Source organism: Apostichopus japonicus, chromosome 8 (assembly GCF_037975245.1).
Source record: "Apostichopus japonicus isolate 1M-3 chromosome 8, ASM3797524v1, whole genome shotgun sequence".
Classification (NCBI taxonomy): domain Eukaryota; kingdom Metazoa; phylum Echinodermata; class Holothuroidea; order Aspidochirotida; family Stichopodidae; genus Apostichopus; species Apostichopus japonicus.
Genome location: NC_092568.1, coordinates 29,333,494 through 29,394,441, shown reverse-complemented (window position 1 = coordinate 29,394,441; position 60,948 = coordinate 29,333,494). Strand labels below are relative to the sequence as shown.

General features: G+C 37.5%; 1 protein-coding gene, 2 long non-coding RNA genes and 1 pseudogene across 4 annotated transcripts; 1 reads left to right on the top strand and 3 right to left on the bottom strand.

Moving 5' to 3' along the window:
* Positions 1-285: 285 nt before the first annotated feature.
* Positions 286-19,284, bottom strand: LOC139971483 (N-acetylgalactosaminyltransferase 7-like). Its single transcript, XM_071977996.1, has 11 exons — positions 19,087-19,284; positions 17,006-17,311; positions 15,202-15,437; positions 10,399-10,565; positions 8,960-9,173; positions 7,801-7,974; positions 7,025-7,142; positions 5,115-5,237; positions 4,192-4,410; positions 3,314-3,535; positions 286-1,801 (listed from the first exon to the last, which is right to left on the bottom strand). The coding sequence occupies exons 2-11, from the start codon at positions 17,264-17,266 to the stop codon at positions 1,670-1,672; spliced, it is 1,866 nt and encodes a 621-aa protein (XP_071834097.1). The 5' UTR covers positions 17,267-17,311; positions 19,087-19,284; the 3' UTR covers positions 286-1,669.
* Positions 19,285-22,433: 3,149 nt separating this feature from the next.
* On the bottom strand, positions 22,434-30,960 carry LOC139971482 (uncharacterized). Of its 2 annotated transcripts, XR_011794398.1 has the most exons (3): positions 30,470-30,960; positions 27,051-27,245; positions 22,434-23,690 (listed from the first exon to the last, which is right to left on the bottom strand). It is a non-coding gene; the product is annotated as an uncharacterized lncRNA (long non-coding RNA). The 2 variants fall into 2 exon arrangements; XR_011794397.1 differs by lacking the exon at positions 30,470-30,960 and having other exon boundaries at positions 27,051-27,688.
* A 1,446-nt stretch (positions 30,961-32,406) lies between these two features.
* Positions 32,407-39,516, bottom strand: LOC139970818 (uncharacterized). The gene is made up of 3 exons (XR_011794222.1): positions 38,842-39,516; positions 33,285-33,416; positions 32,407-32,657 (listed from the first exon to the last, which is right to left on the bottom strand). It is a non-coding gene; the product is annotated as an uncharacterized lncRNA (long non-coding RNA).
* Positions 39,517-56,699: 17,183 nt separating this feature from the next.
* Positions 56,700-60,948, top strand: part of LOC139970559 (proton-coupled folate transporter-like) — a 9,311-nt pseudogene continuing 5,062 nt past the window's right edge.

Here is a 60,948-nt window from a genome sequence, read left to right as displayed (position 1 = left end):
GTGTAATATTATTATTATTGTTTTGTTCTACATAGACAAATTTAAGATCTAGAAAACCGAAGGCCCTACATTGATCAATATGAATTGCATCTATGTTACTAATAATCTATAAATAAGGGAATGATCGCACAATATGTTTTACCTAGAAAATAGAAACAAAAAGAGTTTTCTAATATCTGCCAAATATTGCAAATATGATGATCAATTGACTTCTTGGTTGTAAACTGATTTGGAACGTTTCCACTCCCCACCCTTCCCCCTCCCCCCCACCTAAAGTCCCTTCTCTTTGACATCAAATATTTTTTTGGATCTGTGCTTGTTTGGTTTCTTTTAAATATTTGTAAAACTGGCTAACACTTAGAGAAGAATTCTAATGTGCCTTTGAATGATTTATTGAAAACTCAAATGTCCCCTCCCCCCCCCAAGGAGCAACATTGCAAGCAGAGAAGGGTTCGAGGAGGGGGCGGTGGAGGGGATGTGGTGAAGATGGCAGAAGTGAAGAGGGTGGGAGTCAGGAGAATGGGAATGAGGTTAGTCATAGCTCTACTCCTTCAGAATCAGCTAGGCTTTTAAAGTTGGGCTGGTTGAGGCAGCAAAGTGAAGACTGCTGGCTGCATTTACACTACACTTTTGTTAGGTTTGTTGCATCAATATTAAATTTGGACAATTTGTTCTTTGATAAAATATTGCTTTCTTCTCAAAATTTCAAAACAAACCTGATCATCACATTTGCATGCACCTACTTGCCAAAAATTCACAGGGGAGAAACCTTTCCTAGTTTTTCTAAAGATATCAGAATTGGGGTCGATGTTGCTATATTGTCATAAACAGGTGACATTATCTACCTGATTGATAACTTGCAGCTGTTTGCACGAAACCAAAAGCTTCATGGACTTCATACAGATAATCACTAGAGTAATTTTATGGACTGTGGTGAGATACAAGTTACTTTTAAGCTGGTAAAAAGGAGACAAACCGTGTTTCATGTTCAAAACACTGGACTTCAATCTGTCCACTCCTTGCATGCAATAATGTTCTAATACTGTCAGGTTAGAACCATTCCTCTGTTTCATTTGCTACCAGTGTGTAGAGGGCTAACCTAACAGTTGAATGCACAAAAGAGGAGGGATACCAGATTTTGTGAGCATAATATTACCCCAATAAAAGACATTTGGACATACCAGGAAAGTCAGTTTTGTGTTACTGATGATGATTGGTGTGGAAATCATCATGATTGGTGGGGGGGGAGAAGGGCAAATGCTCCCATTCGGTGCCGCCCCCCTACCTTTGTAAACCAAGCATGCAAGAGTCAGCTATATCTTAATACTTTCACTTTTCCTAAGGTTTTTTTTTTTTACAAGATAACAGCTAAATAGACTCACAGGTTTTGGTAAAGTTTTCCACGAAATTTCGACCTTCTGCAACAACAGCAATGTAGTTTGTTGCAGATTGTGAACATTTTCTTCCTTTATCACTAACTTCAATATCAATATCCACATTTGAACCAATAAATTTAAATCATACACTTTCTTACAAACCACAAAATTCCATTCCCTGACAAGATCAGGCAATTCCACCTGTGACATTTCTTCTCTTTCTTTCAGAGCAAGATGTTTTAACCTCTTATCACCTTCAAGTCATTCTAGATTCCTTGCACTAAGGGACGTCCTCACTCTGGGGAATTTATCCTGAAATGCTGCGACTCCTTATGAATATTGCACTCGGACAGTTTTAAGGTTTTGGTTCCGCTATCATGATCCAGACACATGTTTCTTGTAGGTATGCTGAGCTGTTCCTTGGACTGTGAATTAAAAAGGGAAACAGAAATATTTATCCATGACTTAAGAGAGAGAGAGAACATGCATGTACTCTTTGTACTATGATACTAAAAGGCTAGTCTCATTTCAGAACTACAATCTCTTTGATACAGTGCTGCCAGGGTCATTTATGGCCGAGGAAGAAGGGATGATGTCACTACCATTCTTAAAGAGTTGCACTGGCTCCCTGTGAAAGCTTATATTTAGTTTAAAATCCTGTTGTTTGTCCATCAATGTGTTCACAATGCTGCTTCCGATAAGAACCTTGTTGTTGTTTCTCGCCCGGCTACACTGTTCCTTTTTGTACAACACGGGTTTGTACCAAATTTGGAATAGAGCCTTTGCCATTTGTGGGCGGACGCTTTGGAACTCCTCTCGTAAGGGTATCCGCATATTAAATTGATAACATTGATAGGTTCAAAGGGCATCTAAACCACATGTATGTTCTCTTCTAATAGTGTTGAAGTATATATTGTTTATCCTGTAAGTTTTTGTTGTGTTGGTATATTTATACTTGCTTCTCACCAGCCTATCTGTGCATGTCTATGTCATCTTGGCATAGATAGAGAAGGTGGGCTACACACACATACTTTATTCTATTTATCTGTCTGTCTATCTGTTTATCTATCTATCTATCATGTGAAAGACAAAATTACACTTGGTCGCTAAATTCACAAGCTTTGAGAAGCAAAAGTTATCAGCAAATGAAATTAAAGTAAGGTTCTGAGTTAAATTTTTCTTGTAGCATTTACGACATAGATTTACGACATACATTTACGACATACGATTTACATTTACGTTTTTTTTTTTTTACGATTTACGATTTACATTTACGATTTACATTTTACATTTTACAATTTACATTTTACATTTTACGATTTACATTACATTTACGATTTACATTTACATTTACGACATACGACATACGATTTACGACATACATACATACATTACGATTTACGACATACATTTCTTGTAGCAATTACGACATAGATTTCACATTGTGATATTTGTCCAAATGACTGCACTTTGATGATTGTTGTCTTCTAAAATATACATTAATTGGACTAAAACTTTACACTTGTATTACTGCCTGACAAATTTCAGACTCAGTTTGACCCCACAAAATTTGTTTACATACATCAAAGAGATTGAAGAAGATGAAATAAATATACCAATAATTCCATGAGATAAGAAAAACTTCCAACATCAAACTTTTGAAACCTCCCCCCCCCCCTCCCCCAAAGAAATGGATTACTCCTCTACTGTAATTAGCAACATAAATAAAAACATCTGATGCCATTCACTGGTTGGATTGTTACTTTTCTTTCTTAGCTCTCCATACTCATAAAACCAAAACCAAGTAGAGCAAACATCTTAGGTATAAAACAAAAAGAAGATATGGAATGGTCACACAAAGAAGCATGATACGAGAAATGCCTCTTTTTTTTTCTTGAATGAAAAAAAAAGAAAAAAAAAAGGAGAAATTGATTTACCTCATTAAAGGTCCACTTTGCAGTGGATGTGAATGCTTTACATTCTGTGATTTTGAGTTTCTCCCCCTGAGGGTAGAGGCAATTTTCATTGCTGTAGAGTACACCGTTGCCATCTAATCTGAATCTCTGGTTGCCACCCATACCGTGACAGTAGTACATGCCAATTTCTCCATTCTGGTGACCTAGAGTGTCCATACATAGATCTGACGAAATGGCACGAATCTGCAGGCAATAAGGTCAAAGAACATCGGGATGAGTGAATATCACAAGGTCAAGATGATGCACAGTTACAACTCCATGGAAACTACCTTTTGAAAGCAGGATTATTGATATTTAAACAATTAGACACCCCCTCCACCCACACCTAACTTCCCTTTACCCAATTTGTGATTATATCAAGATTCCATTAAATACATCCCAAAAAAAAACTGACAAAGGTTTCATTGAACACCATAAAAAATGAGAAACAGATGGAAAATGTTACAATATCCTCTCTTCAATGTATACAGTCAACAGTAATGTTAGCAGTACATAGTAGCTGCTGTCAACAAGTTTAACATATAAGTACAAATATAAATATATAAATTGTTTGTTAATGCTAAGTTAGGGAACAGGTGTTGTCTAGCATGTTGGATCAGCTTCCTAGCCATTCTGTTGTTAACAAAATTCTGATGGTTGGTCAAAGTACTGGAGAAGCTCATGCCAAATCAATGAACTGCTAAAAAGTTACTAGTGAGTTGGTCAGATAGATAAGGAGAACGCGCAAGTACATTTGAGACAGAGATGAGCAAAGTAACTTCAATAAACTGCTTTTTAGGTAATTCAAGTATTTTTTACTTTTAAAATTTTCCTCCAGCTTATTGGTTGATGGTACTCACCTCTCCGTATCCCTGGTTTGGTAGAGGAGGGGGCCAATGTTTCATGGAATCAGGAGCAACCTCTTCCATAAACCACTTGAATGATTTGGGGCAGTGTTTCCTTCTGAATTCAACCTGTTCGCTTATATCGCCGAATGGCTTCCCTCTCAACTCTGGCCTCAACGTGTAAAAATATTCCTTGTATTCATCCATCCAAACCTCGGCCACTCGCATGTAATTCTAAAACAAAAACCATACAAAAATACATAGTAGAGATGATATTTCTTCTTGTTTCTAAAATAGAATCGGTCTTCCACATGGTTAAGGTTAACTAAGCCCTCAATGTATTTAGTCAAACCAAACAAAGACAATTGCTAGATTTGTTTCATTTTCACTCAACACTCACACTTGATTCAGATGTGAAAGTAATCTTTGTGAGTACAAAATGAGAGATGTTCCCAATTTATTACTTTATCAGATTCAGATTCCGAATGCTACCATATAGACCTTCCAGAATCAATTAAGCATTTACAAACTGAACTTGTTCAAGCAGACTTTCTTTTGAGGTGTAGGGTCCATGAAATTTGCACATTTTGTCTTATTCTAACAACCGATGAGATTTTCTGAAGTTTGAATTTCTTGAGCTAACAGTTCGTAGAGCTACGGCGTGACAAACACACACTGATCAACACTTGACTGCATAGGCTATTTGTCTGGCCACAGCAACGTAACCAAGAATACACTTTTCTGCATGGCTTGATGTGTAAGCCCTAAGGTAGGTCACACCCCATGTACTACAGAAACCCCCTTAACACCAGAGTCTGGGTGAGTATAAGGCACGCAGTGACGGTTGCATATGGCGGACTCTAGAACAAGGCACAAACTTGACATTTCCGCCAGGCAGCTAAGCCTGGACATGAATATTCATAAATCATTGGTCTTACCATATGCACTACAGAAACCCCCTTAACACCAGAGTCGGGGTACGTATAAGGCACGCCGTGACGGTAAATATGGCCGACTCTAGAACAAGGCACAAACTTGAGGCTTCCTCCACACATCCAAGCCTGGAAATGAATATTCATAAATCATTTCAGACAAGCATATATATACTGTTACTAAATCAACTATGAGTGTTGACAGTACAACACATTAAGGCATCTGTCAACATAATAGAGAGAAACACTTATCCAAACCTGGAAATGAATATTCATAAATCATTTCAGACAAGCATATATATACTGTTACTAAATCTACTGTGATTATTGACAGTAACAACACATGAAGGCATCTGGCAACATCTGAGAAACACTCATACTATGCAACGTAATAATATGTTTGTCCTTTTTGAAACGATAATGTTAAACACAGTAGTTAAAATTTCAGACCATTAAACAGCTGTGTCAATATTTCTTGTACTTAATCAAAAAACAAAAAATAGAGAGAAAAAGAAAGAGAAAGAAGAAAATTGAAATCCATTAAGTTCAAAACCAAAATTGATATTTATTAACAAACAGGAAATTAAAACGATATTCAACATGGTGAAAAAACTCATTATGGGACAATTTAGACTTTGAACTGGCAAATTTGACTCATTACCAAATGAGGCTTGCTTAATTATTATTAATCTGACAATTTACAATATGTTACCTTCATGCACATCTATATTGTACAGAACCCAAACAAAGGTGTTCCATTATTTGTTATTGTTTTGGGCGAGATAAAAACATAACTTGGATGCAAGCTCTCGTCTCGGCAAAAACAATAAGAAAGAACCAGACACCTTTGTTTTGGTTTGAATTTTTCATTTAGTCTATCTCAGCAAATGGGCCTGAATTGTTATAGAATTTTATTTTGGGGGAGGGGAGGGGAGGGTGAGGGGAGGGGAGGGGAGGGGAGGGGAGAGGGAGGGGAAGGGGAGGGGAGGGGGAGGGGAATGAACATTTTCCATACAATAGTACTGGAAACGATCCTAGAGTGAGTGATTGGTTAGTTTTTATAATGGAATGCATAATGGGGTTGCAAAGATGGGCTTAGTTTCCATTACTATCATAAAGTAATGAAATTCTAGTAAAATAAAATATGCAGCATTTATGCAACATATCAGGTTCAAACACTTTGTTTTGATTTGCATTAACATTTTCTAGGTATTTTATTATTTTTTTAAATTTCCTTTCATCATCAGCTTTAGGGGTTAATGGTGATAATGGTTTGATTATTACTAGAGACTAAATTATTAAAATTACAATGACAGTGGATTTAGTTAGCTGACCAAGCAAGTTGAATTTTAAGTAATGAAGAGAAGGAAAGAAATTTTGAAAATATGGCTTTTGACAAGTGATTTATACTAAGAACTAATGAAAAGAAGTATCTGGATGATGTAAGTTTGAACACTGAATAGGATCTTTACTAAATTGACTACATACTTGTTCAATCACTGATGGGAGATGTGAAGAATGTATTAATCTGATGAACTGTGATCTTATTTTTAGCCAAATTTTTGGTCGGTTTTGTCACATTGGAAGAATTTTGAATTCTTGATTGAAGGATGTCACCAAAAACTTCAGTCCTGTCTAGTAATTCTCTTGAGAAATATCACTATGTATCTCTACATGGAAAGATGGGTTTCACTTTGTGATTCTTTCCAACCCCCCCCTCCCTCCTCCCCAACCAACATGACTCATCAAATAGTCACATGATACTTTCTATCATCCTTAGAATGGTTGGTTAAGTTCTCAACAAAATTAAAAAAAAGTTTCCCAGTCTCTAGTTGGTCAGTTTAGTTCTGTTCGTCAATGACCAATTGTATGTAGCCATATTTGTTCTCAAAAAGATAAAAATAAAAACAACTCACTTTAAAGGATATCTCCATATTCTCACCACCCCATATCTCTAGGCCTGGGTCATAAGCACCCAGTTCAAAGAAATATGACCTGTCTAACCCAAAGAGGCCTCCGGCCATGACTGGGGACCTGATCAGAGAAAAATAAGATAACAGATAAAGCAAGGTTGTCAAAACTTTTGGAAAATTTATTAATAATAATGATAATATGTGCTTTTCAACTTTATTTCACAATATAAGAGCAAATCAAAAGATAATGACACCATTTTGTATTTTAATCACCATAACAACCTTCATGAATGACTGATAATTAATAATCAACCTTAGATTTGGTTCTCACAACTGCTTATGCTGACACCTTTATCAACAGTACTTTCTATGGAAAAGTAAACCCATAAATATGTTACAGATTTAATACCTCAAGAATTCTTATAGTTTGCATGTTTAAGTATTACATCTTTAATGTTTTACCGAAGAAGTGCAAAACACAGCTTTTATGATTTTTGTTGCTGTTGCTCTAAACTGAAAATTACTCTGGTTGCAAGAAACCATATTGCAATAAGGTAATACAAAGATTCTTTGGACTACGTGCGGTGGGGTCAAAGAGAATAAAGCTCTTGTCCTGTTATACATGATCGCATGGCAAGGCAAAACCACTAATTAAACAAGGCATAATGAACAAATGCTTTTACTTTTCAGTTCTTATCCATCATTGTGAGATAAATCAACCCAGGTCTCAATAGCTTTTCGAGCCGCACATTTGAAGACTGTTTAACGGCCAAACTTACGCATATGCTTCGCTTCTGTGCTTGAGACCGAGTCTCTCCCTGGATTCTTCGATAGACACTCTCTTGTACCAAAAGTCCCAGTTAAAAATACCCCTACAGAGCCCATCGCCCTGAGGGTGGTATTCGTAGGTATCTGCATCCACAGAATCCACTGTCGGACAAACCACCGTGGTCCTAAGAGAGACGGGATGGAAAGACCGTTCCGTTAATGGTGTGAGAGGCATGCAAGGGATGTGTCTAATTACAATATGTACAATGTATAATAATATTCAATCACTCTTCAAACACAGAACTCTTAAAGGTTAATAGAGACACAAGGAAAAGTCTACATGCTACAGTACTCTCCTGTAGGATTCATATACCATTCACTACGATGCAACACATTTTCGGTAGTCAGAATGACGACACAGAGAACTTCACTTTACGTGATACAGTGTGCCTGCTGCAACTCACTCTCTCAGATATGTTTATATCTGTGGTTTATAAGAGATAAAGCAAACACTCTAGTTGAACTGTGAAAAGGTTGCTAAGGTTGTTTAACTTTTTAAAATAAATAATATAAAAACATTTAAAGTGTGTTTCTATTACATAACACATGCCAATTTGGACCTCATAGAGAAACTAACTCCATGTATCTCCTATTGGACAAATTCATTACTGTGTACACTAAGCCAGCCACACACCACCCAACTGAATAGGACACTACTCAACAACAACACCCACCCCCCCCATGGCAAACTGAATGACTTTTAAGTTAATTATATGGCTCTGGGTTAAGTAATAAGCAAAGTTAATTCCCTGTGCTTGGTAAAATTTTGTTGCATCTGAGCAGTTGTAGTCATGCAACGATGCACACTGCTATCCGCCACTCGGCAAGATGCTACACGTTGAGTCTTCTCTGATTGATGAAGACTCGTCTGAAAATTGGCTGAAATCTTGATCAGCAGTAGTTGCTAGAACATAACTATGCTGGTCTACTCCGGCTGAGTCACATTTACTTCGTCGGCTTGCTGTCACAGTCACGCTACATTTAGTCTCGATAAATAGAGACTCACAGACGACCACTCTTATTCAAACAAATATCTGACATGCTGCTAAGAATTGTATCGATGAGAAATGGAAAAAGTCACAAATAAATCAAAATAATGAAACAGCGCACCTGTTGACTGCTATTTCCGATACCAGTGGAGGCAACCAGTTAGGATTACACTCACAGTGGGCATCTAAGAATATAAGAATCTGTGCTCTAGCGTGCTCTGCACCTGTGATGCGGGACCTTATCAGTCCTTCTCGTTTGGCGTTACGGAAGAGACGCACTTTGTTCTTGAAAAATGGACGTTTGATGTAATCGTCCAACTGTTGTTGTAAGTGCTCTGTGGTGGTTGAAACAGAGAGAAATAAATTACATACAGTATGTCGCAGAGAAAAGGATGACAAATTAATAGAGAAATTTCTGTCATATTTATTTGTCTGGATGTTCCTCCATAATACAGTATGTGGCAACTGGCAACATCTCTGCCTTTTAAGAACCAGCATTGTTCGGGGATTTTAGTTCACTTTACATTATCATTAACTCTTATACACACATTTATGAATATCACCAGTTTTGAATAATGTTAATGGGACATTTACACTGCTAAAAAAAAAAACGTAAATTAAGGTGAAATTTTGACATGATATTACTGTGGCATGCCGTTTGTACAATTTAACGTAATTTTAAAGCTAAAGAAACGGGAGATATCATGTGGGTTCATCATTAACCAACATTCACTGTCCGTTCTGTAAAATAACATGATGATATGAACATACAAGTACTGTTATATGCAAAATTAAAATCCGCTATTTGTCGTAGAATAAAAGTTGAACACGCTTTTGATTGCATAATGTTGCGTGTAATGACTTGACACCCATTATTAAACCTTTGTGTGAATGCACGATAACACTTTATATTTTTGAATCATTTACCACACATCTGGACACTGGCAAGTTGCATATTCATAGTGAAGGTGATATCAAAACTTTTGTGTGTTATATTCTTGTTAGGTGTTTTAGGTGCTTAATTATGCACATAATATGTCTAATTATTTATTCTAATTTATAGATTAGTTTTTGTTAGAATCATTAGTAGAAATTATCCAAAATAAAAAACCCAAACGTCAGGCATTCCGATTTTTCTCTACCAAAAAGAGATTCCTGCCATAATAGATACATCCCTGTTTGGTACTTTTATGCACTGAAACTACAAGTGTCCTTGACATGTTACCATGACAACTTAAATGTGTGACCAATACTAATGTACATCAAAGACACAGATGTCAGACATTCTACTTTATTCTCTACCAAAAAAACCTTTCTGTTATAACAGTTGCATTTATAATATAACCTGAGATGTGTTCTAGTTTGTATATATTCTCTCTTCCGTACTTTCAAGGACTTAAAATTCCAAGTATCCCTGACATGTTTCCATGGAAATTGAGACAAGTCACCAAAATACTAACGAAATGATAATTAAAAATAAAAGAAATAAAAAAATATTAATAAAATTAAATAAAAAAATAAAAAAAGGAGGACTGGATAGTTTCAAGTTGCCATGCCAACCTTTACTGCTGAAGTCGTCTACCATTACAACCTCCTGAAGTAATTCTGGCGGGGATTCATTGAAGACGCTGTGGACGGTCCTCATGAGGGTAGACCAACCTTCGTTGTGAAAAACAATGATCACACTTGACGCAGGTAACTTGGTAGGATAGTGCCAGTATTTGCATCTGAAAATTAATTATAAAATCATGATGAATAAGTAGTTTACATTTAAAATATTTTAGAAGCCAATAAACTGTTTACATCATGGAGTAGGGTTAACCATATGTTTGGAATTTATTCAGACACATCCTTGTTCTTTATCTTCTTTGAGGATTTGTGTAGATTTACAAAAGGTTTGCAGAAAGTATCCATTTTCTTTATTCGGGGGGGGGGGGTGGGAGGGGGAGGGGGTCAATCGACAAAGTTGTAATAAATACAGTGGGAAAACTTTCTTGATGGTTAATCAAAGTGCAGATATGAGATTGTTATTAAGTTTTATTTGCATTCATCAGAGATGAGAGCAGCATAAATATGCTGGTATAAATCAGCCGCCTCACTTCCTGATTAATAAACAATGGTACAGTTGCCTACTGCATGATCACACTATGCAAATATACGGTGTGTGTACATAGATCTGTTACATTATCAGACTCTCTTGAAATAACGATCCGCTAATGATTCTTGAGAATAGATTACAAATTAACGAGAAAACAATATATTGTATTAACAATGAACTGCAAAGCTAATGCTAATTATGCAGCTTTATGAGTTGATTTAGGGGACGGTCTCAATATCCTTCGATAGTTGAAAGCCTCCTATATTAATGCTAGCCTACTAGTATGCTCTACTAATCCACCTTAATTCCAAAGAGAGAAGTAGTTAAAAAAAAAACACAAAATATTAATTTGGATTTCTGTGTCATGTGATTAAAAACTCATATTGACAAATTGACTGCATAATAAATAATTCCTGATTCAATTTTATGTCCTTGATTTGTTGCAAGTGTTCTTTTTTGTATCAACAAAAAAAATACGAACATTAGGTTTGAGTAACAGTTAGGTCGATAGCAACGTTCAAACATTTGCTGGATGTCCCAAAACTTTTGAAACTTGACAAGTAAGGTAAACACAGCTGACTCTAGATGGAACAATGCAAAAGATAAAAACAGGCTGCTACTTATAGATTGATTCTGTTATATATACTAGAAAGCGTTTTGGTATTTTCGGACAAAAAAAATTGTTTCAATAGACATAAGCCTTTAGGGTAAACATTATAGTGAGCTGGTACAATTCAATGTTAACATTTATATGTCCATCAAAGAGTTGAAAAAATAATGATGAGAATTGGTTTATATGATTATATTAAATGATTATAAATATAAATATATATGATTATCTTTTAAATGTGAATTTCATATGTGTATTTATAAAATAAACAAGGACACCTGTACTGTACATACTAAAGGTAGCTTGCTAGCATTAAATCAAGCCTTCAGCATTATACTGATATCTAGAGTGTGTAAACTTAACATTGTTTCAATAGATAATCCTGTACATATATGTGGGTAGAGACATTGTGGGTTGTTACTGTGCATGAAAGGCTCAGAAATTTTGATAGGAATGAGGCGTTAGCAGGTGATTTGTAAAAGATTTTTGGAACTAGATCTTGCTGCCTGAACTATATTGTAAATGTCAGTTTACAATGTCAAGGTCACACACTAACACACACATACAAACTTTTCCTACATTCATCAGAATGACCTTTGACCTCCACCAAAACAACAGGCTTCTTGTACTCAATGTGGTACATCTACAAACTAAATATGAAATCTGCCCAAGCTTCCCTTCTTGAGATATCGTATTTATAAGGTTTACACAATTTACCCTTGGTGACCCCAAATGACCTTTGACCTCCACAAAAAAAATTAGTCCAAAAATCTCTTATCATGTTTAAAAGCTGGGCATCACAAATGCACACACACGCCATCACGAATGCTACTTAGGTTACGATTATCATCGAAACCAAATGTGACATTTAAAAATACAGTAACCTGAATCCGCCTATCCCCCCCCCCCCACCACCCTAAAATTTCCAATTGCACAAACATGGTTGTGATGTTATGGATTCCATATCCAACCTAGGTGGACCACTTTCAGTACCCGATAGAACACTGTACATATGCTTAATTAATTTGCTAAACTTATTCAGTGCAGTGTTGAAAAAATACTTCAATATACTCCAGAGAAGACTTTTTTTGACATTCTAAATTCCTTACACTGATTAAAAGTATGAATATTAATTCAATCCCCTGTCCTTCTTAATGGCGAAAGTTAACTCATTCACAGATACAATAAAGTATCCTTTAATAACTCAAAGTAAAGGTGAGTGAGCCTCTCAATTGGGTTATCTATGATTAATATGATGACCTGACAAAGATTATGGAGGATGGAGAGCAAGTACTGTACTGCAACCTCTCAGAAACTGACAGTAGTACCAGTAACAATTGTTTCTTTACATTTTGAAGGAACCCAGAGAGAATGCTGTATGAACCCTAGTCTATCTCTGCTTCCCACACAAAAAAAGGCACTCCTAAATAAATATTTACTTGACTATTAAGCCTTAATGCAGGCATCCCTCCAACTGATGAAAGAGGTCAAATAAAACTGATTGTAGTGGGCAAACACTCCAAACCAATCCTGTAGTGGTTCTGTCTTAATATGAGCATATTCAGCAAACATTATAGTTGGGATAGAGAGGTTAGCACTCCAGTTTATCCCAACATGGGTTTTGTCATCAATTTAAACCGAATTGAATGGGGACATAGAATTAAAGTTAAATCAAGCCAAATCTCCCCCCCCCCCCAAAAAAAAAACCATAAATAAAAAAAGAAAGAAACCACACTCAGTCTGGTTCTTAAGGTTTCATTATTCATTTTCATTGTATCATGTCATGTTTCTGGGTGACTTTTACTGCTCAGTTAGATACATCACCTCTCATAGTAACATAGTAACATATATACAATATATATGTATATACTTCTAAGTTTTTGTCAGCACCTAACACACTCTAAACATCATCTATCAAAATATTATACAGTGAAGAAAATCAGCTGTTGTTGAGTTTTTTTTTTTAACATCAAAGGCCTACATAATGGTTAAGAGCATGATGTGAAGGAGGCTACAAAGCCCCTCAGAACCACCCCCCTCTCCCCCCAGAAAAAACATAAACAAGCCATATACAGGCCTCTACACCCCTTTTGTTTTGAAAGATGGAAATGTTGGTTTTTCAAGATTCCTCCAGACAAAATTAAACCTTCATCTATGTACTGAACATTTTAAAGGATTTCATATTTGTACAGGTCTGCTCTGAACCAAAATGACCTTTGACCAACTTTTTGTGTAAAACATTAATGCAGCCCCTGACATGAACAGCCACTTTCACAATTTTTGTCAGGATTGAGCAACAACCTTTGTACTGATGTTGACACACAGACATGTACAGACTACAGACATGAAGATAGATCTATAGACACACATTGCTATGATATGTGATCTCCTTGGGCTTTGACTTATGCAGATATCTTGAGGTGGGCTACCTTGTATTACATCAAGTGGAAATATCACCTGCAATCTATGTAACATTTAAAGGATTCATATTTGTACATATTTCACATTTGTCTGCTTTGATCCAAAATGACCTTTGACATAACTTCTATCTTGATGTGGGCTGACTTTTATTACATCAAATGGAATTATCACTTTCAGAAGACATGTTACAGGTATATTGCAGTAACTCACACCTACACAGGGAGGGATATTAAAATGCCACTGCAGGGCTTTGGTGTCAAACCTAACTTTTTACTACAGAACAGTGATCATTTTGTCAATATAAATGTCATGCTGTTACCATAACTTGATACAACCGAATGAATCAACAGTCTTCAGGCTTTAAAACAAAGCCACAGAAACATGTCAACTCTCAACGAGGAAGCAACACTCCTTAAATTCACAGTGTGATGCTTTAGTCACATGAGTTGAAAGACAGGGGATTGACTTTTGACATTCAATAAAATTTTTGCCTTGGGAAATATATAAGGAAAATATATTTAACATTACATGAGAGCTGTAGTGTACAGTACCTCAATACAGTACTTGCAAAACAATGTCATGTGACACAAAATTGGTCGTAGCCAAGTAGCAGAGAAACCAAAAAACCAAAGAAATCTTTCTGATGAAATTAGACAGTAAATTTCTTCTCTGTCACAGAGAGATTTCTTTCATGTACGTTGTTTACTAACTTTTAGTCAATGTGCGATCAACTGCTTCCACATTGACGAATGGAAGAACATTATTCACTCAAGCAGATAAATCAAGCACTCTAGCCTATGAACATGAGCATCTCATGTGTACATAGATACAACTTCAAGCAATGTACCACAGAGAATATACATTGGGTATCACATGCAATGACATCATCGCCATAGTAACCACACTGTCTGACTTTAACAAATTTGTGAAAATCGTTACCTCACGACTGGGTGAACAGGTAGTCACCATGGAAAGAATGATCTTGTGACACCTGAGTTTTTGATTGTTTTACATGAATATTTTTTTAGAAACTGGTAATGAGGAAGTACAAGCAAATCTGCCAATATATTCAATTTAACCATCAATCACCGAGGAGAATATAAAATATGTAAATGTTGATCTAAGGCTTTAGAAATTCATAAGTCGTAGCTGGCCTAGGAAATTCACAACATTGGGTCGTCACGGGAACCAGAACATATTTTTGACACAATCAGGCCAACAGTCTGATACTTACTCTGAGTCTCGTAAATCTGGAACGGTCCTGTCTAATGATATCTTGTCGCTGTTGATCATGTTGAAGCCATACTCCTTGTAAGATTGTTTATATTTTTCCTCCTCTGCAGGGATACGTAACACTTTCTTGCCTCCTTCACCTGGTCCAAACGGACCTTTCCTTGGAACCAGAGGTTCGTAGTTGCCGATCACGCCATTCTTTAAAACTGGCATCTCTATATCATTATGTACAACAAACTGTGGGGGTAATAGGTGAAATGAGTAAAATATTATGAGTTAAAAGTAGTATTAGCGCAGAAAGCTCAGTACAGTATTGAAAACCCAACAAGCTACATTGAGGACTATTCCACAATGGGAGGGACGTTGTTTTTGGTCATTGACGTGACAACATGGATGTAAGCTGAATAATGTTAACATTTATAATTTGATCCACAATAGGTTATAGCTCTCACTTTCACAAACTAACAACTTAAAGATGCAGAGGAAAGAATGGGTGGTAGTAGCTCATGGGCATCTTCAGGCTTTCTGCTGAGGGCCATGTCATAGTGGTCCTAACAGTGCCATAGATACAGCTCGGGGTCCTCATGTGCGTGTTCTATCCCAGATATTACAGATCTCCAAAGATTTTGTATAGCGCACATTCTTGTTAAGGCTTTGTAGTTTAAAATTGCATTTGAAAAAAAGGGGTTACAATTTGACTTTCAAACATGTATGTCGTACACTACCATATTTGGTAGAAATTTGATGAAACTCTGGCCAATGTTACATATCACAAACTTTGTGCTTGTTGTGGAAGTATGTTTAAAAAGACCTATTACAGAAGAATCGCAGGTATTAGTTCAATATATTCCATTTTGGAGACTTGGATACAATTTTTTTAATACCGAAGCTCAAAGCGTCAACTTAGTTTAGCAAACGTGAATCGAAAATACCTTAAAGAAGTATATCTGATTGGATGCGGACCAGACGTGTAAAGTTGCCAAAGGAATGGCGGGCAACATCATGTCATTGCTACACTGTGCTATGTGAGTGTTAAAATCGTACTGTGTATGATATTGCGAATATGTCAAACTACACACTGTACCTGTGAATTAGGAAATGTGCAGGTACTTTGCCCAGAATTCTCAATGATTTCAGAGACTGCAGCTTGTCAAGTTTCACAGAACTATAAAGGACCAGTATGACAGCAGCCTTTTTATAGGCATGACTGGAGATCCCCATATAAAGCAGAAGATGAGGTCGCATTGTCAAGAAAACATTCAATTAATGGGGCATTCACAATTGTTCATACACACAGACAACATCAAAGCTAATGACATTAACTGAAAATCAAATCCAACCTACTGATATAAGGATGATGGAGTCCTAGAGAAATTAGAGAATGTTAAATTGATAACATGTTTCAAACCAATTGTTTGTGTGCATACAGTATGCTGACTATGTCATACTGTATATATTATGTAGAGGTTATGTATTACGCCGATGCTTTCCAATCATAAGGTTTCCGGTTTGAGTCACTCCAAGATTAATGTATGTCGTCCAGTTACAGAGTTGTTGACAATTGACAATTCATAATCATGGACGTTAAATATGAATGTAAGAGACTGACTTCTGTCAGCTTGCGGCTTTGATAAGCCAATGAGGCTTCTTCGCAAGTTCCTGCTTGCAGAAGGATCTAAAATACATACATACAGGTTACAATGTAAGAGGCCTATATTTTCTATATCATTACAATCCCATGCCCCCAACCCCCACACCCCATCCTTTAAACAAAAATTAACCAAAAGACCAATAGATCTACTTACTTTATTTACATGTAGATCTACATTTTTCTTCACCTCTTTATCATTTGACGAGAGACCAATTATGTCCTCTTTATTGTTCTTATGGCGGGACGTTTCAGTTCTGACTAAATTTCGAAGTCCTTTCTCTAAGTTGAAAGTTTCTCCTGGTTCTCTCAGTAAAAATATAACAAGTAACGGAGAAGCAGCAAAGAATGTTAATAAGGCTAGGACAATTCTTTTGATAGTGCAGAGACGCCTTCTCCTTATAACCGTCACAGACATTCTGGCCTAATATGGCATCAAATATCAATTTGATGGATCAATTATCTGAAATGACAAAAGAATAAAATAATGTTGCATTAAGACTCAAATAGAATGAATGAGTAGGGGTTAATATGAGTTTGGGTTAAGTAATAAATATACACAAATATATGTCAATATACTCTTTTTTCCAGTTTTATTGCTTCATTATCTTATAAAAATGGTGTGTTGGGGGGGAGGGTGGAGGGGTAGATGACAAGGAAAAGTTCATTACATATAGGTATTAAAATAAATTACAGTAGTTTATATATACATGGATACATACATTATATACAATAAATAGGAAGTGAAGGAATGTACCATCTGATAAGTTTGAACTGGCCCTAGGATATAGATTGCAATATATGGAACAGAACAGCATTTACTTTACAAGTTGACCAAGTTCCAAACATGTTAGCTGTCCACAATATTTGTTCTACCACGTCTTAGATGCCCAATCCCTGGCTTAGGCTCATTGGTTCTCAGATTTGAAATTATCCTTTTGTGCAGACTAGATAGTGTTACATACATTAACATGCATGTAAGTAGATCTCTCTCCTCTACATTGAAACTGGTCCTATGCAATACCTATTGCCCGACTGCACACACCGTTCTCTATTCTACACTAGTATGTGTGATGTCACCTTGACTCCATGAGGTCCATTGCATTCATGAACAATACTTCTGAATCATGCAATTTATATAAAGCAGACTAGTTTCAGAAATATTATGTCATGTCATGTGGACTACTGAACTGATGTAGACTAGTATAGAGACTGGGAGATAGCCTGAAGTTTTGAACTTGTACTGGTATACTAAAACAAACAGGCTATAAAGCTCCATTAGGCATTCCATTATAAACATTAGTAAAGCAATCCCTTACTCCAATAACGTTTATATGGTAGTTATTGAGAAGTAATCATCACACAATCATGACGAAGAATGTTTTTTTCGCAATTGAGAAATTCAAACAAACACATGGCAACTGTCAGGTCTTTGTTATTGCTTGGTCGATATGAAAACAGCAATCAGACGCATGAGCGGCAGATGTATTGAGTTTGCATCAAGTTTAGCAAGATGTTTTCATTGTGTAGGCTCCACATTGATGTCAAGACATTTGCTCTATAAAATATGCCAAAATATGTACCTCATCATATGATTGCTTGATTATTTACTACAAAATAGTACTACAAATTACAAAAGTCTCTTTAGATGTCAAAATTGAATGCATAATGGGGCTTTTTAATGCAATACTTAATACATGAGCCTAAGGTAATGATTTATTGTTGGCTGCATACACAGAGATTATATTATATAAAAAATTTCCAAGTCCACCGAACCGCTGTTGTGAGGTGGAGGCGCAGTCACAGCACATCAATATTGATAAGGTAATGTTAGCTGCATGTGCAGAGAATATTTCATAAAAATGTCTAACATTTCCAAATCCAGTAACCCTCCGTTCAGAGGTAGAGGCAGTCCCAGTCCGGAAGGGGTCCAACCTAGGCTAGACCTATATTGATAATTTTATGTCGACTGCACGTCAGAGAAGCCAACTCATTACACATATGGGAAATGTGGCAAAAAAAATCAAGTGATAGATTCATGATACCACCATAATACTATCAATATAATCATTATTAGGTTTAGCAAAGTTTATGTATCTAAAACAGCAGCCTTTAGTAGTTTTAGTAGGGCTCGACTAGCCTAACTAGTTTAGGCTGAGATTTCATGTAGTATTATAATGAGGCCTAGCCTACGTCTAGCCTAGCCGTAGGCTTAGATAAAACGTAATAAAGACTTACATCTATCGAACGACAGGTACTACTTCTACACCAAAACTCGCAAAAATTCCAGAGTACGACCGAACCAAGTTCGAAAGTATTTACCCTCTCGTCGAAGTTTGCTCTACCAACTTAAACTGACGTCGATCATAGCTGTGTTTGCGTTGTCTGCACCTGTTGCTTGTAGTTTCGTGCATCTAGGTTATAGATACTATTGAATTTGTGCGACGTGTTATCATGCGATTATTTTATCCATAATACGTAAAAGGTATACTGGTTAATCCCGATCTTATGTAGCATTAGTAACCTATTAATAGACGGGAGTCTCCCTATTCCCGGTACCCGTTCATGACCATATATGCTTACAACAGCTGGCTGTCGTCGGGTTCAAGTTCACTTAACTTTCTTTCACGGGAGTTTTATTTACTTTTGTTCATTTAAATATTGAGGACGTAACGACGATGTAACGACTGTAAATACGATTTCAGTTGACGATAAAAAGTAATAGTCAGTACTAGCATCATAACTCAGTACACTAACGCCAGATTTATGTGACACTGAAAATATTAGTTGTGTCCCAACGGAACTTGGCAATTTCCCTGAAAGTACAAATAACTAAGATGATTCGAGAAACTGATGGTTTCTTATTAAAGGTCGTCAGGATTGCCCCCCCCCCCCCCCCAAAAAATACTAGAAAGTAAGATAATGGTCACTCCATGTCATTCTCGTTCCAAGAGCAGGTATATAACCATGCACACTGAGACAATTAATTGTTTACTTTAACAATCCTCCATGTCTGGGGAAACTTTCGGGTATCAAATCTCACAGGAAACTACCTTTTCACACTTCAAAAATTAAGTTGGGTCAATACTCACGTTGATCTTTAAACAATAAGGTATACACTGTTAATGTGTCAGTCGGTTTAAGAGTAAAATATTCCCGTGCCGGTGTCAATTCATGAACAGAAGTGAAAAGAATGACATTAACAAGATATCAATAAGTTTCTGTGTAAAAGTAAGTTGGCCTGACGTTACGATCCTAGCAGGATCTTCTTCAGAGGCTAAATGACAAGTTACAGTAACAGAGGGGACTCCTGTTGCTTTCTACTTATAATCCCCTTTCATCCATCTCATTGTGTTCACCGTGCTCATTAACCTGTCTGTATTCTGTGAGTGTTTTTGTCCCCTCTGTTACTGTAACTTGTCATTTAGCCTCTGAAGAAGATCCTGCTAGGATCGTAACGTCAGGCCAACTTACTTTTACACATTCTATTACACAGGCTCTCTAGTGGATAAGCAGTTTGCTAACAGTTTTATTTTATTTTGATCAATAAGTTTCACCAGCGTTTCTAACTTTCTCTACTAATTGCACATAAGGCAAAATTCTGAATTGGAAACTTTGCTCGTTACGATCTCTTTGAACCTCCCCCCCCCCACCCCCTGCGGTCCACACCTTTCCTCGGCAATGCATACAGCCGCTGTTATTATATTCTCAATGAGAGCTTAAGTCGTGTACTTCAGACGCTGGTCTATAGCTTTCTGTACAAAAAGTCAATAGTTTCATATATGCCTATATCTGTCTAAGGGGACAGACTCGGATATGTTCTTAAAGAAAGCTTATTAAGATTAAAATGAGAGAAATCATTTCTTTATACATTCTCATTAGTCGTCGAAACTACAACCATTTTAATTAAAAACGCTAAAGAAAAACTTAAAACAATCAATTTTTTTTTCTTCTATTCACGATTTATACTGAGTTTATCTATAATAAATCAATTTCTTGTTAACCTGAGATGTGCTTTCTGCACCGTATTATTCAAATGAAATCAACTAATAAGAGAGTCGATGGTTTTTATTTGTCAATAAAATTAAAACACACCTAAATTGTTCTTATTTTGCTTAAATATTTGTCTTCATTTAATAACTATAATGAGTATTTGGGTTTGAATATTCTTGATAAAATACTGCTGAAAAAGTAAGTGTGATTTGTCAACTTTCGGAACTTTTGCACGTTCCTGTACAGCAACTGTCATAACTCGTTTGTCCTGCAAACATGCAACGAGATATATTGTCTGGAATAAATAGTGCATGGTCGAATTCAACTGACCACGCGAGAATTCTTCAATTTTATGTTATTATGTTTCGCTGTGTGTTCTGCAGTGTGGAGGCTAACCGAACGTATGGCAAGCCGCTTTTACATTTACCTCCCAATTCTAATTATATTCTACTTAAGTCGAGTTCAATTGAACTTAAGTGCAAAAGAATTTAACTTGAGTAATATACATTGCACTTAAGTGCAATTGAGTTTCACTTAAGTAGAATACATTTCACTTAAGTATAAATTAGGGGATAAATGTTAAAAACGGCTTACCATATGGACGCGGCAAGGGCAATGATCAAAAGTGCGTTTTTCACAGCAAAAGTCACTTTGAACTGGTGGGGCTATGCAGTTTCTGAACATATATCCCATTGAAACTTCATGAACTATTAAATGTAGTGTAAATAACATCTAAAGCCTGAGTCGGTTTCCTACTTCTAGAAATGCAAATAGCAACTAACGGCTCATTGGTTATGTCACGAAAAGAATACGTAATGAATGTTTACATGCAGGGGCAGCGTTATTTGCATTGAATCATGGTGGTGGTGGTGGGGTGCAAGGGGGGGGGGGGGGCACGAGCTTCTTTGCTCAGTGGGATGTGTGATTTGAGGAGACAAACTTCACATACATCACTACAGTTGACGAGTTCGCGATTATTTGAGATTTTAATGAGAAAATTAATAGGGATTATGCTAACGCTACCTTGATTATTATCGTCGACGGCGTCGTAATTATTATCGATAATTTATGAATGTATCATACTATTTGATATTGACTAAATTCGTATAATAGCGAATAAACTGTTGCTAGCCAGAAGCCATATCCTTTGATATCTTCCTTTTCTTTTCTAACACTCTCAACAACAAACATTTGTTCCCAAAATTTTGACTATGTTGTCTCATAATTTTGATTATCAAATTATGACTTTTTTATATCTAAATTTCGACCTGTTTCTCGAAATTTAGATTTCTTTTATCACAAATTTTGACTTTCTATCTCAAATGTTCCATTATGTTATCTAAAATAAATCTATTTTCTAGAAAGTTGGACTAACTGCTCGAATCTAACTGTGACTGTTTTACGACGAAAATTACGAGATGATAGTTTTCTTCGAAACTTTGAATCTTTGAATTGAAATATTTATTTTTCAGTTCTCCTTGAAAGCGAACTTTTAACCTTTTAAGAAGAAATGTTTCTCGTAAACTATCGAAATTTACACGTTTCATAGAATATTTAACTGTTTTATGTCGAGAACTAAGAACACCACGATGCTTGGTAAGGCGGTTATCGTATATTTTAGATCGAACAATTCACCATGGCAATTATATATTATATATAAGTTTAAGACACACTTTGCATTTCTTTATTTATACATTGTTTGAATTATGGATTACACATTAGTATAAGGTAAAACTTTATTGCGTTACGCCAATATATTGGGATAGTGAAGGTATCCAGAATAAACTAACAATGATAAAACATAATGACATATATCACTTTAAAAAAAATCTTCTTAAAAAACTACATTTTGTCTTCAAACAAAATTTGTCTCAAACTGGTGGTACCAAACTTGAACTTGACATTACAGGTATACATGAAAAGAAGTTGGTTATTCGCTAGAAGTGATGTCCAATAATATAGCACCGTGTATTCAAGAAAGATAACAGTAGAATGTCTTTATTTATATTTGGTATTCGGTTAAAGCAAGTTGACATATTTTGATGAGTTCCCCGAATTTGAAGAGAAAATTGCTTTTTGACTACAACAAATTACTTGAGTATATAAATGGTTGTTACCACATACATATCTTAGTTAGATCGAGGGGTTTCCATGTGCATGTGAATTAAATATCGCCCGGTAAAAATTTGCCAAAATAAAAAAAAACCTCCTATACAACTCAAAATGTCGCTTTAAGATTAACGAATGTTGTTGGCAAGCAATAATTAAAATGCTGACTTTTGCCATAAAATTTATGTTAAAATATGCAAAAAGTTAGTCAGGACAGAAAACCTACACTGTTCCAGAAAATAAATAAATAAAACAAAAATTAGGTGACGTCATCACCAATATTGGTTTCGTAAGCAAACTCCCATAATTCTCCAATCAGAAAGCAGTTGCATACACACGTGACTGCTATACAATCTCATCCGTCAGCTACTACAGAGTGAATAGTTTTTTGCTGATAAGTAAACGAGAGGATGGCATTCCATAAATATTTGAGGGAGGACCAAAGAAACGACGGCCCGAATAAAATGAATAACCATCAATGATGCGAATATTATGAAAGACGCTTGTAGAAAGAAATCCTCAATAAGAGGTACTTGTTTCCAAAAATGTCGATTAAAGTTTATCCATCGTCTACGAAGGTAACTTTGACGTTTTTTGTCCGTTGTAAACTTGATCATTGCATTTATCTTGTCTTTGATGATACCTAAATTTTCCTTTAGTTCCGTAATCTCACAGCGAAATTTCTCATCTCTTCTCTTACATCGGAGAATCGTGGTCTTGATCTGCTGTCGTCTCCGAAGCTACAGAAAGAAAAGAAGAATACCAAATAGATAAGGCGCGAAATAGATAAGGTGCAAACGCGATCTGAAATCCATACATGTATATCCGGTGACTGTATGGCCTTCCATATATAATACAGTCGATGGGGTGCGGGTAGAGTCAGGCCTGACCAGAGCAGTTTCGGCGGCTAACCTCCATGGGCCAGGAGTTCATTATAGGGTGCCCATATGGTGGGGTTGGCGGAGCGAGCTAGGGAACAGATAGCCTATGCATGCGAAAATAGATGATTTAATGTTATACCATGTAATGCAATATTTGTATCTCATGGGTGTAAGCTTATCCTGAAGGTTTCAGTCCTGCCGATCGCGTACAAACTTTCACTGTGGCCCGCAAGATGATCCATTTCATACCCACGTATGGTCTACAAGGGGTTTGATACTGCAGTAAATCTTGAAACGAAATTTTCATTATAACAATATATTTCATTCGTACGACACTCGTTCTTATAATATTTACAAGCAGGGGGTATAGGAAGCTTCCAAAAAGAGGGAGGGGCACAACATCAGAGGGGCACTTTCTCATTCCACCACAACCACCACTCATTATGCTATAAACCGAAACACATCGGCCATATCACTTAACTTGATATATATGATGTGTTAGTATGCTATCAATACTATTATGGTGCACGTGAATAAATAAAGTAAAATATTAATATTAACAAATGTTTAAGATATCCAAAAGACAGTTCTAAATCAAAGGGGCACATTTTATTTGCCAGTAGGGCACATTTGCTAGTTTGGAAAAAAGTGTGGGGGTCACGTGCCTCCAGTACCCCCCGGCTCCTACCCCCTGGTTACTAGCACCTGTGTCAAGGACTTGTATGTATCATTCTCAAGTTACATGTTATGCTGTCGCCCTCTGAATTCTCTATGATATCTCTAAAGATATCTTTAACATCTACTCAACAAATAATTTTCGGATATAGTTCTGCCTTATTATGAGCATTGTATTTATACTGTTTCCTTTCCCAGTTCTGTTAAACCCCTATATGGGTTTTCTATGGGTTTTCTTTTATCTATATAAACTATGAATCTCTCGTTTTACTTTGTAAGGGACCAGACTCGAAAAGTTATGTTACTTCTGGTCCCTCTTCCTCATTACTATAATTATGCATAAATAAGGGGTTAATCAACGGTCTAGCGTGCGTTACTCACAGGATTAATGCACGATCGGGGGATAATGCAAGCGATGCACGAGGGCGGAGCCCGAGTGCATCCAGCGATAGCATTAACACCCGGAGTGCATTAATCATGTGAGTAACGCACGCTAGACCGTTGATTAACCCCGTTCATTCATACACTACCATTTGTGTGGGGGAAAAATCATAAAACAAAACATTTTTGGTTACATATAACCAAAGATTTATTAAAGTGATGCCCCGTAATTTTACCGTGCGTTACTCACAGGATTAACCACGGTCAGCTGACCTGAATGGACCAATAGGATTTAGGAATCTTTACTACGTATGAATGAACAAATGTTCATCCTTGTGTTTTAATGGCAGAAATAAAGGAAGTGAAATGTTTTGTACGCTTATACCGGTATACCGTATCTGAGGTGTGCTGTGTTCAGCCCCACACAAGCCCCCCCCCCCCCCAAAAAAAAGAGGAAAAAATTCTATACGGTATCCCGATTGACCACAAACGGCCGAGAAGCTTTTATTCCATCCATGTACTCAGTATATCATACTGTGATATACACTCTGTTCGTTTTTCACTTAAGACCCTCCACTTATTGTATATATCTTTGATGTGATTAGAAAACCACTCAAACCTACGCCATTGTTACCGGCTCATCAGTGAAGTGGAAAGTCGGAATTGTTAACGACTTACAGAGATTCATTGACTGTTTTATTTAACTGGTAGGTAAATTCACAATCGTGTGCTTTTTCTTTACATACAGTATCGTCTGTATGTGTTGATATATGCTTGTCTATGATGATGGGTACTTTACGGTGCAGCACAATAGCTATAAAATGCTATACAAGTCAATCTGTCAATTGACAGTTCAAATATCCCACACACTAACCTAACTACAGTACCTATTTATATTGACTTCGTATAAACAAAGTGGGCGTTTTGTTCTTTTACTTTATAGTCAGTAAACTTAAACACCCAATGCTTACCATCATCAAGAGTTTTGAGTACATCAATTAGCGAAAACGAAAATCAGATAACCTTTATTTTACGTCGTTTTGTGATTAGACTTTACGGACCCTTGTGGTTATATATATATATATATATAAAATCATGTAGATTACTTGCAGTTTGTGAACAGTTTGGAGTTAAATTTTAAAAGGTGATACCGATACAATGACGGGTAATTATTGTTAATTAAGTATCTTTTGGAAAGTGCGCAGAATCAGAATGATTATATAATAAAATAATAGAATCGAGAGGGGGAACTGAAAGACTGAAATCAAGAAACAAAATAAGTGCAAAGTTATATAATGAGAAACAAAATGTGCAATAACATGAAGTGTAATCCCCCCTGTCTGTATAACTGACTCTATAGACCTACTACTTCGCACTCCCCTCACTCCACCCCCTGTTCTCTCTATTGGCCCTTTAAGAAGGACCACACATACACTCTGAGGGGCCTCGTCTTCTGAAATTTGTTTCGCACTAAAAAGTGAGGTACAGACGTTTTTCTCAAAACGAGGTATAGACCAATACAGGAGAAAAGTTCAGCAAATTTCGCCGGCGCGAGTATTCCTTATTCTTTTATATACCAATATCTCCTTGTACACTGCGATGTTTTGTCGCTACTGTACCGTACCACGTAACGAAGGAGGTATATTATTGAGTTTAACTCTACCGCAAAGTAACCAGGTTGTATGATGAACCGAACCCGGGATAACGAGTCACTATAAATTCCCAACTACGGCCTTCAAAGTAAATGATATTAATTAAAATGAAAGCAATTAAGTCAGTTGTATATGATTAACTTAACCAGACAATAAGATACATTATCATTTTACTGATTATTTGATTATTGAATCAATTCGAAATTTGGGAATTCCCCCCGCAACGGTTATACAGTGAATTGAAGTATATACCCAATCCCTACCTGTGTGCCTTTGCCAGGAAATGGACGAAGATGGTAACACCCCCCCCCCCCCCCACTCGGTGTTCCTTCATTAGGACATAGATTTTCGATGAAAGAATATTTTATGGACGCTATGACGAAATTAATGATATTTAAACTATGATCACAATTTACAAGACAATACAAACTCGATTTAACTGTGTGGTAGACAGGTTAAAGATAATAACATTATAAAGCCAAAAACGTCTTTCCTCGACGATGTTACTTACCGTCGAAAGGTCGTTTAAATCTGATGCTGATATTTCCCTTGATTTCCTTTTAGCTCTGAGTTGGAGATGTCTGTAGTCATTGCCTTTTAACGAATCCAGAGAATTTCGTTTTGAGCTGATAGCAGCCATCGCTAGCATCCACGTAGTCAAGTCCATGCATCAGATTGGTCTCTCATAATCTCACATCGTTATAGCCTGTCGTATAGAAATACAAGATAATGTTGTTTCGATGAAGGAGGTGTCCGACCAATTGGTTAATGACGTCATAAAGCCAGACCAGCCCAGACCTGGGAGTGTTGAGGTCGACGTATAAACAAAGCCCAATAGCAGGTAAGTGATGAAAATCGATTTTCAGTGTCAGAACGAACAAAAAACGATGAAGAATGACCGAGAAATCTATCAACTATATCTGTAGGCTATACGTCGCCTTTGTGTACACCGTAGATTTCAGGGTAATACTTTCACGTATAAATAGGCCTACTTGTACTTCCTCAATAGAAATAACACTGTAATGATGAGAGTTCTTTGTATTAAAGGGGTTCACGAGCTATGCAGACTAAATTTATACTTACTAAGATACGTGATACAATTGCAGGGTCAGTGACGCTATGGTTATCGTTGTATTACAACCTCTATAGCCTTTAACTTGATTGCTGTACACCTTGTGACGTGTAGGTACTGGTAGTATTTATGTCTTTAACTCCCAATAGATTTGTGGTATCGTACTTTGCATGAGTCAGTGGGAGGGCGAGCGAATCGCCTCGCCCATGGTTCAACTTATGGGAATGGTCGATTCGTTTGCGCTGGGCGGGGGGTAGGGGGGGTCCAGAATATCTGTCTTCTTATGAGGTTTTTTCTTCGGCGAAGATAGTCTGTTTAGAGTTCATAGAGTTCGAATTCGCAAAAGCACTATATGAACGACAATTACGCATCACAATCCGACACTCCGACTGAGCTGCCGGACGGAGGGGGCGGGGGGGGGGGGCGGGGCGGGGCGGGGCGGGGGGAGGGGTGTAGTGGGTGGCTAGTATAGGGGTCAGGCTAATACGACACTGGTTGAGGTTTATAAACTATACGATACCATTGAATTGTACGGTTTTCTCCAGGAACAGTGTTGAACACATGCAGATTGCTTATTTACCGTAATCCATCATTACCTGCATGGTTTCGTAACTAAGGATCTAAATCTGCCTTGGTTTTCTCTGCCTCAAAAGTGGTACTGAAATAATAAGTTGAAAACGTAAACAATCCTTTTATATTCATGTTGAAAAGAATGAACCGTAGTCCTCCATTTTAAACCCATATTGTTGCACAACAAGAATGATCCTATAACGTGTCACACTTTCATACTTTTATTATAATTTATAAAGACGTTAGTGTCGTATATATATATATATATATATATATATATATATATATATATATATATATATATATATATATATATATATATTAATAATAGCAACAAAGCTTATTAACAAACGACTAATGATACCGCTATGATGTTTCCCATTGGTTTGCTCAGTCGGTACAAAATGCCATAAAATCAATTAAACATTAATCTAATTTCGACACTGAATTTTGGCAATTCGTGGTCAAAGTTTATTCTTCCAGGCCACCACAGATGTGATACAAATACTAGTTGGATAGTATCCCTTAAACAGGATATTAATAAGTGACGAATCAGCACATCTGTGGGTTAGCATATTGACGTTATTATGTGTTTCAGTTTCCCTGCCATCATATTATGTGTGGGTAAATACTAAATATATATATTGTAAGCCAATTGCATGGCATATTATAGAATATTCAGCGTCAGCTCAATTATCTGTCGGACGATTACGTTGTAAATTGTGAACTATCTTCGCCGTGTACAACCTGCATATAGAGAAACATGCGAAATAGTAACACATATATATCAGTAACGACTTACGCGAACATATTGCAGGTCGCATTCAAAGTTTATGTCAGCCTTGGAAAGGTAAGGCGGAATGGGGCGAGGGAGAGTACGGGGTGGAGCAGGACGTGAGCGGTGTTTGAGTCGGAAGTGAAAGATGATGATGATGATGATAATAATAATAATAGTAATAATAATCGTTTCTAAAAATTATATAGTCATACAAGGTATAGAGTCAGTTCCCGTTCCTCTAAAACTAGACAAACTGTGGCAATGTGATCATGATGTTGTTGTGCAGTAGGCCAAGTATGGCGATTCCCGGCCATCATGGCAGATACTGGTATATATACGTTATCTTAACTGTGATCATGTCATACAGAATGGTAATTACATACATTTACACTTAGAAATTGAGCCTTGATCAGTTGCTGTAGATTGGCGGCTCTTTTTTTCCAAACAGTCGATGATAAACGTATATACGAAAACTTCATATGTAGGCCTATAATATAGTTCGCGGTTAAGTATTACTATTCTCGTACTATACTCACACATCGTTACTATGCAATCATTTCAGTAGCAGGGTTAGGCTAATTGTTTGTATGGAGAAGACTGGCGAATAACGTGTGCTTGACTTCCATCCCCAAATCGAGTCTATGAAATTGTTAGGTGAAGATGAAAGTCAATTATGTGAAACATCACCCCTCGGTGATCACGCATGGTAGGCCTACTTATGTTTTTGGTCTAATATAGCCTAACCAGGCTCCTTGTGGGTTAGTGAGCAATCTATCATATTACTGGTGTCGATATGCAGCTTCTCTTTAAGCCCCAAGGTCTTCAAAACATGTTTACTTGAACGGTACCAACACACTCACAAAGGGTTCGATTAACATTCAGTCATTCCGAGTTACCGGCTTACCGCGGACAAGAAACAAAACTGGTTGAAATCAAATAAAGATGCTAACGACATCTTCGACCAAAAATTCAACCGTATGTCACATGCAAATAATGATATCCATATAATTGATTGAATTTCTGATGGTAGCATTATCACCCCGGCATACCCGTCACAACTCATCCACCCGTCCCCCGCCCCCCCCCCCCCCAAGGTTTTTCTTCAAGTTTAATGTAGAAATCAAAGTACGGATTCAATTAAAGTTTAAAGCAAGGAATTGCAGAGCTGATGTTAACAGTGACAAATTCGGTTGATATTGGAAGGATCAAAGCTTATTGGTTTACACAATTGACGTGTTAATTATCAAAGTATATGAGTTATATGAAATGGTTATAGATAACCGAAGATTTTAATCAGATACACGGCACATTGCATTCATCGACAACCTAATATTTCTATGTATCGCTAATGTAAGCTGCCATTGTCGTAGGTACAATTAACTGATGCCCTCACTGTACCTCCTCCGACCCCTCATTGCATCACAGCTTTACAAAAAGAAGGCCCATCAAAAGCTCATCAAATCATACACTTTCATAAAATTGTTATAGAAAAATGCAAATATTAACTTACACTGTCTCCCCAGGATTGGTTTGTATAATGCTATACTTACTGCAACCATGTATACTATCCAAAGGAAATTCCTATCCACGCCCATTTCTGTCAATGATATGGTGACTTCTTGATATCATGACGGCTGCTTATGCACATGTGTGTAAGTATTTATTATTAACAGTATAGTCCAATCATATCAGAACTCAGTAAAGATCTCTTCTTGCTATTACACTTTTCAAATCGATTAAAAAATGTATACATGCTATGCAGGAACTAGTCGGATAATTATATTTGTTTTTCTTGTATATGCATATATATATATGTGTGTGTAAATGTACAGTGGGGGCATGTTACTCACTCTCAATGGAAGCCAGACAACCATAACTGAATCTCTCCTGAAACCCTGTATTCAATAAAATGATCGATTACTGACAGACCGTGGGAAACGTTTCACCTGCGTTATTCGAAAACTAGTTGTGAATTTGAAATAAAAGCAGAATGTGTTCACCTGTTAACTGCAATTAGCTAACCAATAGCCGAGTCGGAGAGCGCGCATATCAAAAGAATATTAATATGACTCTGGGTTGGTGGGGGGGGGTCAGGGGGTGAGGAATAAAGAAAGGTGAGGTGACACGGGTGGATCTCTCTTTGTTTTATCCATGCGAGGGGAACATTATAGTAAATAATCTGTACTGTTCTGCAGTCTTAGTCAAAATGCCAGATTTTGCACATTTAGTAACTTTTCGGATTAATCCTTTGTTTTCTTTAAACTCCCGCTTACACGGGTAAATGTGTGGCGCAAAAGTGAGAAGTGCGCTATACATATAAATGTGCTGTTGTAAATAGTGGCTATTTTAATCAGACACTGTTTTATATTGTGTCGTGCTCAATGTAGTATGCGTGTCTTCAATTCAATGTCAACGAGCGCCATCTATTTTAAAACCAACCGTTGTTGCACTTGCTAGCGATGTGGTGAGGGTTTACCGCATGCAGTTCCTACACCTCCGTCCTCACCCAACCAGATTTTATTGTTGCTTGCGTCGCTCAGTAGATGAATCAAAACATCATGATGATTACGATGACTCATCATTGAACTCGCGATACATTTTGCATGAATGTAAAAAGAAACATTTAAAATCATTATTATTTTATTTTTAATTACTTTCTGAGGCATATGAAGTCATAACAAAATGATTGATAAAGACGAACTAGACGAAAATTATTGTCAATCGAAAAGAAATCACACTGAAAACTAATCACTGTTTGTGATGAAACGAACGAAATTGAAACTGGCTCAAGAGGGTGACTGTAAAAAAAAAAACCAATTATGCTCGTATTTCTGCTAACAAAGGATTGTTGTAAATAAATTTACTCCTAGTAAGCCCCTTCCACCCATTTAAAGGACTACATTATAGACGAAAGGCATGACAATGGTGAAAAATAGGCACAGTAGTAAGATTGCACAAGTTGAAATGATCGTCGTTACGCTCTTCGGACTTCATCGTGCCTACCCCACCCCCTCCCGGCCACGAAATATGCAGTATTTGGTATCACCAATTACTATAGTAATATGGAGTATGAGGTATACCAATTACATAATGTATAGGCCTATCAAGTAGTATTTAGTCAACTATGCTGTTTTGTATTGGTTCAACAAATGAAAAAATGAGCAGTATAAGGGACCACAAATTATTGAGTTTTGTGAAGTTCTGTGAAGTATTACTATTAGGTATTATAATCTACATTACATATGATATTTATTTCGTCAGCTTTGTATATATTTAAAGTATAGATATATTCAATATATATATATATATATATATATATATATATATATATATATATATATATATATATATATATGTATATATTTACATGTATATATATATATATATTTATATGTATATATATATATATATATATATATTTATATATATATATATGCATATATATATATATATATATATATATATATATATATATATATATCCTAGACCTTGTGACACCATCAGTCATATAAGAGGCAGTATTTGATGGTCAGGAGTATCAAACATATTACGATGACCCTTAACGATACCATGATAATCTGAGACGAGCTCCGGTCGATTATTTCAAGTACAATGCTTGGCTCTGAATGTCGATGTAACCGATCTGCTTTCTTCTTCCGACATAACTCTGCGCAATCTTCCATCATTAAGGTAATCACCTGTTAACATAACGTAGAAAGTATAGTCCTCTGTTTAATGTTATCAATGAATCAATATCTGAGAGCAAAATTGCAAAATGTCGAATTCTCAGGGAAAAAAAAGAAAGAAAAGAAAAGTGAATTAAAAATGAGAGAAATCAACATCATTTGTCTGAAGAATAATTCTTGTTATTCATCAACATATTATTTGAATCTCTTATGTCTATTGAATTCCGCGCAATCGTTTCTTATAGGAATTGCTCTTAGAATCTGTGTGCTAAGCTAAGTAGTCCATGCGCTTTGATTGATAGGTGTCTGGTGGTCAAAAGGGTCATTTCTCATCCCACTCCCCCACCCCCACCAACCCCGAAGTATTTATAAATAAATCAATGAAAATAAATAAGTGGTATAGAACTAACATCTGGAATTTTATTAGTTAACGGTCTTCAAAATATGAAAATGAATTTTTGGCTTACAGTTATCGTCCGATAGATGGCGTTATACATAAATAAGATTCCTAAAATACATCATGACTGTACGCACTAAACATTTGTTCAGCGTGTACGGTATAGTCCCCATATACCACTGTGGTAGTAGAGTACTAGTGTAAGTTATCTTCTGTAGATCTGCAGCCTGCTATACACGTACCCTTGATCTTTCTCTAAGTGCGGAGACCTGTGATTTGATCTCTTTTTGTCTTCTACTCGCCTGTATGACGTCAGTATCGACCACATTGGGGACACTCGAAGATCGTCTACTCCTAAATGGTACAGCATCAACCTGAAGAGAAACAAAAAAAAATAACTACTGTAATCCATGTCAAAGAATATTGTATATAAGTACTCGGTTTTTAAAGTTTCTTAGTCCTTTCCCTATTTGTAATTTGCTCAAATGATGACGATTCATACTTAAATATGTATGTATATATATATATATATAAGGCAAAATATGTCACCAAAAACAGAACTAGTATTGTTCGATACAGGTGACAAACGCCTACAGTGGAATTACGACCTTCCTTACCGGTTTTGAACCTCTGGACATACAATCAGCGTCCATAGCCTAGTGGTTAGGGTGTCCGCGTACAGAGCGGAAGGCCCGTGGTTCGAATCCCGATGGAGGCTGAAAGTTTTTTCACTGTTCTTGATTTTCCAACTCATTACGATTTTCATTTATATATATTCATTTGCCTTTGTCGTTTACCTCCATTGCATTAACATAAAGTCTGTTCAAAGTATCTCTTTCGAGAACCGGCTTTAGGAATCACAAATGATTTCGAGTTGGTTAGCATCATGTTTGATCTCTAGAGTAAGGCAAAATATGTCACCAAAAACAGAACTATAGTATTGTTCGATACAGGTGACAAACGCCTACAGTGGAATTACGACCTTCCTTACCGGTTTCGAACCTCTGGACATACAATCAGCGTTCATAGCCTAGTGGTTAGGGTGTCCGCGTACAGAGCGGAAGGCCCGTGGTTCGAATCCCGGTGGAGGCTGAAAGTTTTTTCACTGTTCTTGATTTTCCAACTCATTACGATTTTCATATATATATATATATATATATATATATATATATATATATATATATATATATATATATATATATATATATATATATATATACATATACATATACACATATACACATATACACATATACACATACACATACACATACACATACACATATACATATATATATATATATATATATATAATTTTTTTGTAGAAAAAAAATGAAACGAACTGAGAAATCGTTGGCGCTGGAGTAAAAAATTAGGGTAGGTTGTAGCCAGGAGGTATGTCCCCAGACTCGTCACCCGGAGCTTATTCACCCTACCCGGTTACACCTCTATCTTTGATTGCAGTAATTTAATAAATGAGTAGATATTTGTATAAAATTTAGTCATGTATCATCGATCATGCAGATTGACATTGGATTTCTTCACTCATTCTTGACAATGTTATTATTTTTTTTATATGTATGTACTGAACTTTCAAGTCATGCTAGAAAGCATTGGTACTGACTATATGAGCAGTATGAATAACCTGTTTTGTATATTAGCCCAAGGCTCGGAACTATGGAACGCCAAAACCGACAAAAATGCAGAAGAAAAGGATGTAAACCTAAGTCAGTATGTGAATTCAAAGTTATCGCCACATAAAGCCCTAGAACAGTTTAAGTCCGTATGTGGCACTAATAGCACCTCCGCATATTCACAAGTCCTTATGTGGGATTCGCATATTGCCACAAAAGGACTAACGCAGTTCGTTAGTCCTTATGTGGCGATACGATTATCCACACAAGGACTAACGAATATTGTCGGTATTGGCGGTCATTATATGGCTGTGTTAGGATCGCATAATAAATAAAATGTTCTTGGTCATTATGTGGAGGTGCTATAAGTGTCACATAGGGACTTAAATTTTTCTTGGTCATTATATGGCGTAACTTTGTGTTCACATAATGACTTAGGTTTACATAATGTTTTTTTGCATTTTTATCGGTTTTGGCGTTCCATACGGAACTGCTCATGCTGTCTATACGAGTGTCTCGAAGCATGATATAGGAGGGATTGTGTGGGGTTGTTATTAGGAAGTTGTCCCATTATGCTGTCTTGCTGAAGACCATAGTAAGCATACATCGAGCGGCCTTCACTCCTGCTGCGAAAATTGAGTGCGCCCTTATTATTTTTTTTTATCTCATCTCTCTAAATGTTATGAATGCGGAGATTAGATATTGTACTGCACCCCACATCACAAATGTGAGGAAGTGTGTGAGTGAATGAGCGAGAGAGGCTCAGGGTCGAGGTCAAACGTTAATTGAGGTCAAAGGTCAAATTCGCCGAAATTGTGCGAAAAGTGTGTCGCGAACTTCTCCTAGACCCGAAGTCGGATCGAGTTCAAACTTGGTGGGTAGGTGTCTGACCATGTAAACTCGTGACTTAGTAATTGATGACGTCAAAGGTCAAGAAACCTAAAATCGGTTTTAGCCATTTTCTGATTGTCAACAAGTAGGGAAAATGGCATAAAACCACAAGATATGTAGAAGCTGCAAAATTGATTATGTGCAGAAGAAAAATATGACAGTGCCAGGGACTGTCTTTTCACTTTACATTGGCAATAATGAGACGAAGTTAAAAGTATGACAAATTTAGGTGTTTAGGGCCGGGTCAAAGGTCAATGTAGTTGAAAGGTCAAATTGGCCTAAATTGTGCGAAAAGTGTGTTTCGCGAACTCCTCCTAAACCGTAAGTGGGATCAAATTCAAACTTGGTGGGTAGGTGCCTGATCATGTAAATTCGCGCCTGCGTGATTGATGGCGTCATAGGTCTATGGTCAGAGTTCAGAAAGCCTAAAGCCATTTTCTGCTTGTCACCATGTAGGAAAAAGTTATTAAATCAGAGGATATGTAGAAAATGATGGGACAATTTAAAATAGTACTTATGTGGTTGTTAAGGGTCGAAGTCGAAGGTCAAGTTTTGGCCTAAATTGTACGTTAAATTGTGTCGCGCGAATTCCTGCTACACCGTAAGTCCGTTCAAGACTGACTGTGTGAAACACATGGCATACTTTTTTTAAGCAAACTAGGATGCCACGAGTAAAGTCATGAAAGAGATGAGATATGCAACTCCATGGATTTCCTTCCCTCTTGTCCTTGGAATATGATATCGTATACGTAGTGAACTCTCAGATCATAATATCTGAAGTAGGCCTATGCGCGCCCTCCTCCACAAATTACACGAAGAGAGTATTCTTCACCGTTAGTACATGTCTCTGTATTATACCTGAAAATCAAGCAGTAGGAAATTCTTGACGAAGGCTGCTCTCATGAGTTGTCAGGTGAGCGAATTACAAGTTGCCTTCGTAACCGGAAGTGGCGTACATTTACAACAATTATGTAAATAATCTCCACCTGCGGGTCTAAGAAACGCTGATGTTTGTTCACATCAATGCAATGATGATATCAGATAACATGACCATAAAACTTACCGCAATCACCGTCGCCGACCAAAGGTATGAAGACAACCATTTCACATGCTATACCAGCCATTTCTATATACAATGGACATATGATTGAGATCAGAGGAATGGTGGGTACTTAAAGGGTGTGAAGACTCGCGCACAAAGAAACGTCTCATGCCGGTAATCTGACCTAGTTTCGAATGAGGTGTAACAGAAGTGTTAGACGCCACCATCGATCCCAGAAACACACATAGCTTGCTACCGTCGGTAATTAGACACTAGTGTACAGTCAATACATACAGCTTTACGGTCAATACCCACAACACGGTGTACATAGCAGCGATGGACATCTCAGGTGTAGATAAAAGATAACAAGATATCATGTTTCATTACTGTCTGCATTTTTTGGCGACAAGTAGAAAACTTCACTTGCAAGCAACGGAAAGTTAACTTTATCAGAGCGCGGCACGCGGTTTGGGGCGAGTCTTCAATGCCTTTAAACTTGCTTTCAAATACATTATGTCAAAACTCCAACAAACGTTTTACTACCAGCGGCCTGCACGGAAGGGGGGGGAGGGGGTGAACCTTTCCCCACCTTCTATCGTCAATCGGGGGAAATGGTTCAGTCGGAGGATTTTTTTTATAGACACACCCCTTCGCCCCCTCCCCTTCCCCCACACAAATAATCAAAAGTATTTATTAGCATATAATCTTGCGTTCAGAGCTACTTAAAGAACTAACTTATAGAATTTAAAGGTGCCTCAGAATGCATTATAGGACGTCTGAACTTAAAATGTGACCTCCCCCCCTCCCTCCCCCGTACATGTCGTACTCATACCTCCCTCTTTTTTTAAATCATGGATCTGCTTCTGGCTCTCCCGTGAAGGTTCATGTCCATTGGCGGCGGAACCGGGGGGGCTTGGGGGGGCTCAGCCCCCCCCCCCCCAATGAAAAAGTTGAGGGGGCAAATGCATGATAAGCCCCCCCAATATTTACCAAGGCTCCGAAACGTGCATCTGCCCATTTTTCAATGCATACTTGTCGATCTGTCCGATGCACACGTATACTATATAGGTGTAATAATTTTAGTAATTGCTGGGGGACCCTGGTCCCTCGAACCGTCCCCTGGCTATAGACCACATTGTCACCCCAATTAACCGCGTCTTCACGCCCCGTGAAAAGTAGAAGCAGTTAGTGTGAGTACCGGTAAGCGTAACACAACTTCGTCTAAGGCCAATGACTTGCCTCATTTCAGCCAGTTCTCCAACATCCCCTTACTTAGTGGCGGAGCGTCCATATATACAGTCAGGGGTGGATCCCCCCCCCCCTCCTGACGGACTCAAATGGACTGCTGGCGCCCTTTTCAGCTTTTCACTACTTTTAACTTATTCGCGATTATTGACTATTTTATTGCGCTCTCATATACCTATTGACATTTGTCATATTCTGTTGGTGTAATTTTCCGACAAAATGGCGACGACACCTATTTATTCTCCGTTTATCTGCAAATTAGCAAGGCCCGGAAAGGGTCATTTCCTGCAATCTATGGAGTAACTTTACTCAAAAATTTTCTGTACGCTCCGCGCCAACCTGTGGTGGCGCTCCGCTTAGATAGTGTCGAAAGCGCCCCTACAGACCATTCTTGCCCCCCCCCCCTGACCAATACCCCTAGCTCCACTGCCCTTACTACACTCAAAAACGTCTTTGCGAGTACACTACGAGTAATAGCTACTCTCTTAAAACACCATCGAATATACAAATTACAATGTTTTTACAGACTTTTACGTGCAATCTGAGAAATTGTAGGCTTGAGACCCATATTTTAGGGCTAGGTATTCGCAGCATAAAACACTCGGGAAGTGCCGTTTCCGGCCATCTGGGGGTTTGAAAAAACCCAAAATTTTCTTGTACGCTCCGCGCCAACCGATGGTGGCGCTCCGCTTAGATAGTCTCCACACATTAGCCCCCCCAATAATTTTTCCGTTCCGCCGCGCCTGTTCATGTCCCTATCTATATATAACATTTCCCTACCGCCCCCCCCCCTCCCTTACCGCCACCTTCCCCGTCAATGCACGTCACTGGCTTGAGACTGTAGTTGTTCTTCAAGAATTAACAGAAAACCTCGACGACTTCATGTAAATCTGATATTAACTGTCCAACTGAAAAGTTTTTAACTTGACAAATTTCTGTCTACGGAAGGCCTTTATTATAATGCAAGTATATATGATCAACACTCACCATGTTCGATTGCTTTACCACAGGCCTGTCATGTAGCGAGGAATCAATGAAATACAAACACCACCCTTGCACCCTGCTGGCTGTTGACTCCTGCAGCAGGACAATCCCTCGATTCCGTAACCGACTGTGTATTCCACGTTAACTTACATAATACTATTTATCAACGTCCAAAAAATATAACATTTCAAACACTATATGCACATGCAGTATACATAATTCAGTCGTGTTTAACCTTATAGCGCAGGTGTTATAATAAATAAGCTGCAACTATCGTTCGTCCGTCAGTGAGAAATGTGGCTGGTTTGCACCGACGGGCGGTAAACTCTAAATCAATGGTACAAAGAGAGTGTGAAAACCCGCAAAGAGATAGACACCCTGAATAGCAATCTTCTTAGTAAAATAAACTCCGCACATCTGTATAAACAGAATAATTTCTCACTTCAGCGATGCAGTCCTTTACCTATCTGAATATATAGTATAGTCCTTGTCGATGTGTTATATACCAGGGAATAGTTATAACAACTCCCTGGTTATATACACACAGAGCTGAAATGTCACGCACGGATTCCCTTGGTTTTTCATTGTTCTTCCGCAAACATGTGTAAACGGCCATTTTAAAAACATATTTCTAGTTATATTTGGCCTCGTAATTTGTAACGTTTAGAAACGGACGACAAGTGGGAAATAATCATGTTGTTTATTTAAAGACTTATATTTCAGGATGGGTTCAGGGTACAAAGTTATTTTATTCGCCTTCATACTGAAAGGTCACCAGAATCTGTTGTACATATTCAATATTTAGGGATTTAATAAAAACAAGTTCCTACCTGATATTTCGTAGAGGTCTTAAGCTCTTAATCTGCATCTGTTGTTGGAAGTCATTGTGGAGAGGTTTAGACTATTAGCACAAATAATAATAATAATTGAAGGATCCTTTAGCCCAGGAATTAACCAAAAACCAAAAGCTGTTAGGCTGTCACAGAACCATGCATGTATGGTTACCTATTCTGAAGTCTTTCGCACTGGGAAACCTCAATTAAAAAACATACACGAAAAAAGAAAACAGGCGCTAATGATGAGTTTACTGAATGAATAAACTGTTATAGCCAAAGTCCCGTTATATCAGAACTGTGATCAAGCTTTGTCTCACTAGTGTACTTTGAAAAGAATCGGCCAAGCATCAAGGACTCTACTAGTTGCAAACTTGACAGATCATGCTTATTAGCAAAATATTGAATTTATGATGGCAATTTCACGTTTTCAAATTTCACCTAATTTCATTGCAAATACAAAAATATGGAAATCCTCTGATTTATGTAGTCGTCACGCGATATTTTCTTCACTGCGTTTTCAGCTGTCATCATGCGTGTCATTTCCTGCATGAAACATCCTGATAAGTGCGTGTTTACGGCACGTGTGTAATACATACTTTTAATAATGTGAATCTTCCACCGGGAAGACTCGACATGCAAGATCAATTTGTTGATAACTTTTGATAGGGGTGGGGGTGGGGATGAGGTGTCATTGTACTAGCCTCAATTTTAATTCTGTTTAAATTCACTTTATGCTGATATAAATTAAGTGTTGATACTAACATGCAGTACAATTATGAATATCCGGTATATAGGCCAGATACGAGATGCTGATTTATGAAGGGACTGGAGTCAAATTTCAGTCTATATTTGTGACTGTTGATCTTGATATCCGAGTCATCACGAATAAAGAGCGGTACTAATTAATTAGTTCCATTCAACGAAACCAAAACTACGAATTTTCCTACACTGCGCCTCGTGGAGCAACAATATTTATATATATATATGTATATATGGTGGTATAATTAACCATCAGACAGGTCATAGAAGTATAACAAAAACAGAAGAGTTCATTATGATTACCCTGTCACTTCCTAGAATTCCATGCATGGCCGAGCGCTAGTACGGTTTACCATTTTCATGGCATCGTTTGCAATATATGTCAACGTACGTTTCTCACGACGTTGTTGAACTTCCTTTATAATGAGGGCTGCTATATATATGTCTATATGTCGGTTGGGGTTTATCAACACTCATAATTAGCGTTATAATGCCCGTGGCAATAAGAAACCGTTTCTACGGTTCTATGGTGATAAATATGAAACACAACACCGAGTATGAAAACAGAAAAGTGTAATACCATCTCTCGACTCTAAGAACCGTTGGCGGTACATGCAACAGGAAATGGTAAGGTATATCACCGTGTAAACTGAACGTGTATGGGTATGGATGGGTTCAGTGCCGCATGACGCGCGAAAATCATGATGTGTTACATAGACATGGGCGTCAACAGGTGGGGGACGGGGGGGGGGGGACAAGTCCCCCCCACTTTCAAAAGTGGAGGGGATATCATATCATTTGTCCCACCCACTTTTCAGAGCAGTTATTAAAAAAATCACATGCATATGCGCGATTTTCTATCACAATTGCTGAGCTGATTCAAGTAGAATCTAACTTAAGAATCATTATCTATAAATTGCACTGGAAATTAGAACAGTGCTTGGCCCTTTATCCCCCTTCCTCCGATATTCACCCTCCCCGCTTCGTCCGAGACCTCTGATAAAAGTTTGTGCGATGTTTGAACGATGTTTTAGAGTGTTTTGTGGAAGCACCCCTTCTCGCCAGAAATGGAATTCCCCTTGCCCTACACTGTGAATCAGAGAAAACAACGACGCATTTCAACTTGAAAACAAGGCGAAGACCCCACCAGGAAGGTAATATCATATATTTTAGGCCCTACAGACAGTATTCTGCCAATATGCAGGATATTATATGATACCAAACTACCGAAAATATTTCGTTTGAGATGGACGCTGTGTAATTCGTCTCCCTTGGTGTCAGAACGGCATCTTCCTACCAGTACTTTCTGTCGGAATTTAGTTTTGTGAGACAAAATTTCTCCTCACAGATCTTGTTCTGATGTAACTAAAAACGACTCAGGAAGGCCGTCTCCTGCGATCTAGGGGGTCTTATGTACCCACAATTTTCTGGTACGCTACGCGCCAACCAATGGTGGCGCTCCGCTTAGATAGTATAGTGTCCCCCTCACTTTTTGAAACCTGCTGACGCCCATGTACATAGAGCTCAGGCTGCTGAGTCCGCAGAAGGAATGGTAACAAAATGGCAGGACAGTGGGTATGTTGAGAGCACCAAATACACATACAGTCAAGTAACGATAATCTCTTGTGCATTTTCTTCGCTTGCACCCCAGGCTCCCGCCCCGCCCCTGTGTCCTCTTCCACCATTCGCCCTTTCAACTCCTAGACTTTGCATCAACTGAATTTCGTCGCCCAAACACTTTTTTTCATATCAGTAATAATCACATGCATAAAGAAGTATTCGATATTTGTAGTTTGACTTATTCTAAGGGCACAACTGCATAATTAAGAGATTTACTTCTCAACACAATAGAGTGCAATATACAAATTTTACTTTATCGAAATATTTGATCACTTTGTCCAATTCTGAGAATGGTGTTCTATACCCCTTCTCTTATCCGGTTTCTTTCATTCAGTAAGATACACACGAAGAAAGCTGCGCTGCCATTCGGTTTAACTTATAGGCCAGGTTGTCCACCCTACTACGTATAAATACACGAATCAATTAGAAAAACAACAATTCATTGCGTGATCGAGGGTGGTTTTGATCTACGTGACATTATTTCTCGACATTTGTGAAGGAAGATCGATGTACAACAAAATAATATAAAAACGATTAATCAACCAAAATTAATAGAAAACAATCATAAGGACACGTTTGTTTTCATCGTTTCGGCATTCCTAGTATTTATATTGATCTGTTTTTTTTTGTACAAATAACAAGGTCAACGTAAAGGTCAAAGTAATGATGCTTGGTTATTTATACTAAATATTTGAAATATTTCATAAAAGTCTCACTTTTAATGAGGATATTGCCTCCATGGGGAGTGGAAGGTGGGTATGGAAAATTTCAATATGACACTTGATCGAAATTAATACACCATACATGATGATGACTGGGTGACGATGTGTCTGCTTTGGTTTTAAACTTTCTTGTCAGATAACATCAATGGATGTTACTATTTCATGGTATTTTTGTGCATTGATCAATTAAAACTAATAGATTAAGTTGTTGATTTGGTTTGAAAAGGTATATGCCTTTTGTTCGATTTGTAACGATTGTGACCTCAAGCAGTGGCGTAACGATGGGCCTGGGGAGCCGGCTCCTGGCCCAAGGGGTCCCCCTATCAGGAGGTCGAAGCAAGGGCGTCCGCAGAAATATTCACAAGGGGTGGGGGGAATCAGTAGGTCATGGTGTAACACACTATCTGATACTATCTAAGCGGAGCGCCACCATCAGTTGGCGCGGAGTGTAGCCCGATTTTTTTTTGGCCAAAAAATACTCCTAGATCGTCGGAAAAGATACTTCCCGGGCGTTTCAAGTTGCATTTACACATCGGTTATTTTGAGATCTCGTCTAAGGATTTTGACTTTCAATAATTTCAGTAATGCGTTATGGGTCCGTATGCAATGAACATAACTAGAGAACTGTTGGTTGGGTGAAATTATTGAAATGTCACATGTTTAACTTATTTTTCAAGTGCCCCCCCCCCCATTGCCCCTCCTTGCGGACGCCCATGGGTCCAAGGTCTAAGAATTTATGCAGGGTCAATGCAGGGGGTCTTGGTTTAGAACATTTGAAAGGCCATTTAGCATTTACACATTGTTTCCAGCTGAAAAATATGTTTTAATGCTAAAATACATCAAGAGATATGACAGAACAATAATATCAACAAAGCTATACACATTTTTTGTAACTATATACCATGGAATGTGGATTGAGAAATTCGGCTTCTAGATACATCTTACAAGTTGTATGAGTGGGAAACAACATTCAGTCTTTCATGAGTTTTTCTTTCCCAGTAAAAACGGGCCTTCCCTATCCAAAGAGGTACCCTTTTCTGTGCATCAGTACAGCGGGGGGGGGGGGGGGCTTTTGGTCGGGCCCCGGCTCAGCACGGTCCGAGCCCATGCATTGTAGTTTCGATGATGTAACATGGGCAGTTTTCTTTATGAATCTGCCGTAATGTATAGTAAGAGTGTACAACTTGATCTTAGCAAAACAGTGTAAAGCTGATCTTAGCAAGATCTTAGCAAGATCTTAGCAAGATCTTAGCAAAACAGTGATGTGACAAAGAATAAATTCACAATGACACAGGCTGTCCTGAAATGGCCATTGACCTCAACGACACGCTTCTTATACTAAATGTGATACATCAACATACTAAATATGACATCTGCCCTTGTTGAATATTGTGTAAAACATGGTTCTCACAATTTGACCCCTGGTGAACTAAAACGACCATTGACCTCCGCCCACAAAATTAGGCTTCTTGTACTCAATGTGGTACAATTACATACCAAATATGCGATCTGTCCAAGCTTCCCTTGCAATATTATGTTTAGGTAGGTGCGTTAGTGTAGAGAGACAGGTAAGAGGGGAGTGAAGTAAATGTTTGGCATTTGTTGACTTCAAATGACCTTTGACCTCCACCAACATCAATAGGCTTGTTATACTAATGTTATACACCTTCATACCAAGTATGAGATCTGCCCAAGCTTCCAATATTGAGATATCATGTTTACAAAGTTTTCACAATTTGACCTCTGATGACCCCAAAATACATTTGACTGCCACCAAAAACAATAAGCTTCTTGTACTCAATGTAGAACTTCTACACCTCTAATGCCAGGCCTGACCAAGCTTCCCTTCTTGAGATATCATGTTTAAAAGGTTTTCACAATATGACCCCCTGGTGATCCCAAATGACCTTGGACCTCCCACAAAAACTACAGTCTTGTTGTAATTAATGTGGTTCATATACATATTAATATGAGATCTGCCCAAGCTTACCTTCTTGAGATATCCTGTTTACAAGGATTTCACAATTTGACCCCTGGTGACCCCAAATGACCTTTGATCTCAACAATGGTACTTCCTTCCACACCAAATATGAAATTTAAAATAACCTTCTACAGATATCGTGTTTACAAGCTGGGCTTCACAAATGCACACACACATACATTACATACATACACACGCATACATATACACACACATACCTAAACACATATGTACATACACACAAATTTGTGTATGCAGCATTAAAATATAATCCTATAAAAGCTCCAGCTAAAAATTCCAAATGTAGATTTGGTGGTTTGAGGCAGCAGAGTGGTATGTTGGGCTTCTTAAAAGTTACTTTTACTTGTAGTAATGAAACAATAAATAAAATGTATGTAATATCTTCAATTTTCTAACCAAGTATTTATTCACTTTCTTGGAACTCATAAAAACAGATACATTTTAATCTGGCTGTTCAGAAGATTTGACTGATCCCAGAAAAACCTATGGGTCCATTAGTGGTCGAATCCTTTCAATAAAAAGAATTTTATGTGCTTGCTTAAAATTTGGCTTTTTATAAGGCTCCATATATATTTTTTTATTTTTCACGCTGATATGCCTTGAAACTGTTGCGATGATCCACCAAACCCTGGTTGGAGGGTATATTTGGTAAAGGAGGCACAAACCCAACCGTCATATTTAGATCATATGACATTTGGGATGAACAACTCTTCCAAAGAAAGTGCAAAAAAGTTATATGTGGGAGCTGTAATTTTGTAAATCTGTGATCTAAGAGTGCTGCTAGGAAATGGAACCTTTTACTTTCTCTCTGTTTTTACACTTCATATAATTTTCTACATAAAAGGTTAACAGCGCTGACACTGAAACCAATGCTATCATCAGAACATGTCAAGAACATTCTCAATATCTTTCATTTCAGCATTTGCAAAATCCATCTCCGTTACAGAAAATAAAGATTGTCATAAATAGAGAAAAACAACACAAATTGGAGCACATGTGGCTTGATGATGTCATATTTAGACTTGATCAAGTCCTCAGCCTTGTGTGTGTATGTGCTGGAACATTAATACTTTGATATCTTTCAGATGAAATAAGATTTTTCTCATCAGTTTGGGGAAGTAGTTTATTACAGCTATTTCTATCACATAGACAAAATAGTGATGGTTGGCTTTGTGTCTCCTTAAAGTCTGCAACCTTACGGAATGTACTCTTGTAAGTGCATGTACAGTACATCTCCCTTCGAACATTAAAAAATCAGAACATACCGAAACATACAGTAAGCTGGCTGCTAAACTAGTCACAACAGATTATGATGGATAATAAACTCAACATTCTTCACATGCACTTCTGCAGCTGATGTGGAAACTGCGACTAGCATCATTAGGATGTTAGAAATGAAGACAGTTGTTATTGTCATTGTTAATGGTGACACTTCTTCCAGCTAATTGTGCAATACTCTGTGATGTTTGTACAGACCAATACATTTGTCAATTGACTTTGTAACCGGGAAGTTCAATAGGATTAAGAATGATGTATATAATCCTCAAAGTAAAAATGGCAGTATGTGTTTTAATATATTATTATACAAAATTGCATGCATGCACTCCCTCACACTACCAATTCTTCTTCACAAAATATTTCCAATTCATCTGTTGATGACAGACAGTAACATACTGTAACCAGACTCAAATGATATCAGAATATCAAATAGGCTAGAGGGTTGAACGATAGTCACATAAGTATGGTCAACTTACTGTGTTTCCTTCTCAAAGTATTTTCCTTCTATGAAACATTAAGTTATTGAATGAAACACTCCTCACTGTCTGGAAATAATTTGAATAGAAAGTACACACATAAATCTGGGTTCAATACTGATAACATGTTATGAGCACTAACAAATCAAGTTGATTTCATTCTTCCTAATGCTACATGCTTTATCTTAAAACATAACAGCTTTAATATGATCTGGTACAAGATTCATCAAAAACATGAAATCAATCTTATTTTAATTTTAAAGCATAATCCAGCTACAAGATTGCTATTTCAGTCTTGATGTATCTTTTCATGATTACATGATCTTTGCATAGGGTAAACTACATCTTCACAGTCTCACTCAACAGATACCATTACACAAACAAAATAAAAAAAGTCCAGCCCAAACACCAAGCAGGGGAACAATTCCTAGAGTGACTGTGAGTAAGGCATCCATTAACTGTTACAAATACCTTCAGATCTGACAAAACCTTAGTTGGGAAAACTGTCAAGGATGCTTAGAGTAATTCATAAACCTCACAAAATGTTGTCAAAGGACTGAAGGCCACCGGTTGAACTTTCTGGAAACATCAAAGCGGTTAGCCCAGCTGTTCTTCATTGTTACATGTTCATTTGTCCAGGATCTTCAGGACACATCAGCTCACTTTGGGCTTTTTTTCCCCCATTTGTTCTTCTTCAGATTTTCTTTTTTCCTGATTTCTGTCGTCAAATTGGTCGCTACCATCTTCATCCTCTTTATCACTGACCTCTCCTTTTAAAGGACAAGTAAAAGAGATAAAGAACATTGTCAAACTTTGGATCAGAGCTGTTTTGTTTACTTTTCTACCAAACCAGGTCGTTTTTTCAGACCATTAAACCCATCAATAAGAAGAACTACTATACACAAAGAGATTACCATTCTCTTTGAGAGGGCCACCGAGGAAAGTTATCGCTCAAATGGATGACTGTAAGAGACATATGTTTAACATATGTTCTAAACCACTGCTTTCAGAACCATTATAAGATAAATGACACCTTTAAACACAAGTGCTCATCAAATAAAAGCGGCAGCAGAATACACAAATAATAGTTGCAGGTACTAGCTGTACAGTACATTGGTAAGCGGTAACTTCACATTCACAATAAAAACAATTGAACAGTTAAAGGTTAACGTTATGATAAATCTCTGATTTTGCACTGTCCTTTGGTTTTATCCTATAACTACCTGACTTGCCTGGAGAACATTTGGACAGGCACTTGTGTGCATCTTATATAATGTGGTGACTACAGCAACCTTTCATCTGTGAATCTGAGTGGGGATGGATAACTTTGAACAGGTAGAGTTTTCATCAACACCAATGATTTTGAGTGCCTTCTTCTGGATGTTATCAAGTTGCCTAAGAGTTGTCGGAGAGACGTTCGTGCAGCAAAATGAAGCATATTCCATAACACTGTGGACTTGTGTCTTGTAGACAGTGGCTCTGCAGTCAGAATTCAATTTGTTAGAACTTTTTTAAGTGCACCTAACTTCTATCCAGCCCGACGAGAACTGGTCGAGATGTATTTGTCCAGAGCAGTTTCTTGTCAAAAGTAACACCTTAGATTTCAAGCTCATCTTTTGGTGCCAGTTGGAAGGTGTCAAAAAGTTAGTTTTTCGTGGATGGAGTCCTCTTCGTTGATATTGTCATTGCCTTGCACTTAGAGCGTTCAAATGTGACCTTTCATTGCCCAGGCTTTCATCCCGTCCAGATGCTTATTCAAACTAGCTGTTACATCCATATCTAGGCTGGGAGAACTAATGGGTGCATAGAGTGTCAATCATTAGCACATAAGTACAGTTCAATCTCAGAAATATCAACCAGGTCATTGATAAAAATTGCACTGTTTAAATTTTAGCTGGTTTCATCAAGACTGTGCTTGGATTAAAACTGCATTCAGAAAACTGGCTACAATATGACTCTCAAACATGGCAGCTATACCAAATTAGTGGGCACTGTTACTGTGTACCACCTTTAAGCTTTAAAAAACAGTATAAACACATTCAATAAAATGTACCGCACAATGAATGAGTCAACATGTAGGCATGATGCTAATGCATTAAGGAATCCTGAAGGCTGAAGCAGAAGCTAATGACATAATCAGTAAATATCAAACAAGAAGTTCTTTTGTGAGAGAGGGGTATCTCTATGCCAAAGAAAACAAAATGCATGCAGATTTAAGTAAAAAATAGTTGCAATGACTGCCAACTTAAAATTGGATGCACTGGCTGCAAATTTACAGACTTTCAGTCTGTGATGCATTTATTAGAGTTCCTTCGGCCTATGACTGACTAACATTAGTCTGCCTATATGCTAGCATAATTTTTTTTGTTACGAAAACTATCTTTTACGAGGGTAACTTGTTTGGCCAGAGCTAATCTTGAATCTTCCACAATGCCCCCAAATAATACAAAAATTTAAGTAATACATTTCATAACTTAAACAAATTTTGCACTTGTCACTTCAAACTACTTCAGTTGTTTGCATTTTAAAATTTTTTACTTAATTTGGTAGTGTATTCATGGGCGTCAGCAGGTTTCAGAAAGTGAGGGGGACACTATACTATCTAAGCGGAGCGCCACCATTGGTTGGCGCGTAGCGTACCAGAAAATTTTGGGTACATAAGACCCCCTAGATCGCAGGAGACGGCCTTCCTGTGTCGTTTTTAGTTACATCAGAACCAGATCTGTGAGGAGAAATTTTGTCTCACAAAACTAAATTCCGACAGAAAGTACTGGTAGAAAGATGCCGTTCTGACACCAAGGGAGACGAATTACACAGCGTCCATCTCAAACGAAATATTTTCGGTAGTTTGGTATCATATAATACCCTGCATACAGGCAGAATACTGTCTGTAGGGCCTAAAATATATGATATTACCTTCCTGGTGGGGTCTTCGACTTGTTTTCAAGTTGAAATGCGTCGTTTTCTCTGATTCACAGTGTAGGGCAAGGGGAATTCCATTTCTGGCGAGAAGGGGTGCTTCCACAAAACACTCTAAAACATCGTTCAAACATCGCACAAACTTTTATCAGAGGTCTCGGACGAAGCGGGGAGGGTGAATATCAGAGGAAGGGGGATAAAGGGCCAAGCACTGTTCTAATTTCCAGTGCAATTTATTGATAATGATTCTTAAGTTAGATTCTACTTGAATCAGTTCAGCAATTGTGATAGAAAATCGCGCATATGCATGTGATTTTTTTAATAACTGCTCTGAAAAGTGGGGGGGACAAATGATATGATATCCCCTCCACTTTTGAAAGTGGGGGGGACATGTCCCCCCGTCCCCCACCTGTTGACGCCCATGAGTGTATTCCATTATTTCCCTGTAATGTAGAATATGTTTTCCTGTGGAATTCAGCTTTCACCATTCTGAAAGAGCCAGACGTAGGTGACTGTAATCCATGATTATGTCTTTTATGTGTATAATTGAACATTCTTTCATGTAAGGTGGGAAAAATATCTAGAGAAATTTACACACCATAACATTCTTTGCATGTTAAAACGTTGACTGAATCTGACAGTATGCCATCCAACCTTTCGTCATAACTAGCACCTAAAATTGTATGTGCCATGGCATTACCACAGTTAACAGTTTAACAGCCCAACCCCCTCACCCCTTACACCCTGATATTACACACACCTAGTCTTACCAGAATGCATTTATTTACTTGTGCAAAATCTTTTAGTAAATGAAAAAAACATGAAAAATCTCGCAAAACTGGTATTAGTTTATTACCATCTGAATTAGTTGCAGCATCGGTGGTTCCATCGTTATTCTTTTCTGATTCTACAAGCGCCGTTAGTATTTGGTTAAGGTCTTCTTTCATGTTAATCAATCCTTTATGTAGCATGGTAAGAGAGCACTTCTTGGAACTATCAGCGATCGGCTGACTGAACTGAGATGAATTACCATTTTTTGTAGTGAGAGTTGCTGACAACATGGACGCCGCCATTTTACTGTAACATATGATTCATCCCCATCAGTGGAATAGTCTACTCATATATGTTATGTCTTTCCTGTTGAAGTTAGCTTGAAGGTTCCCAGTGATAAAAGTGTGATCATAAATATCTTTAAAATAAATATGAATAGACTTGGCAATAGGCTAGCTTGGATTGCTTATTTATGTTAAGACCCGAACATCGTTGTAAATGGGATCAACCACGAAAAGTAGGGGTCTTGTCATTGCTGCACGGAATCACAAACATGACAAAAAGCGCCCTCCCAAACCGCAGCTAGTGGCCAAAGCCGTATATCCGCTTGTATTGTGGGCTACTAACAACAACTCAACAGAGGGCTGAATGGTATCTCTTCGGTGACATTTCTCGTGTAAAGACAGAAAACATTTAGAGAAGTAAGTTACCGGTTCATGAATCATTCGAAACCATTGTTTGCTTATTGTGGCTTAGCAGTCAGGGCCTAAGTTAGACCAGGGAGTTGTTATAAACAACTCCCTGGGTAACAACTCCCTGGTTAGACCAGGATAAATTGTGTAAAGCCAGTAGAAGTGCATTGAAGTGGTGAATGGTGATGTACCTGAATCAAAATAATGTCTCAGTGTACACTGATACAGTACATGAACTAAATTTACTCCTCTTATTTTTACATTGTGAGAGTGAACCTGAAAAATTCACTTCTTTAAGGCTACACAGAATTTTTGTTTTGTTCTGCCTACCACATATTGTTCAGAAATGTGTTTATCTGTACAGTAGTCTGTGGCATCAGGTTCATTGTTTTTGTCACTTCACTGTTTCTTTGTCACTGATCCAACTGTTTTGTGCTTTTCTTGTCACTCTGCTATTGCAAAATTCTTTAGCTTGCCGTAATTGTGACTAAAGTGTGGTGTCAAATGCATTCCATTTCCACTAGTGCAGAATACAAAATGCAACTTTAACAGTTTCAATGAGACGGCAGTTTGCACATGTAGCTATTAACGAAATAGCTCCATGGTTTGTATTGTACGATACTTTCATGATTTGACTAGTTGTTGGTTACTTTTATTGTGTATACTTTAACCAAAGATGTAAAGCATAGTTGTTATTCTTCATTACACAGGTTATAAAATTTAGAAGACCATACACGCTGTACAACAAAGTTCTGTGTGAGACTTGATGGAAAAGTCCTCTTTACGTGCACCATGGCTCATTTGCAAAACTTTCATGGAAGAAAGTGTTGAAACAGATATGATAAATCCAGGCATATTAATTGACTGATTTACATACTATTAACAGATTGTGGAATGGCATATTCTTTGCCAGAGCAGGAAATATCAACAGTGGTTCACTGGTTTACTCAATGGAGACGTTTTCAGCTTCAAGATTTTATGACAGATTTAGTCAACAAAGCAGTACCGCCTGACGTTGACTCATTATTTGATGCTATGCAAAACTTCCATGTGAAAGACAAGCCACCGACAATGTTCCAGTGTCAATTAAAGTTATTTGGACAATGGTTTAACAATTGGTCAGAGAAGGAAAAAGACACATTTGTAAGACATCTTGGAGAGAAGAATCCTGCTTTTGTCCAAGAGTTTCATACAATTGTTGCCAACAGATTACAACAACAGAAATCAACAAACAGTTAATAAATCATGAATAGAATAGTGCATGTAGAGTGGAGAAAATTAAGATCATTGTGTGAGTACAGTAGACTATGGTATTTGCTTTTGTAACATTGGAGTAAATTTAAAATGGTTTCTTAATTCCTTGCGGGTATTGTGTGTTCATATATATGTGTACTAGTATGCCTCTGAAGAAACAGGTCAGTTGAACTAACATTTTTGAGTACAGGACAGTTAGTTTTTTGCAAAGGTCATGTTAGGTCACCAGATGTGGAAGTCTGAAAACCTTGACAACTCCCAAAGAGAAAAGCATAGGTGACCGTCATGCACAGCATGTAGTCACCTACTTACCTATAGAAGTTCAAGAACCCTGTTGTTTTTGTGGAGTTCAAAGGTCATTTGTGGTCAATATGAAAAATGTGTTTTGCATGGTACCTCCTATACTAAAACTTGGATGAAGCTCAGACTTTGTATGTGGATTCACCTTAGCGATGCAAGAAACTTTTTGTTTTCTGTGGAAATCAAAGGTCATTTGAGGCCACCAGAGCTCCAAGTCTGAAAAGCTTATATTATAACTGCAATAGCACAGCTTGGTGAAACTTCTTGCGTAGTGTGTAGATTCACCAAAATTACTTCAAGAAACCTATAATGTTTCACATGAAGGGCAATGGTAATAAGAGGTCAAAGTCTGAAAACCTTGTAAACACAATTATTCAAACAGTAAAGCTTGCAAGAACTCCACATTGTATTTCTATCCACCTTAGTAAAGTACAAGATCCCTATTGGCTTGGTAAGTGTCAAAGGCCATTGGAAGTCAGGAGAGATCAAAAGTCTGAAAACCTAGGAAACACATAGCCTCCAAAAGTAAAGCCTAGTTGAACCTCATTTGTAGTAGTGGTACTGTATGTAGATCCACCTAAGTGAAGTTCTGATCTTCCACATTATTTACAGACATTAAAAAGTATTCTTTTGGACAAATAAACATCTCAATACAGAGTACACCTGAGGGTGGAAGAGAATTACTTGTTAGAGTTTGAGCAAGCATAGCAGTAATATGATGTATCTAGCATATTGGTGGGGGAGGGGGATGGGGGGTTGTACTGATGATCTTTAAGAGAATGATTGTGCAAGGGATGAGAAGGTTTGTCAAGTTCCAAGGGCTTCTGTATCGATGATAATCATAACCTATGCATTCATGATGGCGTATGTGTGTGTATGTGGGTGTGTGAGTGCGTTTGTGACGCCCAGCTTGTAAACACGATATCTCAAGAAGGGAAGGTCAGACAGATTTCATATGTAGTGCTTAGAAGTATCACATTGAGTACAAGAAGCATATTGTTTTTGGTGGAGGTCAAAGGTTATTTGGGGTCACCAGGGGTCAAATTGTGAAAACCTTGCAAACACGATATCTCAAGAAGAGAAGGTATGACCAATTTCATATTTGATGAATAAAAGAACCACATTGAGTACAAGGAGCCTATTGTTTTTGGTGGAGGTCATTTGGGGTCACCAGGGGTCAAATTATGAAAACCTCGTAAACACGATATCTCAAGAAGGGAATCATGGGCAGACCTCATATTTAATGTGAAGGAGTACCACATTGTTTAAAAGAAGCCTAGTGTTTTTGGTGGAGGGCATTGGGGTCATCAGAGGTCAAATCGTAAAACCCTTGTAAACATGTACACCCTCACTGTACATTACGTCAGATTCATGAAGAAAACTGCTGATGTTACATTATCGAAACCACAATGCATTTTTGCATTCTGGTTTTTATATATACTTTGCCATTTTGTTTCAAATTCCGTGTTGAGGCAGTACGTCATAAATTATTGTACTGCACATTTATAAGGTCATATAACTGCACGCTTTTCAAAAGGAATGAAGCTATAAAGCTGGCAGTCAGACTAATATACACTGTACTGTAACTCCTTTCACAAGCTTTGTACAATATATTTTGAAAACTGAGACTGTTTTACCATCGAGTCATTGTTCCATGCAGTACAAAGGTTTATCACTTAATGTTAGAAACGCTAACCCAGTTAAACTTGAGGAGTTAAATGCCTCACAATTGGGTGATGGCCCTATCCTACATGTCTTAAAATTTGAAGTACAGTATGTATTTGATGTTTTCAGACCATTGCACTGATTGCAACATAAAATAAAACTTGCAATATGCAAACATTTTACAGCTTTACTTTTGGTGGAGGTCATAGGTCATTTCAAGTGAACAAGATCAATAGCTAGGAATATTAGAAACTTAATTATCCTACGGTGCTTTTGGACAAATAGATTTAAGGCTTTTTAAAGATCCCAAAACTGTTTCTGATGAGGGCCAAGGTTATTTGAGATAAAGATATGTCCTCAATATTTGTTCTAATAACATCTTCCAAAATCTACACCTCAAATAACACATAACACTGACATGGTTGTATTTATTGCAGAGACAACTTTTATTGAGGTCACAATTCAAATATGACTCCTTTCTATGTTCACTGCAAACTATTTATGTGATTATTCATATATATATATATATATATATGTTACATGTAATATTGAGACACTATGGCTGACATTTGACAGCTCCTTTAATATATACCTTCCATTGGAGGTGACAGTTAAAGTTGACATCTCCCTGAGACATGATATTAAGAATAAGATGTCAGTACTTGTCACAAGTATGAAATAAAAGCTTGTTCTGTATTATTGTTTGATGATTTACAATGATATAAATATATATTTTGTAAAATACATTCAGTAATAACTAGTTTTATGTACTGTACTCTTTAACTTTACTCTCAGAACTTTGCTTCCGCAATTGCTGCCAACCCTGCCACTATTAGCACATTTATATTAATTATGAACTAGCAGATCATCTATTCCCATACCCAGCTTCTTACTGTGATTTCATGCTTCTGGTATCTGTTGATATCAGAAAAATATTTTGTAAACCTTTGAAAAAGATTCCGTGCTTGAGACCAAAATGTCAGGCCCTCTAATAAACTTCACAGAAAAATATTTTGAAGTGTTAGTATGTAACTTGTAATTTTACTTTAATCATCTCCATGAATTTAAGCTGTCCACAATTGCTGACAATTTTCAGTCTTTTCTAATAAAAAAAATAAAAAAAATTCTGCGTATGAGATGATAACACGTAAAATAAGTGGAGTCTAAGAGCAAGACAAACTTAACAGCAGTCAGTGTAACAAATGGCTAGTTCCTCGTTCACTCCTCTCACATTTTTGTTCAGTCTAATAGAATGTGAGACTGTCATAAAGGGAATACAAATTTATCATTTGAATTTTGTTTCTAATTTTCCAAAAATCAGAATAATATTTATTTTTCTTACCTTTTTAGAAATACAATGACTCTCTTTTTTTAAATTAACTGATAACTGCCATCTGCAGTTTTGTATCCCCTGGTGTCGGTAATGTGCCGTATTGAGTGCAACTATTCTGAAGGATTTGCAGATTATTAATGTCATATACAGTACTCTCACACACAAACACTCCAATAGCATGAAGCTATACTGCTGGCAAAAGATATTCAATATTATATCAATGCACTTTGAAATAAAGGTAATTAATGCTACTGTACTTTTATACCTCCCCTGGAATCCAACATCTACAGTAAAGTCTTCCTTGAAAAAAATCATGCAATGAAGCTATAAATTACTGTGGTTCACTTGTCTATGGAGATAAGTTCAATTGCAAGATATTTGTTGGTGAAATTTGAACTTCACTATAAGTTATTGTATGTCTTGTGATGATATGTAGTTTGGCTTCATCCTCTGAATCTTCTTTTCTCACCATTTCAGGTTGTCATTGCTTCTTCAATCTTTTTTCCAAGTTTTGTAAATCGGTTCTGGATTATCAGCTGCAGCCCTCAGGGCATCCATTAACTTCTGGGCATCTCTTTGTGATTGTGAATAATTAACTGGATTGCCTTCAGGTAGTTTCTGTTGTAATTGATTTAAAACAAACAGTAATAATTCATTTCAGAAAAGAACTACAAAATTGTCAAAGCAATACTGATACCATATGATGTATATCAAATCATCTTACGAAAGGTTTGTTAACTAAAGTTTGAATGACCATGGTTATGCATTTGAAATTTTTATTGTCCTCTGTAGTAAGTTTATGACATAACTGAAAGTAAATCATGGACACATATCAAATATTATCCTTAAAGTTTCTGTCTGTCTTTAGATGAAGAGGTATTCATGACACATCCAAGTGCTTACAGTCCTATGAGTTGGGGATCCTATTGTTAGCCGACTAAGTTATGTATGAAGCACACACAAAAGTGAGAAGGTTAATGGGAGAGTATTCTCTATGATTATGAAACAGACAAAACATTTAAAATCTCGTTAGCCTATACATACTGTAGATTAAGGAATACGCATGACAGTCAAAGCATTAAAGCGAACATTCCTAACGACCTTGGACACAAAATTAATGTTTGGTAATCAGTACATCCCACAATCCACCAGCACGCTGCCTAAATTAGCCGATTATGTAACACAGTACCAATGTAGCGAAACCCATCCGTGCATTAAAACAATATGAGGCTACCTTCTTGAGTTCTTCTGTTGATGGTGATATACCTCTCATTAGAAGCCAACCACCGAACCCTGATAATGAAATGAGAGCTACTGCGACAAGGGAACGAGAACTCATTGTGATGGATAATTGGTACAAAGGCAGAAAAATAAGGGAAACGAAGTAAGCCGAGTGCGACTGATGTTCGCACTCACAGAAATTAATTTCTCTGCTGTTGTTGAATAAAAGCTGGGCGCACTGAACTAGAATCACTTCTCATACTATTGAACAACTGATATTGTAACAAGAGCCTGTAGTGCTGCTTTCCTCAAATTTTTTATCATGTTATTTACTCAAGCAACGTGTTTGCACTGTTCAGGAAGCACTTCGAGCCTTGTTTTAGTTTGAGGGCGTAGCTTTCTGTTCAATGTAGAAAGCTGGAACTGAAATTGTATCAGCACTATGATCATCGTTTCATTTTTGTGCGTAGGCTCTATTTTTGGTGACTTTTTAAATGGGTAAATAACCAATACCGTGTGACACTTCTTGATTATATTTTTATGGCATCCACTTGCATCCATAGGTATTGGCAGATAACAACAATGACCCTATCGCTGCGGAGGTAGTTCATGGCTTCCATGGATTGTTATCTTAAATCTGTTTGCATAGTCACGCAGGTACTAAAGTGAGCGAGCAAATCCTTCCCCCTCGATTGCACACAATCTCTATTCATAGGATAACTGTACCAGATCCGTACAGTACGGTATATACACGTGTGTATCAAAGAATTGTTGCATCATTAGTGACTAACACTGTATCAATGACTTGTTGTCCAAGTCACACTTTTTTTTAAAATCTTTTACTGTAATCATTCTTGTCAAAGCTTGTGTTCAACGAAGAGTGGGATCTTCAAATTCTGTTTTAGCTTCCAAGAATATTGGATACATACCAAGCACCACCGTTTTTTCTTCATAAAGGTAAGATCCAAATATCAGGTTGAAATCCCCCACGTAATTACAAAATGCTTATTTTCAGCATTCGATTTTGACTATAGTACAAAATACAAACGACCTATTATTGTGTGTTATCATGATAACGGATTTCAGGTTCTGACACTTTCATATGTTCATGATAGGCCTAAGGTAAGCCTGCATATAAACGCTATACCTATTTTAGTGATTATATATAGTCATGCCTCTCCCTATGAAACCAGGGGCGTAGCCAGTATGTAGCACTGTAGGCCCGGGCCTACAGGGCGTAGCCAGTTTGTAGGCCCGGGCCCACAATTTTTTTGGCCAAGTTATCTTTTTTTTTTAAACACCCATAATTCAAAATCCATAAGCTTGCTGGACGAGTTTAAGAGTCTAGACAGGAAAAACTATTGAAATGAACGTAGCAAGAATATGGCTAAATTGGGTGACCTATTCTTCTGTCATCTAGGCTGTAATTTCTATCGCGTGCCGTTTCATTTAACACTCTTCCCGCCGAAAAAGACTAGGATCCGATCTTGTCAGGTTTTTAACATCTAATTAATACTAACCATGATTAACTATGCCAATAGCTTCGGCAAATGCTGAAAGGTCTTTCAGCGCAATGCGCAGAATAAAAAACTACGTGCGTTCTACAATGAATGAAGAGAAATTCAGCGGTTTGGCACTCATGCAAATCCACCAGTGGTGTAACCAAGGGGGGGGGGGGCGTGGGTGAGACAGCCCCCATGAAAGCTTGTCGCCCTCCCACTGGGATTTTGGGTGTCGAAAAAAAATTGCATGTGCGAAAAATATATTACTGGTCTGAACGGTCTCGAATCTCCATGATGACCACTCATGAACGACCCTTCGACCGCAGTCGCACATGCAGTCGCGGCGGATAGCTTCCTTCACCTATAGTATGTCCGGGGACATTTTGGGGTATCGTTCCTATAGGCCTATATCTAAGGCCCTGGGGTCATTCCTTGACCGACTTGTTGCAATATAATGTGCCCATTTCGAAGTAAACTTATTCACAGATTGTTAGTTGTCATGGGTTGAACAAATGAGGGGTATTCTATCCAAACATAGGGCAAAATGGGGCTGGGGTTCCCAGTTCGCCCCATCATTTGTCAACTTGTACTGGGTTCTAATGTTGATGTCAATTGGAATCTCTAATAACTGAAATAATTCACCAAAAATTAAGGCTGCATGAACTTTATTGCAGATTTCCTGAGTGACGAATTTGTAATTTTCTCCCGAAATTACGCAACTAGATAGCTGTTATCCAGCCTGGCAAGTGCCATCTCCAGCGATCTGGCAGATATTGAAATCTGAAATTTTCTTGGTACGCTTCGCGCCAACCGATGGTGGCGCTCCGCTTAGATAGTTACAAGACGCCCACCCGGGAAATGGTCAACCCCCCAGCGCCCCCCCCCCACTGAAAAAAAATCCTGGCTACTCTACTGACATCCACAGAGACTTTGCAATTGACGTTGATGCTGTGCTGAAGATATTTGCATCAGATGGCAATCGTCGGATAGCTCTCGCCTTCTCTTATTAGGCTAACTTAAAACATTTACTAGTTACAGTTGTAGCAAAGACAATTACTGGCTTTAGTTGTATCAAAGACAATTCTGGCCTTTCTTTGTATCTACAAGTATCACAATTTGAAAAGTAAGACTACTCCGTACATGTACCTTGCTAATTTTAAATGCATTATGTAGTATACAAATAATGAATGGTTATGAGTGCAATGTTCCATTCAACTCGGCTGCGCCTCGTTGAATGGGACATTACATCTTCCAACTCATGAATATTTGCACTATTGCACGAATGGAAAAACCATTCAATATTTGTTTTATACAACATATTATATATATTAAGACGGGTAAAATGCACTCATGCAACAGATTGTTTTGAACAGACAGGTTTCTCTGATCTTACTATTGAAAAAAGTGCTATAAAAAATATAACCCATGGTTCTATTTCATAGAGTGGAATAGAGCGGATTTTGCATGCAATAAACGAGCAATTTGACCAATCAAATGACCAGAATACAATAAGGTGTTGTATAATATTGCATAACGTACTATATTAACTCGTTTGTTTTTGGGTTTAAAAGTGATATTGAAAGAGGTGTCTCAAGTTAGCATCTGGCCAGGGAACCAGAATGAACACTCGGGAAGGGCCGTTTCCGGCCATCTGGGGGGTTTATAAAACCAAAAATTTTCTTGTACGCTCCGCGCCAACCGATGGTGGCGCTCCGCTCAGATAGTGCCTACAGCTTTGAAAATCCTGGCTACGCCCCTGGAAACCTGTATCGAGACTAAATGAGCTGAATGATTGGACCGTATGGGAGCCACGGCCCCTCGTTATAGTATGTTAAAGAAGGCCTGATATGTGGTTGATGAAGTAAAATGATTACGATACCGAGGAGGGTTTGCGCCTAAGGAGTGAGCTATCTAGGGGTTGATCGGGTAATGACCCCGGAAAATTGGGCACTTTTAGACATCAAATGGTGCAGTGTGATGCATTTAGAACCCCTATACAAAGATGGGCTCAACTGAATCCTTGGAAATTCTTCTCTTACACAAGACATTACGATTGTCGTCCAAATATATGGGGGGAGGGGGCTGAAAAATATTCCACCCCCAAGCAAATAAATGGGGGGACATTGGAAAATATGGTTAATTACGGGGGCTTAGATGCAAATTGTTGCAATAGATTGCAAAATTTCAACAAAACTGAAACGTTGAATGAAAGCAAAAAGTTTGCACATTTTCCGATGCAAAAAATATGTTTCGGATGGGCAAACACACATGTATATGAGAGTGAATTTACATAACTGTTAGGAGTATATGTAGCAATTATTTGCATAAATTTTATGTGGATATGAATGTTAACTATATATGCATTTGTACAATGGCGGAATCTGGTTTTGTGTTGAATGTCAGTGTTATATCACTACTTACATATAATACTACCAGGCCTTCGGTAAAATCCATTGAATGTTCGTTAAATTTCGCTAACTAGGCGAGGATACAATAATATTGTTCAATTACACCAATCGGTGTCCAATACTCTGTGTATTCTCTTTCACGTCCGAAACCGGATGATTGCAGTGATTGACATCCGTTAATGAGCTTGGTTTTCCGTAAATATGTGATGGTTTTAGTCACGTTTTCTTCGTTTGTATTTCAGGCGCATGTTAGCTAGAATTCTCTTTAAAAACATTACACAACATAGCATATAGTCTTGGTCTACGTTAAAGGACCAAACGCCAACCTAGCTTTTCATGACCGAAAAAAAAC

Excerpts from the sequence above, each read along its gene's own strand:
- LOC139971483 (XM_071977996.1), bottom strand. The coding sequence starts at position 17,266 with ATGTCTGTGACGGTTATAAGGAGAAGGCGTCTCTGCACTATCAAAAGA. Across the intron at positions 10,566-15,201 it reads CCAGATTTACGAGACTCAGA|ATGCAAATACTGGCACTATC; the intron begins GTAAGTATCAGA and ends ATTAATTTTCAG. Across the intron at positions 7,143-7,800 it reads CACAGAAGCGAAGCATATGC|GTCCCCAGTCATGGCCGGAG; the intron begins GTAAGTTTGGCC and ends TTCTCTGATCAG.